The 71035-nt window shown below is 40.7% G+C and overlaps 4 protein-coding genes across 7 annotated transcripts in view; 3 read left to right on the top strand and 1 right to left on the bottom strand.

The window, feature by feature from the left end:
• The window catches only part of LOC115062244 (high affinity cGMP-specific 3',5'-cyclic phosphodiesterase 9A), a 16654-nt gene extending 8594 nt beyond the window's left edge, over window positions 1-8060 (top strand). The window contains exons 5-14 of the mRNA XM_029530871.1: window positions 116-258; window positions 349-408; window positions 2889-3066; window positions 3502-3624; window positions 4431-4523; window positions 4626-4693; window positions 4805-4907; window positions 7290-7394; window positions 7641-7787; window positions 7863-8060. Coding sequence (XP_029386731.1) covers window positions 116-258; window positions 349-408; window positions 2889-3066; window positions 3502-3624; window positions 4431-4523; window positions 4626-4693; window positions 4805-4907; window positions 7290-7394; window positions 7641-7787; window positions 7863-8060 — 1218 coding nt within the window. The remainder of the gene's footprint in view (window positions 1-115; window positions 259-348; window positions 409-2888; window positions 3067-3501; window positions 3625-4430; window positions 4524-4625; window positions 4694-4804; window positions 4908-7289; window positions 7395-7640; window positions 7788-7862) is intronic.
• Window positions 8061-13372: 5312 nt separating this feature from the next.
• Window positions 13373-34233, top strand: LOC115062001 (glycerol kinase-like). 2 transcript variants are annotated; one of them, XM_029530600.1, is made up of 20 exons: window positions 13373-13608; window positions 15643-15716; window positions 16727-16833; window positions 17016-17093; window positions 18382-18461; window positions 18651-18788; window positions 18873-18982; window positions 19198-19264; window positions 27724-27759; window positions 28464-28531; window positions 29183-29225; window positions 29329-29409; window positions 29524-29602; window positions 29761-29857; window positions 30034-30118; window positions 30564-30684; window positions 31138-31281; window positions 31369-31455; window positions 31573-31647; window positions 33158-34233. In XM_029530600.1, the coding sequence occupies exons 1-19, from the start codon at window positions 13555-13557 to the stop codon at window positions 31644-31646; spliced, it is 1623 nt and encodes a 540-aa protein (XP_029386460.1). In that variant the 5' UTR covers window positions 13373-13554; the 3' UTR covers window position 31647; window positions 33158-34233. The 2 variants fall into 2 exon arrangements, with proteins under 2 accessions (XP_029386460.1, XP_029386461.1); XM_029530601.1 differs by lacking the exon at window positions 31573-31647.
• On the bottom strand, window positions 33793-39676 carry ddx18 (DEAD (Asp-Glu-Ala-Asp) box polypeptide 18). The gene is made up of 14 exons (XM_029530599.1): window positions 39549-39676; window positions 38927-39121; window positions 38664-38840; window positions 38067-38202; window positions 37806-37906; window positions 37492-37691; window positions 36647-36761; window positions 36184-36323; window positions 35935-36096; window positions 35688-35840; window positions 35194-35307; window positions 35050-35106; window positions 34799-34976; window positions 33793-34656 (listed from the first exon to the last, which is right to left on the bottom strand). The coding sequence occupies exons 1-14, from the start codon at window positions 39652-39654 to the stop codon at window positions 34511-34513; spliced, it is 1980 nt and encodes a 659-aa protein (XP_029386459.1). The 5' UTR covers window positions 39655-39676; the 3' UTR covers window positions 33793-34510.
• Window positions 39677-43141: 3465 nt separating this feature from the next.
• LOC115061664 (actin-related protein 3) lies at window positions 43142-61337 on the top strand. Of its 3 annotated transcripts, XM_029530104.1 has the most exons (12): window positions 43143-43331; window positions 49767-49822; window positions 50122-50246; window positions 51939-52049; window positions 52259-52354; window positions 53094-53201; window positions 54938-55081; window positions 56914-57087; window positions 57406-57498; window positions 58143-58268; window positions 59349-59432; window positions 60152-61337. In XM_029530104.1, exons 1-12 carry the CDS (start codon window positions 43288-43290, stop codon window positions 60245-60247), a joined length of 1257 nt encoding a protein of 418 aa, XP_029385964.1. In that variant the 5' UTR covers window positions 43143-43287; the 3' UTR covers window positions 60248-61337. The 3 variants fall into 3 exon arrangements, with proteins under 3 accessions (XP_029385965.1, XP_029385966.1, XP_029385964.1); XM_029530105.1 differs by lacking the exon at window positions 58143-58268 and having other exon boundaries at window positions 43142-43331; XM_029530106.1 differs by lacking the exons at window positions 58143-58268; window positions 59349-59432 and having other exon boundaries at window positions 43142-43331.
• The last annotated feature ends 9698 nt before the right edge of the window (window positions 61338-71035 follow it).

The following is a 71035-nucleotide window of genomic DNA, read 5'->3' as shown; positions in this document are numbered from 1 at the left end:
AATCAAAAATATCTTGTTTTGTAATAGGGCCCTTCTACTAATGGCTAATTGATGGGAATGTTATTGGATACAATTTGGCCTAAATTTGATTGGATTTATTGCTGTTGTCTGTCAGAGTGTGGAGCATCTGAGCTGGCTTGGGTTGTTTAAAGACCTGTCTGAGGGAACACACAAGCCGTCACCTTTCTATCACAAGAGGACCCTGCGGAAGACCAGGGAGGAGTGTGAGCACGTTCGAGAAAAATTTATTCAAATGAGGTATGTTCATGTTCAACACAGGAACCAATATACTGTCCAGACTCTGTTATGTGTTTAGTCGTCATGAATGACGTCGCTGTCGTTCTGCAGCTCTCTGGAGGTATCAGAGGAAGTGAGACAGTACTTAAAGACCCCAACTTTTGATAACTGGTAAGTTGCATTTGAACAAGACTCTCCAAGCAGCATCACCATCATCAGCATGATATTTTGGTGTGTGAGCGCATGTGTGACCACAGACAAACAACTAAAGCACATGTTCCATTGGTGTGTAGACAATGAGACAGCTAGTCGCCTAATGAGTGCAGTGCATTACAAGCACCTGTGATGCATTTCTGACGAGAACAGGAGCCCTCAGCCATTCATCTGATTGACACACTCATCTCAATATGAATAGGTCTGCAGAGGACTCACAAATCAAAGAAGGTCTTCATAAAAGGCCTAATCAGCCCACTATGTTTGAAGTAGCCTTCACAGGGAGAAAGTGCTCACTGCATTCAATCAGGTATGGCCATCATCACATTTATCCAAAAGCTTTAAAAGCAAACCCATGTAAATTTCAAGATCCATTTAAAACCACATACAAATGTTTTTTCTTTGCTTTTTGCCTGCATAGGATGATCATAAAGGATAAGGATAGCCTTATCCTTTATCAGTAATGTCTAATGTCAGTGAGACCCCCTATCGAGTCTCTTTCGTTCTGACTCTCTCACGCTCTCTTTTTCTCAATCCACACAACTTGTCAACTCTGGGTTTATAAAGTGAAACCACAAGTGAAGTGTCTGAAACCTGATTTTTATCTAATGACCATCTGGGGACAACTCCACCAGTATAAAGAATCAGATTGTGTTGAAGTCTATGTGAAAATGCCTCTATTTCTCCCTTGATTGATTAGCTCAGTAAACATTTTCCTAATGAGTTTGTGGTCTCAGTCTCTAGTCTCTAGTTTCAAGTCTTCAATAGAACATGATTTTCATATTTTAAATGCTTCAATTTAAAGTAAAATACATGATAAAGATTTAGGGGTGTCAACTCTGAAACACCGTGCCACACAGTTCCCTGCCTGATGGTCAGGACAGAGTACAGAGCAGCTCAGATCCAGCCCTCACTCCTCCCTGTAACAGCGCTAGAAATTCTTAATTGGGGAAGCAAGGCGGGGCTTTACGAATTTTAACTGTCTGTCAGTCACACATAGACATACGCAAGCTAGCTCTCTCGTATGTACACATGATCAATCACACATGCATACAGCCACTACAGCCACAGGAGGGTTGGGATGTCTGCAGATGAGTTGTCAGAGCATTCTGGTTGCAGCTTTCTGCTCGTCCAACTCTCCACTAAGACACAAAACCCTCATTTAAATATTTAAATACTGCTGTCTCCACTTGTTCCACCTGTTTTTGATTATGCTGTATTATTCTACTGTATAAAAACATAATGCATCCTCTTTTCTTCCCAATTACAAAAAGGAAACGATCAATTTTACCTTTTTACAGTTCAGTTAGGCTAATCCGTGCACTCAGTGCTAGCTGATCTGTTCACTACCAGTTTTTGCAAACAAGGTCAAGTCAGCCAGCCAATCAAATCAGTTCAGATTGCCTCTAAGACATTTCTTCAGAAGGTATGATTTGATTGGTTTGATACATACGTTACAGTTTTGACAGCTCTCCTAGCAACGGCATGGCAACACAGCAGTTGATTGTGGATGCTGCTGACAGTATTTTTATCTTTGCTTGCCTCCCACCATCAGTTACTCCTCCTCAGCTCCACCTTGTCCTCCAACTATGGTTTCCTCTAGTTTCCAAGAACCAAGGTGGCCGAAGGACAAATTATTAAAAAGAGGCTTCTCAACAGCATCTCAGAAACTAATAGGTGACGTTTCGTCAAGGGGAGTAGTTGAGGGTGTCTTTTGTTGCTTGCTCTTGGTGGTGGTCTAAACTCTTTCAATCCCAGGCCATTCACTCCTACTGAAAACAGTAGATATGTGCTGCAGGTAGACTTTATGTTGCAGGCTTATGCTAGAAAGAGATAAGAAAGAAACATTCTCTCATCAATAGTATCAAAGAATTTGGAAACAACACCATCTCAGAGCTGACAATAACAATCAGGGTAGAAACTCCTGCAGAACTCACACAGATGCTGGTATGAAGGCTCAGCTCGGGTGAAGGATATGTGTGCACCACTAAAGGTTCCCAACAGCACAGTGACTTTCATGATTGTTATTTACCCAGTGTAGTCAGAGGTGCATGTATTTTTAATCCTTTTTTTGGAAAGAAATGTTATTATTCACTTTTAAATGAGATGTCTTCCTGAACAGTTACTGTTTCATCTTGTAAGCACTGAAATTTGCTCTTTTCTGCTCTGTTCTTCTTCTGTATGTTTTATTGTTTGCTTATTTGTTTTATCTAGGGTGAAACATCAACAGTAGACTTTACAGTCATTATCAACCAGGAAAGTCTATTGCAAAGGGATAGCTTAGAGATTTAAGAGTTTATGATACAGTACTTCTCAGAAAACAATTACACAAACTAATTGAGTTAAACAACTCAGCAAGGAAGGTAGATGATCAAGGCTTTCATCTCAAATGTCACTCAAGAAATTCTTGTTACTGTCTACTTTGTGTGTCTGTGCAGGCAGTGGGAGGATACAGAGATCATGGTGCTCCTGCAGGTCATGTACACAGATCTAGATTTCATAGCAACATTCAACATTGAGCCCGAAGTACTGCAACAGTTCCTGTTTGAAGTCTACCGCAGATACAACAACATCCCTTTCCACAACTTCAAACATTGCTTTTGTGTTACCCAGATGGTAAATGACTCTGTGTGTGTGTGTGTGTGTGTGTGTGTGTGTGTGTGTGTGTGTCAGAGTGAACTCTTGTTAGGGAAAACCACGGGGAGCCCAATTGTGTTTGTAATTTTGTAATGGGGCAATTATGCCATGACCTTTAAGGGTAATTGGTGAAGGACATTTAGTCCTCAGGACCAATCCATGATTCACTGGAATCAACACATCCCTGAAGAAGGACATCAGGTTATTTGAAAGCTCATCTGTCTCATATTCATATAATTCTGATGATAATGTTACATATTATTATAATAATATGTAAATAATCAGGTTTACGGCCTCTAAGTGGTGCCAAAAATAAAAAATAATTTTTAAAAAGTGTCAATGAATACATCTTTAAGGTTGAATAAATTTTATATTTTCTTTTTTCCACATCATGTACTTCTTATCTGTGAATAGATGTACGGTTTGATCTGGCTGACTGACCTGAGGAGTACGATGGACACCATCGACCTGCTGATCATGCTGACCTCTGCAGTCTGCCACGACCTTGACCACACAGGTTATAACAATGCCTACCAGGTACATGCTCCCCTTTTGTGCTTCCACATGCTAGGCAGGAGACAGGGGACAGACAGCTCCTTCATGCCTTAGGAGTCATACACTGACTGTGGGGCCATTTCCACTGTATTTTCAGTATGGACAGGAGGCATAGTTACAATGTTTTGAAAGGAGAGGAGATTGTACAAGTACAAAAGTAAAACTCCCCTTTAAATTTAGCTGTTTATGATATTTCCTCAGAGGGAAATTTTCCAAAACCTACTTATTCCATCTAGTGGACAAACTCTGTATGTAACCTATTATATGCATATATACTTTTTTTTTTTTTTTTTTAAATTGTTGTCCTGTAAATATATCAGCAATAAGTGTTAAATCCATGATACCTTTTATCAACAAGCACCACACTATCAGCAGGCATGTTTAAAGATATTAGGGAATGTTGATGGCATTTACTTTTTGTTTTTGGATCTTTGGAATGCAGTGTGGGGAAGCTAGTATAGCACCAAGGCAACTATGAACCTCCTAAAACCAGAGAGAGGGTTGGGTGTGGGGGTGCAGAAAGAAGAATTAGGGAGGGTAAAGCATTAAGTTGGTATTTATCGAATATCTGAAAATTTCTGGTTGGGGTCTGGACCTTCTCTTCAAATGTTGCTATGAGCTTAAAATAGAATGCCTCCCACTGTCTTAAAAAATTATTTCTGTTCAGACTATAGACTGTACACCCAATTAAATAATAATCCCTGATACTGATCCAGATTGAACAGCCTCAGCATAAACTTTGTTTAATTCTCATTTAAAAAAACCTTAAAAACAATTGGATCTTTCAGATCAATGCTCGGACAGAACTAGCTCTTCGCTACAATGACATCTCTCCACTGGAGAACCATCACTGTGCTGTGGCTTTTGAGATCCTGGAGAAGGTAAGGGAAAAAAAAATATCCCACTGTTTATGAATGAGATTTTTTTTTCTTTTTAACTGACTGAAGTTAAAATGACAGTAGGGATGATTCTCTCTTGTGTAGACAGAGAGCAACATCTTTAGAAATCTGCCCATGGAACAGTACAAACGGATCAGAGAAGGAATCATAAAGTGAGATCTTCTTTCTTATTGTTCCATCATGCATATTCTCTAATTCAGTCCTCACTAAGTATCCATTACTCAACATTATGCAGTTTGTTTTTTGTCTTCCTGTAAAAGCAGGTGCATTCTGGCCACTGACATGACCAGACACAATGAGATCCTTAACAAGTTCAAGTCCATCATGCCAGTGTTTGACTTCACCAACAAGGACCACAAAGATGTGGTAAGAGAACCACACAAACACATCAGAACATATTATGGTAACGTTGTCTGTCACACCTAGACTTAGGCGAAGGAGTGTAACCCCTCAGCACTAGACCAGAAACTCTCAACATGAGTAAAGGATGACAGACAAACACAACAGGCCAAGGTTCAGTGTGATTTATTTTCTCAAGGCACAAAAGTGGCAATTTACTTGGGGCGGTCCCAACATACCTGTGGTAAAGACAGAAAAAAATAAAAAATAAAATAAAAAAATACACCATTACACACTAAGACCAAATTAACAGTGGATGATAAATTAATCCAAATACAACATTCAACAAGCACTTTAATTAAACAAAGAAAATACAAAAACAGACACAAATAGAGAGTCAACGTCACCTTTAAAACAGACAAGACAGCTCCTCATAGCGACACAGCAGCAAAAGGGTGAACTGAGGGTTTCTTCTTCTTTTAAACCCACAGCTCTCTCCAGGACTCCACCCACCCGGCATAAACCGTTAAATTTTTTAATACTTAAACATCATGTTCCCCTCTTTTAATTAATAAATAATGTTAACCTGTTTTTAGTAATGTCATTTTAACAGTATTTATTCGCAATCTTCACACATTAAGGAAATTTTTACTTGGTGTGATCCAGGTGCACTCAATCAGCAGCAATCAAGGGTATTTAGCCAGATCAGATTTGGCCCACGGCCTCTTAGGCCCAGAAAGTGGGCTACCGGTAAGTATAAACAAACAGAAATAAAATTAACAAAATAAAATAAAAATCATGTTCAGTCAAGGCAGACGTCAGAACATGGCAGCATGAACTGAGTATGCACCTTCAGCAAAACCACACTGCTCCAGGTGGCCATTGACTGTTTGATAGAGGTTTATTGTCTGTGGGTGACGGCTACAGTGGCCATGTGCTCCACATGGTCACATTGTCATTGGGCTCCTGTGACTTCATGTTTTCATTTTGTAAGGTTGGCTGGGTGGCTAAGGCCTGAAAAACTTAGGGTACACCAGTTATATAGGGCAGATGGATTTCTTTACTGATTGAGATGGACAATCCGGTACAGCAATATGTACAGTCCAAGCCTGGGAAATTAAACCAAAAAAATTGGAAAAAAAACTACTGTAAAGAAAAGTCACACACGAAACAAAGAAGAAGTCAAGAAGGCAGTGGCCCTTGTAGCTTTCTACACTGGCTGGTCACTGTTCATGTATGACCACATCTACATACAAAAGTAAATAAATAAAAAGACCCCCTGAAACTCCATCCTCCTTGCCTGTTTCAGCATGGGTCTTCCTAAGAGGCAGTGATTAGTAATCAATAACTTACAAACAGACTCCAATATATTTAAACCAGCATAACCCCATAGAACAGTGTTCAACTCGTCTCCAACTCAACCATTCTTGGTGGCTTTCAGTGGGACCCCCTTTCATAAGCGAATGGTACCCTCCAGTGCCGGTTTGACAGTTCTGTGTCTAGTACATCAGAGGAGAAACAGCAGACAAACAACTGTATTTTGATTTTTCTTTCCTAACACTTTCACACATAGATGGACATCCAGTACCAGTAATTATCATGTCTTCTTTTAAAACATCCTATTTACTTTACCAAACAATAGCCTGTTCATAAATGTTAACATTTGTATGCAGGCCTCCTGACATTAACAAACAAAAACATTAATGCCGATGTGATACCACCTTTTCTCAGACACCTTCAAACTGGCTTGTTTTTAATGGAAGTGTCCATGCAATATATTTGTATGCGTGAGCATCTTGTGTTACAGGACACGGGTTACCTTGTGACAAATTATCTTTTGTTTTTGCATTAATTCATAGAATAAATAATAAACAACTTTCCAATAAGAGCACATAAATGTTGGTGCACTTCTGATGACTAGATTGAATGGATGCTGAAACACAAGATGTGGAGTTAAAAGTAGATAAGCAAAGATAAAATGTGAGTAGTGCTCAGTTTGGCAGAAATTAATCAAAAACAACTATATGAAATAAACCAGAATGTTGGGGACATTTATCAAGTTGCATTGAAAACCTGCCACGCACATCTCACTATACAACTTTCTGTATTTCAAGTGCTGTACATGAGTCTTTAAGGAGTGACAAATAAAAATAATCATAATAATGCAAAATAAATCCACAAAATTTATTAAAACCAAGGACAGACAGACAATAAATACAGTTTAAATCATGGTTCAATAACAGAAATAGGAGAAGGTGGGTTTGAAGATAACACTTTTCTTGTACAATGGAGTGACTGGAGGGACCTGGAGACAATTAATGGAGTTTGAAAATCAAACGGGGGTTGAAGAAAAGTGCTCTGTTTTGCCTTCCCCTGGGTATCTGGTGAAAGTTTTTTTTGTACCTGCAGCTGATGATGATCCTGATCAAAGTGAGTGACATATCGAACGAGGCGCGGCCCATGGAGGTGGCTGAGCCCTGGCTGGACTGTCTGTTACAGGAGTTTTACAACCAGGTACTCTTTCCAACTTGGTGTAAAGGCGTTTCATATGTATATGCAGAACAAATATGTACATATAAATTGTACATATAAAGTGCTAAGTTATAGTGCACATAAGTAGCATGGGACATGATATAATAAACATGCTTCAGATATTATTGAATGTGTATAGGATATCACTTGGGTTACATGCTTATTATGGATGGTTTATTCAGCATGTATCTACAAGCAAAACAAATTGCTCCATGTATCTGTCATCAGAGTGACGTGGAGAAGCTAGAGGGTCTTCCAGTGACTCCCTTCATGGACCGAGACAAAGTAACAAAACCTTCATCTCAAACAGGCTTCATCAGATTTGTCCTTCTCCCTCTCTTCATTGAACTGGCCAACCTCTTCCCCTGTCTGGAGGTAAATCATGTGCTCTTACTCTGGGAAATATAGTAATTCAAGTTTGACTGTATTGCTTATTTATCATTTCTGCAGCAACACATCATTGACCCAGTGCGGAAGGCTCTGGACTACTACACAGAGATGGAAAAAGCTCTGGAGAGGGAGAAACAGAACCGAGCCCAGAATGAGAATATGTTCAAGAGCAAGGACTCTGCTGTGGGGGTGCACGGTACAGCTGAAAGCCACACAGAGGCTGGGCCTGAGTCCTCCAAGCAGACAGACACTCATTGAACTATGGTTAGAGACTGAACACAACTGCCATCATTTTACAATTGACATGACAGTAGTTGCAAGGCAGTTCAGACAAAGTAGTGTTGTTGAAATAAACGTTGTGTACTGTTTAGTTTCATCAACAACTTCATAAAGAGTTTAGTCTAGACCTGCTATATGTGTAAAGTGCTTTGATGCATGTAACTTTGTTATGATTTTGCGCTGTATAAATAAATTTGATTTGACCAGCAACAAACTTGCAGGTAAGACACGTGCTTGTTTCTCTTCACATTGCATTTATGGTGCAGTATTAATAACCAGTTTCAATGAAGGACTGTTTGGCTAGAGGGTTGTATTTGGGGAAAATTCCCATTTGATCAAAATGACCTCAAAGTCACTCACCAATGCATTTCTGCCATCTGTATCAACAAGGTAGGCATTGGTGGAAGTGATAGGAGTCATAGTTTTTGAGGAAAAAAAAAAGGACGGATGCTCTATTTCAGTTTGTTTCAAATTATGATTAAATTATGATTATTATAATTTTGAGTAAAAAAAAAAAACAAACTAAAAACTAAAACTGGTCAGGCATAATATGTATGACCAACTGAGACCTACCCATTCAGTTGCTGACACCTAGAGTCAATAAGTAGGGTTTGGTTTTTGTTGTTTTGCTGTCAGTCCAGCTTACACACACACACACAGATAGATATTGATAGTTGGTATGGAGTGGATGAATGGTCTAGCTAGTTGCAGCAAGTGAGTGGTGTGGCAGATAGGAACAACACAGCAGACAGTAACACTGGTGCAGGACGTAAGGATACACAAGTAAGGATTAGTCCAGAAGAAATAACATGTATTTAGCCAGTAGTAAATAGACTGATCAGGCCATAGATGGATGGGCAGTCAGGGTTTTTACCCTTGGTTGATTACAAGATGGAAGCCAGGTAAACCAGGTAATTATTGCATGCGCATGCACATACACACGCACATACACACACACACACAGGGGGGGGAGAAGACACAAGAAAAAGGGACCCTAACCAGTGACATGGATTGCGAATAAACCAGCTAGGAACTCTATATGCATGGCACCTACTTATATTTACACAAAGTATATTTTTACAAAGCAACGTTCTCGTGTATTTGTTCTTACCAACTAAACAAATAAATGAAACAAATAATGACAGACAGACAAGGAGAAACAAACAGAAAACACACAGAGATCCAGGGGCCTGTACCATCGAATAGGATTAACAAACCATCTAATCCCCAAAAACAAACATGTCTATCCTGAGAATGAATGTAGGAGGAGAGAGAATGCATTAAAAGTGTAAGCAAAAACAAGCAGATGTAAGGAGGGATTAAGGATGCAGCAGTCTAGGCCTCAAACATATCTAGAATGTAATTAAAATGTTTTTAACTATAGGATATGCCATAGAGGAAAGTTTGATCTTGAAAGCTGTGAGACAGTCTGAGCCCCCCTCTGTCACAACTGATACTGATATTGGGAGTTCCAAAGAAGATGTGCTTACTGATTGACTTGAGGAAGCAAAAGTAAACCTACAGAGAGCAAAGTGATCTACTGATACAATAAGGAACTATGAGCTCTCTGCCATGTGATGGAGCTTTGCAAGTTAGGAGAGGGATTCTCCATCAACTGAAGTCTTTTCAGAGAATTGTCAAGACATCCTGATAATAATGAATTACAATAGTCAATTCTAGAGGCAAAGAATGCATGCACTAGTTTTTCTGCATACCCTTGAGACAGGATGCTTCTGATTTTCAAAATATTGCGTCAGTGAAAGAAAGCTGTCCGAGAGACTTTGTCATGATTAATTATAGTGTGTGAGGAAGAGTCATTTTTAACATGGACAAACTGATATCTATTTGATAAATATAATTTAAACCATCCTTGTGTAGTTCCTTTAATCCAAAATTCATTTTTCAGTTGAAGAAATAAAATATTATGGTCAATGGTGTCAAACAAGCCATTCCTGTACAGATTTACATACGATTGGCTAGTGACTATTTTTTTAAAGTTGAAGGTTTAGATGATGAGGCTATAGAAACTACTTTTACAGACTTTAACAGACTGCATCTTCCAAATGATGGAAATACTGCTGGGAAAAATCCCAAAACAATTATGTTAGTTTGTAAAATATAATATCCAGCATACAATATAGAAGCTTGCCATATTTGACTGGCCTATTACATGTACACCCATAGCTGACAATAATCACATCTGTCTATTCACATTTTTTTCATGGTTAATTGACATGGGTTAATGATAATCTACACTATGACCATTACCACTGTGATTGTGCTATTTGATGCATTTGATGCATTACTGCTACACCTTCATTTACCTGATACCAGTACACACTGCACTATTTGCTAATATTTCCACTCAATCAGTTCTAATGGCCCACTCAATATATCAGTCTGTAACATTCATATAGAAACTACTCTGAGGGGCGAAACTGGTTCTGCCAGCCACTGAAAATTTTAACGGATATATTTTAAGGGATCCTCGGACAATCCACTCAAGCTCAAGGGGCCGTTCTCAGAGGGGGGCTTTTATACTTTTTGACCTCAAACTCTACCATAACCAGCACAACAGGTTAGGTGTTCACCATAAATTGTCATGGTGATAAATCCCAGTAAGATGTGATTCAGTTTTGAAGCACCAAAAACCCATGTGAATTTACCTCGATAGCTCAAAATTCTGCTTTGTGTTACAGGCCCCTGGAAGCTAAGGGTGTGACAGCTGTAGTTTTTGACATCCTCTTAACACGTCAGGTACAGAAAATGAGCCTTTCATAAGAATATTTTACTGCAGATGTGGTTAAATGTGGTTAAATAGATATTTTGAAGCTATTTCAGGACTACCCCCCCATAAGAAAAAGCTAAATAAAATCTAAATGTGAGATGTGCCATCGGAGATTTTTCACTTTCCACCACTATGTTTCCCAGTAAGTAAAATGTTCTTCTACATGTCTACTTGTGTAATTTCTTCCTCATTAAACATTTCATTAATCAATAGATGTAAAAAGAAACAAAAAACACGACAGCTGATAGATATTCATCTAATACCTATACCAATTATACCATTGAGCATTGGAAGGTGTAGAAGGAATTATTGGACTGTAGATGTCACCAAACACTGAGCTGGGAAATGGTTCTCATTACTGTCACATCTCAAAACCTGCTGCAAAACTGCTTTAGTCATTCAGGGTGAATGACAAACAAACAGGGCGGGAATACTGTGACACTCCATTAGCCTGTTACGAGTAACTGGAGCTATTCTGGTTTGCTTAAGCAAGCTCATAACCTGATGTCATAGATTATCATAATAATTGTGGCTGAAATGGAAACTTTGTGTCACAAGTTTTGACATAGCAAATCCTAATTCAGTCTCTGCTACAATTCATAAAGAGTCTTAAATGAAGATGGTTCCTTCTATGTTGCTGTGGATTGTCTTTCACTGTTTCTGAAAACCTGCCAGGCAACATACCTGTGGGATATTTGTGAAGCCATGAAGGGTAGGCATGTGGTTAACACTCTAATATATAGCTTTCACCATGAATGGCAATATTAAATGCGAGCGCAAATCATTTTACTTATACTATTTACCGTTTATCAAAAATAGTGTTCAATCAAGTAAATAATCACACATAAACTAACAGACAAACATTGTTTGGATGTTACCAGGGACAGCCAGTGACCTATTTGAGAGTTTAACTCCCTTATGTAACTTTTGTATGACGACAGTGTACGATTGGCTGCAGCTGCTGGAGTTATCCCAACTTCCTCATTGGGCCTGATTGGAGCAGTACCTGGTTCAATCCACCAATCAACCTTATGCAATTTGGTACTGAAAGGATAAATCTTGAGTCAGCCTGACATTTGGCCTCATATGTAGAGGAAGTGTATACAGTGGTAATTTAACATTGGCTGTGTTCTTGTGGCAATGTTTAAGGGGGTTCCTTTTTCATTCTCAGTTGAAAATTCAACTTCAGGAAGCATTCAAAATGAAATTTCATATCACTTGTAGCTGTTGAGTTAATGTTTGGGCAAATTATTGAATTTTTCTCTGTCAAGGATTGCAGCTTGAGTGAGAACATGGAAGGCAGTGTTGGTTGGGGGGGTGTAGATGTGTTAACATTCCAAAGGACCTGAAGAAAAGTGCAGCAGCTGAGCAGTTTCCTCAACTTGACTGAAGAGGGAAATCCAATACTTGACCCACAGTCCTACAACCATGATAATGAGCTGATAGCTGTTCAGGACAACACACTCACTTTTGCACTGAGTGGCTCATCAGTCTCCACAGCTCTCTCTGTGTAGGGACGAGTGAGGGTGATTTCTTATAGGGCCAAATAAAGAACTACTCTATTTTTAGGCTTGAGGCCCTTTATTATTCCCCGGAGAGAAGACCCATCTGACTGAAACAAGAGAAGGTCCAAGCTCCTTACCCCTGAAGAGAGAGAGCAGCTAGAACAGCTGCTGTTCTTCCACAACAGACGGAGCAGAGCAGGAGAAGCACAGGTGGGGCTAATAACATGAAACACACTTAATCACTGACAATTGCATTATCTGTGCTTTTCCTGATGTGACAAGTCAAAATGCCTGCAGACAAAGCAATGATGTTCCTGGGGCCTAGAGCTATTATTTGTAAAAATGAGACATAATAAAAACAGTTTCTATGTACAGGAGTAACTTAAGTGTTGAGTGTCTTTTGTTCCACTGATGAAGATTTACAATGACTTCCTGTGCCCCAGTTGTTGTAAATGAACCTGCTAAATGGAGTTTAGCCATCATTCATATTGTTTGCTTTCACGCTACTTTAGTCTGTGATTGGATAGTTTGTGTTGGCATATAAAACATTTAATATTGAAACATTTTCTCCCTTATAATTTCATAAAGAATGGTAACCATCTTCAATTTACCCTTAAAGGTATTGCTTGTTTTGATATGCTGTCATCCTATTTACTCTCTTTCTCATATCAGCTAACTTGAATGACTTATTTGTCTCGAATTTATTTGGGTTACCGTCCCTCGTGTATCTGAGATTAACTTTGCATAATATTTCTGTGGGTTAGTTTACCATTGTTGTATGAGCCTCCTACTATATTACCTGACAGAATAAAGGGCTGTTTGGGAAGTTCCAACACACCGCAGCGTACGGTGTGGTTTTATTCTGGAATTCTTCCTCACTCCTGCGGATCATTTCCTGGGAGAACTTTTCCCCCCAAATGTGATTGGGCGGAGCGTGGCCGACGCCTCCTAAGGATCAGCCAATTGTCCGGCGGACTCGGGCCGGTTCCGTTATTTACTCGGAGTTGATCAAGAGAGTCTGCCCGTCCGGTCGTTCCACCTTACACGTAGGGTCGTACCCGGTTCTCGAGGAAGAGAAAGAAAACAAAAGTTGTTGCATCGGGCCGCGCCTCTTGCCTCCAGCTCGTGTTTCCCGGCCTCTCTCTCTCTGTTCTAACCGCAGTCAGAAACACGCACAGGGATGGACCCGCTGGTTGCCGCGATCGACCAGGGCACGAGCTCTACAAGGTTTCTGGTGAGTGACGTGGTGGAGGGGGCTACAGGCTAGCGCACAAGTCCCGCGGGCTGAGCCGTCTTAAGATAAGTCTTTCTCCAGTTAGCTGCTGTGTTTTGGTCTCCTTTTACGTGCGCTTTCTCGTTTAAGCACGTGGCCCAAAGGACATGAAAGAAAACAATGTTTGGAGTTGAAACGGGAACTTAACGGAAACTTAAATGACTTTAGGTCCGTTAGCTTACAGGCTACACGCGGCTCAAGTAACGCTACGTCTGCAAAACGCTGTTCTGTTTTAGGTCTCTTTCATATTTGTTCTCATACTATCAATACTATCAATGACTATAAATGAAGGACATCCACTGATCGAATTAAGTCATCAACTCCCCCCCCCCCACCTCGCTTACATACTGTGGGTCCCCCAGTTATGAATGGGCGCATTACGAGATCAGCTTTTTGTTAAAGTTACTCTTTACCTTGTACAGCGTTTATCTTTCATTGACACCCTTCTATTTGGCTAATTTACATAAACGCAATCTGTGTCTTTATGGTGTCCTTATTAAAAGTGAAATTCGCCCAGTGCAGATCAGTTAAAGTTTCTCTCTCAATGTAGACAGTGAGCTCTACACTAGAAATGTAGACTGCAGTTTATTCTTTGACCATAAAAGACAATTTAAGTCTTGTTATCTGTGGGCTGATGTGATTAGCAGTTGTGTTGCAATCCTAATTCACACAGTAATGTTTACAAACACTGAAGTGATTGTTAAAATGCCAATCAACTTTTTGACTACATGAAAAGAAATATTACACAATAATCAGATTAGCTGTAAAATGACTAGAAAACTCCTGAAATGTAAATGAAATTAATTCCAGGTTTTGCTGAAAATTTGATTGCGCAGTCTTTTTATTCCGCTGTCTTGTCTCAGTCCCCCCTCCAACCTCCCACCTCCTACCTCCTCAGATGTGTCTTGGTTAGTGACCAGTCCTCTCTAAATGTCAGATAAGGTAACTCTGACCAGGCGTTACACTTTAACCTAGAGGACTGAGGCAAAGTTGCAATGAAACTCAAAAACAAACGTGTCATAGATGATGATGATGATGATGATTAAGTCACAGTTAACTCAACTGTCCTCCCTCCTCCAAATTCCACTAACCATCCCTAAGATTTTATATGGTATATTGATTGTGTCATAAAGATGATCTTCACTTTTCTTTTACTTGACACATGCAATGTAAAACTTGTGTGGACCACTATGATCTGACGTAGTTTCTAAAAGAAATTATAGTGATCTTCAAAGGGATCGTGTGTGTGCACTGTTTGTGCTGAATACGCTAACTGTAATTGGATGACAGTCAACTGAGTAGCTATGACAGGTTAAATGGAGGCAGAATTGGAGTGTTTCTGGTTTATTCAGTCAGTCTATCTGTCCTTTCATACTGGGGAGATAATCCTCTATGTCGCGCAATAATGTTACTTCTGAATACCTAGACGTTATCAAACTTTTTTTAGTGTCATTGAAGTGGGTGTGTATCTCTTCAGTCTTCTTTTTAAAAGTATCATAAAGAACTCAAGGTTGCAGTGTTGTGTGAAACTTTATGTGGGTCATGTGTCCATGAAGGTTAATGGCTCTCAGTTTTTCATGGTGCAGTGTGTTCTGGGTGGAAACAATTGTATGAGAAGGTGGGCCTGTGGTTTCCTGTAGTGCTACAGAGAGGTTCATCCTATTACTCAATTGGAATAAATGCTGACTACTGTCTGGCTGAAGATTGTAACCAATATGCTGCTGCCTGTTAATTCCTTTCCATTATTTAAATTGGAGTCGCTGTTTATTTTTGCTGTCACCTGGCAGCACCCTGATGAGTTATGTTCAAAATCCAGCCAAGGGTGATTGCCATCTTTTTTATTTGCACTATTCCCATTTCACAAGATTTCATCACTTCACTCTGCTCCAACATTGTGCCAAATTTTGTGTTCACTCACACTGATTATGCCTTGTTCTGGCACCTTCCTTGCTTTTCTTATGTTTGATCTTGACTTTCCGATCTATGTTTCTCCAGGTGTTCAATGCAAAAACAGCCAAAGTCATAAGTCACCATCAAGTAGAAATCACGCAGAGTTTCCCCAAGGAGGGGTGAGTTCATTATAATCCAATATGCTTACATCCATGGCTACTAAGAACCCAAATTCTCAGTGTATATACTTTTTATACTTGCTTATTTCCAGATAAGTTTTTATTTCATACTTGATGTTCTTTATGCAAATATTAATTGCAAAGGAAACAATTTAAAGGGTGTACACAGTGAAAATGGTTTAAAAAAAAAAAAAAAAAAAAAATATATATATATATATGAATATGAGCAGGAGTTGCAGATTGCAGTTTATTCACCATGATTAACATTCATGTTCAATCTTTGACTCTATTTGACATGTGAAACATACCGGAGTCTAATTTATTTTTATGATTTGATGTATGATTTGATGTACTCCACTGAGAATTGGGTTGATGAACACAAAATACCAGAGGCCATATACTGTACAGCATTAGGTGTTACCTGCTCAGGTCCGGCCAGAAACTCATGCTGCTTGCAAAAGTCTGCAAAAGTCTGAGATTTACAGGAGACAAATGTGGACAACATCATAATTAAAGATATTTAGTAAGAGGATTCAATAAAAACACAACATACGTTGATAAAGAAGCCAAGCAAATGACTCGCAAGACCGCTCACATTAACACAAATTTTCATCAGAGTGTATACACAACAAAGTAAAACTAATTACAAGTAAACAAATGTCTTTATTTACTTGTGCAGAGCCTAAGGCCTCAGAAAACTCCTGTGACTTTACTGACCTTGAAAAAAGATATTAAATAGTTCTTTTCTTTTTTGTCATAGAAACAATCAGTGTAGCCACAGCACAGAAATACACTTGGATTATTTTTTTATCTTGACTCATGACAATTCATTCAGAGGAGCTGCTGTTTTTTTGGATTACTTAATTTAAATTCTCACTTTAGACTTTGAGCTCCCATAACAGATTCCTCTACATGGTGTAAGAACTTTCTCTAAAGCAGTATAACCTTCTGACAGGCAGCAGGTAGAGTGGATTTGTGTGTTTACATACCTCTGTATGTGTTTCCATCAGCTGGGTGGAGGAAGACCCCAAGGAGATAATGCAATCAGTGTATGAGTGCATAGAGAGGACTTGTGAGAAACTCTGTCAACTCAACATTGACATCTCCAACATTAAAGGTGGGATGCTGCTTTTGCCCAAAACACAGAAACCTACATCATACATAACTGTGAGTGGACGTGTATTGATAACAGGCTCACCTATCACTGGATGGGAAAACTAAACTGCTGTTAACCGCACCCAAATGAAAGAGGAACGGGCAGGAGACATTTTGTTGACATTTATGTTATTGTTTTCTCAGCGTTGGGAGTAACCAATCAGAGGGAGACAACTCTGGTGTGGGACAAAGAGACCGGAGAGCCCCTCTACAATGCCATCGGTGCGTACATTGAACATATGAATGAACAAGTATTGCTGCCAAATGTCATAATTTGTAATCATATTATTTAGATTTATCATTTATTTACAACAAAGATACCACTATCAGCTGGGAAGTTATGTAAATTAACACAGCATTTCTGTCTATCTATAGACAGCAATCCCTTGAAAGCTTTACACTTATTACCTTCAATTTTATCTGTAACATTGTGAGGTGTCAGACATACCAATCTTGTTTCAAACATCATGACTTGAGCACATCTGATTAAATCATGTGCCCAGCAAATGACTTGGATGCATCAGATTCTAGTGTCCTGTGTCAAGTCTGTCCCTTTCCCACGTGTCAGTGATTCAGAGTAGGGGCCAAGCACATGCAGTCACCACCCACTCCCGCCTTGTGTTCTAATATTACTAGCAAAGACTGGTTTTCATTCATAGCCCCCAGCCCTTTAGCTTCAGTTTGATAGGCTAGTTTGTTTGCAAGCAGTTGAAACTGGTATTTACATGGAATGTGTTGGGGGTGGGTTGTCAGTCTATTGGTGTGCACAGCAACTCCTCAAGATATGAGAATAAGGAGTTACTTAGTTAAGCCACTGTTTAAAAATGTCACTACTATAATTAGTAATATTTAGAAGAAGCAAATTCTGGTGGATTTGGTCCAGTGGATCTTTTGATTTCATAGATTGCAAAACTGCCAAATAGTTCAGCTTTTAAAGATTTTACATCAATTGAATATTCAGCCACAGATAAATCAGTAGTGGAAAAAAAAATCATAAGTGTTGATTTCAAGGAAGCCAATCTACAATTTGTCAAGAAAATTCACCATGAACCCAGTCAAAATGTTTCAGCTTTCTGAGCTCACTTGGGCTCGCCATGTCTATCTGGCAGCTTTCCACACCATGTGTTCCTATCCATTGCAAAATTGTGATCAGTTGGCAACTCTGTTACTCTGTTCTCCTGAGTGATTGAAGACACTGGGCCCCAGATCAGCAGTTAGGCTCCTTTCTTCTCAGAGAAGTGACATTACAGGTCCTTAGAACCTGTGAGGTCTGTGTTGCCAGGACTCAGCATGAACAGGTCTATGCCTGCCTCCTAGCCTAACTTCTTCCCAGCTTTAATTTTCTAGGGAAGATTTGACCTATGTGTTGATGAATTCCATTCAGTTTTGTGAAATGCTCCTAGTCTGGTCCCTTGCCAGGGTCCAATTTTCTTGTGAAGCCATCTAAAATGGCGAAGCAGTGGAGACATTTCTGTTAGCCTCTGTTAACAGAAGCCTCTGTTGTCTCTAGTTTGGTTGGACCTGCGCACACAATCGACAGTCGAGAGACTCATCAATAAAGCTCCTGGCCAAAACAAGAACCACCTCAAGGTGAGAGATGATGGACAAAACATGTCTTTTTCTCAACAATGGACATATGGAGGTCAGGTCAGAGATCTGGGATAGTTTTTGGTGGGCAAGAGTCAAAGCTTATTATTTTTTCTTTCTTTGTCAGTGAGGACAGTTTTTATGACAATCAAACCTTGAAATCTGTTTTCATACTGTCCTCAATCTTTCTAGCACAAGACGGGCCTGCCCATCAGTACTTACTTCAGTGCGGTGAAGCTCCGTTGGCTGCTGGACAATGTAGATGAAGTGCAACAAGCAGTTTTGAGCAAGCGAGCCATGTTTGGTACAGTGGACTCCTGGATCATCTGGGTAAGAAAAATTTCAAGCCTGACACAGCTACACCCCTTTGGTTCTTATTGCGTAAAACACACCTAATCCCTTGTTTTTCCTTAGTGCCTAACTGGGGGCAGGAACAACGGGGTCCACTGCACGGATGTGTCTAATGCCAGTCGAACCATGCTCTTTAACATCCACACCATGGACTGGGATCCTGAAATATGCAGGTACGCATATCCATTTAAACTCCTACAGTACATTTTTGAAAAGCGTGTGAAAAGCCAAAGATGCTAATAATGCTTTAAGTCCCCATTCCATTTCCAAATTAATGATTCTCATCACTGCCTAAACACAAACTACTGTGAGTACTTTGTTGTTTTGGATTTTTGATACAGAACCTCTCTAGTTTTTTGCATACTTATGATTGCTGTGCTGTTCATAGGTACTTTGATGTCCCCATGGAAATCCTCCCCAAAGTCAGGAGCTCCTCTGAGATATATGGCTGGATGGTAAGATCTGATGAAATGAGCATGTTTTCATTTATACAGTGGCTTCTTTTGACTTTGGACCTGACATACATGTCTATCTAAAATCATGATAATTTCTAGTCATAAAATATGGCACTGAATGGTCTCATGAAATGCCATAATCACTGTCATGACAATATAACGTGATTATATCAAGTCAATATTAATCTAAACAGATAATGATCTGATAATATATAAGAGAAACTTTCTTTCTTTCACTGAACATATTTTTTCGACTATTTGAAGTGACTCAAATATTTGTTAGTTACCATCATTGAGTATGTGTGGCAATTTTCTGTTGTGGATTTAAGGAAGTTCATACTGGTACGGACATGCTGGACTTCACACACTTTTCATAGCTGGTAATGTCTAACTGAGTCAGTGTGAATAGAGCTGGTCATTGACAGCAAAGGAATGGACATGTTAATGACTTCCTGGTCTGATAAGAAGGTAGATGCAGTACTGATAGAACAGCAGAGAAACAAAATTTAGCAAGCTGATTTATAAAATATCATGTTAGGGATCTACAGGTCTTATTGTGTGTCTTTGTCTGTGGTCATTTCTTATCTATTGGTATTATGTATGAAATCTTTGTAAACATGCCTGACTTTGCCCTGTAGTCCACAGGGTAGCATAACAGTTTAGTTTGTCTTCCTCTTGTTCTACATTAGATTTTTGTTTTTCTTCTTTGAGTATGTGACTTTTTTTTTTTTTTTTTTTTTTAAACCGCAGAGAAACCTCCACCTCATCCTTGTCTACTGTCTACCAAATGACAGCATGTGTTCATGTAGAACTAATTGCTCCCAAATTCTATCCTTTCCAGTGATTGAAATAAAGGAATAAATAACAGTAGACAAAAGGACATCTGCAATGGCAGATGTTTGTGCAAATTACTTCACAGGTGAGATGTTGGCTCCTGCTTTGGCCTTTTGGCCTGTTGCACCTCCTCTAGTGCCAATTTGGACAGCTGCAGAGCCTTCAGCTGGAAGCCACCGTTCACTGATGTTTCATCCCCTGCTGCAGAGCAACTGGACAACTGTCTTGCTGACAAAGCCCCTGCTTTCCACCTCCATGAGGAAAACCCTGGCTTTCCACCCAGCCTCTTGACACTCCACTGCTAGGTCTTTGTACTTCAAGCCTTTCCTCTTGTGGGCTGCTGCAATGCCCTGTCCTGCCTAAGGGATGGTAAGTTCGATCATAATGACTCTTCTCTCCACTGCAGACCACATGACGATGTGTGGCCAGAAAGTGGTTGTTGTGATCTCTCTTGGAAAGACCAGCTTTTTCTTGAGGTCTGCCACTCCTTACCTGGTCTAAGAATGGCGTTCTTCTATGCAGGCATTCGGTGCATTTCGCCAGATTTGATGAGGGCCGTTACTGCAGGCTATGATGTTTCAAGGCTGTGGTTTGTGGTTATCCTGCATTTCTTTTTCCTGACATTTTGCCAGCTTGGTTACAACTTGGTCATGGCACCACCTAAAGCGAGCCTGGGTCAGCACCACCTTGCATTACAGTATGCGCTAGAGGCTAGCCTTGTTGTTACTACACAGAGGACAGCTCACTTCACTCCCAAACCACTGGGTGAGGTTCTTGGGGCATGGGAGAGTGTCATAGACTGCTCTCATCAGGAAGCTGAGTTTGCTCTGTGGCGTCCTCCAGATGTCCGCCCAGCTGATGAGCCTCTGCACAGTAGCCTCCCATCATGTCCAGGCCCTTTGACTGCCCTGGGATACAGTCGTAATGTGCAAGCGCTCCAGCTCTACCCTGGTGACTTCATCCACCACCATGATCTTCTGCTATTCCTTGGAGGCTTTGGTCCAGAACTGTTGCAAAGCACCCCATCTGAGTTACAGGCTGGCGATGGCATTCTTTACCTCAGCTGGGGCCTTCCACTTGTAGCCTGTCTTGACAGGAACTTTTGAGCTTCTTACTAGCTGGTCAGCAGAGTCCTTCAGTTCTGGTACAAGGCACGCCCTCTCCTGCTTGTTCCCGAGCATGATGGATTTCAACGGGAGCGCCCCCATGTTACATCCGAAGAGGCCTGCATCCAAGAAGCAGCAGGGCAAGCCCATCAACTTTCTAATGTAACCATTGGCTAGGCTGTCCATCCTGCTGACCTCTGACATGAGGATCTCACAGATGTTCAGTGGCCACATCACATGTTACCAGTGTGTGCCGGTAATACCACACCTTGGCTATGGAGCTTCCCTAGCAGCTGGCTTTGGTTGATCTATGCCAGGCTCTCTGCAAGTTGTTGCTTGGCTTGCTTTCCCATCTGTCTGTCAGACATGTCTGCAGTGTGCTGCCTCCCCTGGCTACAGTGGGGAGAGCAAGTATTTGATACACTGTCAATTTCCCCTCTTACAAAGCATGTAGAGGTCTGTAATTTTTATCATTGGTACACTTCAACTGTGAGAGATGGAATCCAAAACGAAAATCACGTATGATTTTTAAATAATTTGTATTTTAACAAGAAATAAGTATTTGATCACCACTCAACCAGTAAGAATGCCGGCTCTCATTGACCTGTTTTTCTTTAAAAAGTCCTCTTTTCAGGGACTTCAGGGACAAAATTGTAGACCTGCAAAAGGCTGAGATTGGCTACAGGACAATTAGCAAGCAGCTTGGTTTGAAGGCAACAACTGTTGGTGCAATTATTAGAAATTGGAAGAAGTTCAAGATGACAGTCAATCTCCCTTGGTCTGGGTCTCCATGGAAGCTCTCTGCTCGTGGGGCATCAGTGAGTGTGAGAAAGGAGAGTTATAAGCCCAGAACTACATGGTAACAGACTACACCATCATGGATTAAAATCCTGCAGTGCACGCAAGGTCTCTCTGCTAAAGCTAGCGCATGCCCAGGCCCGTCTGAAGTTTGCCAATGACCATCTGGATGATCCAGAGGAGGAATGGGAGAAGGCCACGTAGTCTGATGAGATCAAACTTTTGGTATAAACTCCACTCACTGTACAACCCAAAGAACACCATCCCAACCGTGAAGCATGGAGGTGGAAAGATCATTCTTTGGGGATGCTTTTCTGCAAAGGGGACAGGACAATTGCACCCTATTGAGGAGAGGATGGATGGGGCCATGTATCTTCAGATCTTGGCCACCAACCTCCTTCCCTCAATAAGAGCATTGAAGATGGGTCAAATCAAATCTGATTTATTAGTATAGCGCGAAATCATAACGATGAGGAGCACTTGGCGACAGTGGCAAGGAAAAAGCGGCAACCACCCCCCCCTCCTCGAAATGACTCGACGACGAGGGGTATGAAAGTTAACATGAGTGGGGGGTGAAGCTTCATTAGGACTAACTTACTCATCCTGCTGCAGCCAGGTTTCTGCTTACAAAATAAATCAATACGATGATTATTATGAGATCATTGACCAGGCGCATTGCCAGACACTTTTTACCAGGACACATGCCCCGGTAAACATGCGTTGTGTCCCCCTGTAAAATTCTCAATGAAATTTCATGAATAAGTCTTTTTTTTTTTTTTCATCACAGAATGATATCCGTACCCCTACACTATGACGGACGCATTTAGGAGGAGTGTACAGCTCCTGTGACAGTGCCCAGCCTAATAGGACTGCAGCAAAATCACTTCATAGTAGAGAGGTTGCGTTGCAAGTGCTGGGTGCTTCTATGCTGCATAATCAATGAATGGTACAGGCGAAATTCAAATGCAAACACTGCTATTGGCACGCTGTCACTATGTGTGGACTGGACGTACATTTGTCAACAGACAGCTTTCCTTCAGCTATGGACATAAGAATGTTCTTCAGAAACAGAGGCGACCAGGACAGAGAAGCAGCAGGGCGGAGGAAAAATGGAAATGAGATGAAGAGAGGTAGATTAAGTTGTTTTTACTTGTGCACTGTGCCTGATGTTAATGGAAAATTATTGAATTAATAATTATATATCAGGAGAGAGTCCAGCTAAAGTAGCTAGCTTACCCACAGGACATTAACACACGCATACGTTGCTCTGTCAGCTGGGAAATTTTATCAGGCTGTTTTTAATTTTTAGACTGAGGTAACAACAACATACATTTGATAATAAAGCAGGCCTACAAACAGGCATACTTCCACCTGTTTTTTAACATCAAACTGGAACAATGAACAAAACAGCCTAGACCAGATTATGACAAAATGATTCCGCAGCATTTGCATTATCTAACCAAAATGTGAGTGAAAATGGGAATAATGTGCATTCATGGTATTGCCATGAGTGAACACACACAATGAAACAGGAATACTCCCTTATCAAATGTATCAATTCCATTTGTGTGATTGGCATTAATATGGTGAGGCTGTGTGTGTGGAGGGTGGGCTGCGCCCCCCTCCCAAAAGCTGATTTTGATGATGGTGAATATTCAACAGTCCACATTTAATTGCAGTGTTATTTGAGATCAAATTTGTGGTTGTTTTGATTTCAGTTAAGTTTTTGTTTTTAGCTCCTCTTCTGTTTAATTTGGGTTTAGTACGTTCTCCAAATTTAAGTGGTTGGTGGACAGAGCCAGATTAGTGCCTTAGCGAGCTATGTTGAGCCGAAAGCCAAGCTTTCCCGTGTCACGAACTTGGGTCTCTTTTAAGTAGGCTATATCACCGGGTAACTTATGCTGCGAACATAACCTGGTCCGGACCAGCTTTTGTTCCGACTTTCGGCTTAAAGTCAGCTATAAAAAGCGTTGCCCCTTCACTGATTGCCTTCTTTGAACATGAACTCACTGTTTCTGGAAAATCCAGTGGATTTGGGTGCAGATGTACTCTTCGGAGGGAGAAAGTTTTTCCAGACCGGAGTGATCTGTTGGCATTTTCTGACGATATTCTCTGAGTGATACAGATTCTCAGCTGAGGGAATATATTACATATGTAATCTTGTTGACCATATGCAAGTAATGGGACCAAACAAAGCCAAGCCATGTGTGATGTGTTTTATTTTTTATTAAAGTTCTGGAAAAGGAACAGTCTTAAGTATACAATGCCAATCATGATCACCAAACATTTTAAAGTAGCATTTACTGAAGTACCCTTTTCCTCTTACTTCAGTTGCTTGATCTCAAGTTTTAGTTTCTTGATTTCCAGCTCTTTTTTTCTGATTATCCAGCTCTAGATTCCTTTCATAGAGGGCACTCACATTGTCTGCTCCAACCTGTATTAATAGGTCATTGAGGTGTTCATGTACATGACAACTTTGACAGTTACCTCAGTGTGGGGGCCAGCAAAGGTGTCTAGCGGCTTGAGCAACACTGTCTCTCCTTCAACTTGCTGCCAGCACCAGGGACTGATTGAATAGCCTCCATGATCAGCCGCCCTTCATTGTTTGCAAGGGCCAGGTCCTCTGAGGCCAGGTAATCTGCTGGAGAGGGCCCCTCCAGTCTTTCTCCTCAAATTTTTCTTCTTGTCTGCTTAAAATAATATTAACACTTAATATGTTATGCAGTGTTTTATCCACATTCCACTAAAAGAGTGATAAATGCACAGCAAATAAATACCACTGTGGATTATATTTTTGTGCTTAGTCCAGATTTGTACTGTTGGCACTACAACTAATAGAACACCAATTAGAAAATGTATTTATTTATTTATCACAAATAAGACAAATCAAATTAATTCCACTTTGATTTTGGCCCTAATCTAAGTGATTTCCATGTATTCTTCATTGTGAGACAATGTCAGGGAGGGAAGTTATAATATATTATATCAGCTATATTATCTTACGTACTATATTAACTTACACATTCTGATAATTTTTGTCAGGCTCCTCTCTCGCCTTGTTTGTAGAAACAGAAACAGCTTTTAGCTGTTATCAGTCTGAACTCTTCATAGCTTTCCATTATCATAATCTGCTCCTCTTGGCTGAAATATGCAGCATAATTGGATAATTTTTTTTCCTCCGGAAATGCCGTCAAATGACGCCCAAACGCCCCTTTTTTATGTGAATGCGCACAGAGCCTGACGAAGCAAGCCTGGGTCAACAAATCAAGTTGATTACCACCGTCATGAGAAAGCCTGGCTCTGTTGAGCTTCCTTTGGAGTATACCCCTCTGGTCTCGACTTGGGGTTGTCACGGTTTTGGCTTTCTAATAAAATCAGCCATATTCCTAGATATGAGAGTGGCCCCGTCCACGTTGGGATGGACACCATCTCTTCTGATCAGACCAGGTCTCCCCCAGAAAGACTTCCAGTTATCTATGTGGCCCACATTGTTTTCGGAACAACACTTCTACAGCCAGCGGTTGAATGATGACATGCAGCTGTACATGTCATCACTGGTCCGATTGAGGGGGAGGCCAGAGAAAACATTAACTGGTCGGTGGTGAACCGGGGGCTGCTGCCTGTGACTATGCCTCTTGTCTCAGACAGTCACCCAGCCGCACTGACTAGATCCTGGCTGCTTGGGAGCCATTGGGGGGAAGGAAACTATCTCGGCTGCCGTAGAAGCTGGTCTAGGTCGGCCCACACTGGCTACAGGGGGCGGCTAGTTACACTCGCATAGGCTGGGCTAGCTAAGGTGCAGAGCCGCGGCTCTAACTCGGTAATTTTGGCCTCCATTTCTACCAGCTTGCTGCATCTATGGCAGAAGAATAGCTAGACATGAGGCACACAGTACAGGAGAGGGGAGGAGGAGGAAGAGAGAGAGCAAGAGGACATTGCTAATCGTGTAGTTTGATTAACGGAGCAACAGAATCGGCTCATGAAAGGGGAGAGATATTGAGTTCTATACCAGTGTTAGTGTGACAACAGTTTACTATCGGTGAATAGGAAAGAATAGAGACAACACACGATGTGACATAGAGCACAACCACCAGTGACCGGAAATGACATAACACACTGACCGCAAGGACCGTGGCTGGGTCTTCCAGCATGACTGTGATCTGAAACATACAGCCAGGGCAACTAAGGCGTGGCCTTGCGATCTCCAGACCTGAACCCAATAGAGAATCTTTGAAGGGAGATGAAGAAGTCCACGTTGCCCAGCGACAGCCCCAAAATCTGAAGGATCTGGAGAACATCTGAATGGAGTGGGCAAAAATGCCTGCTTCAGTGTGTACAAACCTAGTCAAGAATTAAAGGAAACGTCTGATCTCTGTAATTGCAAACAAATGTTTCTTTACCAAATATTAAGTTATGTTTTTCTGGTGTATCAGATACTTATGTCATGCAATAAAATGCAAATTAATTGCTTAAAAATCATACAATGGGATTTCCTGGATTTTTTTTTTTTTTTTTAGTATTTTTTTTTTTAAGATTCCATCTCTCATGGTTTAAGTGTACCTATGATAAAAATTACAGACCTCTATATGCTTTGTAAGTGGGAAAACCTGCAAAATATTGTCTTGAGGTGCTTATTGAAAATGTATTTTGATCTTGCTTCCTTCACCTTCATTCTTACCCATGAGATCAGCTCATCAAAATGCTTGAGAAGCCTTGAAGTACATGGTGCCATCTGGAGAATACTTGTGATGTCATCCATGTAGGTCCTCAGCGGTGGAAGCCTCTTGCTTGATGGTAGCCTGATGCTTCTGACCACCGTCTTATCCCTCTGAGGATGACTTCAAATGCTGCCACAAAAAGAATGGGGGAGATGGCACATCTCACGTCATCATCACGTTATATGTTGGTTCCTGCTTTAGCCTTTCAGCCTGTCGCACCTCCTCCACAATTTGGGCAGCTGCAGGTTTGTCAGCTGGAAGCCACTGTTCAATGTTTTGCGGCCTGCAACAGTACATCTCCTGGCGAGGGGGTGCAGTTGTGTATTGGGGACATCGCCCCATCACCCCCTATAGCTGTCTTTTGTATTTGACCCCAAACGTTCCTCCTTCCTCTGAAGCCACAGCCCAGTAGCTTGCCTTTTCTGCCTCTTCCTCCAGCTCCTTCACTGCTTTCCACAGACTTAAGCCTGTCATGCTGGCGCTGTCAAACAACTGGACAACCGTCTCTCTGATAAAGCCCCTCCTTCCCACCTCCAGGGGGAATCTCTTGGCTTTCCACCCAGCCTCTTAACACAGGTCCGAGTACTTTAGATGTTTCCTCTTGTGGACTGCTGCCATGTCACAAAAGTCAAGAGTCAAATCACATGAAAACAGGTGCTGCAGCTGCTCAGGTGATAATAAAAATCTTGGACTTTAATGATGTACTGACCAGTATAACCAGTGTTTAACATTATACACGTTAGACAAATAAATTAACTTTGTTTTTTTGACTGTGGCTAATTGGTGGCTCTGTGATAATGTCCTATTGTATTTAATGAAAGTCTTTGGTTTGGCAACGTGTCAAGTTGAGGGTTCTCATAACTCATCAGTGACCCTCAGTACCTTGCTTGAAGGCTTCAACTACAAACACCCTTAAGTGTTGACGCCACTGTCAGACGGTAATAGTCATCACTGTCCTGTGGTTGTTCATTCAGCTAAACGTGTCTAATTTTGTCCTCTCCAGAAATCTGGCTCTCTAGCAGGAATCCCGATCTCTGGGGTAAGAGCATCTGCATGTTATTAAACTTTGGAAAGGTGACTTCTGTCTTTGCTTTATGGTGGTACTGTTCCTGCTGTACTGTACTTTCCTCCAGACCTTTCAGAACCTCAAACTCCAACCTGTGATTCAGCTATGTTAGCCAATAATACATTCATTCATTCACCTTCTACTGCTTATCCATTTCCAGGTTGTGAGGGGTGTTAGAGCCAATCCAAGGTCACATTGGGCGGGGGTGGGGTACACACTGGACAGATGGCCAGTCCATCGCAGGGCCAACACACAGAGACAAACAACCACTCACACATGGGACTCATACCTATGGGCAATTTTGAGTTATCAATTAACCTAAGCATGCTTGTCTTTAGACGGTGGGAGGAAACCCATGGAAGCATGGGAAGAACATGCAAACCCCCTACAGAAAGGCCCCAGACTCAAGAACTGAACCCATGACCTTCTTGTTGTAGGGCAACAGCGCTAACCACTATGCTGTTTTAATGTATTTGTGCTCACTAATATACCACTAAGAGTTCACCTTACTTGTGGAGTCTGGCAGCTGGATGATACAAGTTGAAGTTGGGGGTCAGGGGGTTAAAACTTCATGCCAATGTTGGGGTTAGAGTGTGTACATGAGCATGTCTGTGTATAAATGCACACATAGACGGTGACGGCGTCCAGCCCTCTGAAAATGACCCTGTGTTTTTCAGTGTCTTGGTGACCAGTCTGCTGCTCTGGTTGGTCAGATGTGCTTCACAGAGGGTCAGGCCAAAAACACGTAAGTCTTTCTGCTTCTCTCTACTTCCTCCTGTATTAAATGTGCTGTTTAATCTTTGCTGCCAACCACTTCTTCAGGATGGTTGTGGGGTCCTGCTGGAAGAGACAAAGTTACTCTTAGATGAGTTATTTTGCACATTGTACCACAAATGTTACATATATACACATACAGTAACTGCCCACAGGACAGTAATGACTGTTCAAGCCTGGAGCTGCACAATTAATGACTTAATGTGGCCAAGTGTTGCCCCCAAATAACAATTTTCTGATAAAAGTTGAATGTGTCACGGTATTGTTGTGCCTTGTTTGCATCACAAGTGCTGTGGGGCTACAGAGATACAGATCATAGACGGTGAATCAAAGTGAAGGTAGATTCTGGAAACCAATGCTGAAGATCTAATGACCATTGCAGGGGGGGGGGGACTCCAGTGGAAGTTAATAATAATAATAATAATAAAAAGTTTCTGGGCTCTAGTTTCAAGTTGTGAAGTCATCTTGAGGTTGGCAGAATAAAGATGCCGTGGGAAGAAATACTTGTTTCTTTCATACCTTTTAAACATAAACCATTGTAAAATGTGATCATCTCCACTATTCAGACATAATTTATCAGTTACTTAGTCAGTGGTCTCTAATCCTCTCTTGTCATGTGAAGGTATGGGACCGGCTGCTTTCTTCTCAGGAACACAGGGACTAAGGTGAGATGTTGTGCACAAGAGTAATATTGCACAGGACTTACATTTGAAATGTCCATGCCCTCTGTTTTCTTGTTTCTCTGTGTAATGCTCTTTTCTTCGTCAGCCTGTGATGTCAGACCATGGCCTGCTGACCACTGTTGCATACAGACTGGGAAAAGATGAGCCTGCCTGCTATGCGCTGGAGGTTTGCAAGAGCTTTCATTGGTCTTTCTCATGTCAAACTAAATCCAGATCAAACTTTGGTACAGCAATAGTACTGTGATGTAATCTGGGTCCATTGTTTGCCTGCCTTCCTCAGGGGTCAGTGGCCATCGCAGGGGCAGTGGTTCAGTGGCTGAAGGACAACATGGGCATAGTTCAGTCCGCCTCAGAGATTGGTACTTACACTGCAGCATATCACCTCGTGACATTCATGATTTGCTGATCAACCCAAGACTTTTCTAGCGTGGGATTCTTACAAGACTGACTGTAGTTTACTGTTGCATTGTGATGTTGTGTTTAGCTCTTCCTGTTTTTCATCATCCTCTCACTGCAGAGAAATTGGCAGCTGCTGCAGGGACGTCGTACGGGTGTTACTTTGTGCCGGCGTTCTCTGGACTGTATGCCCCCTACTGGGAGCCCAGTGCGAGAGGGTGAGAGCTTCAGCTGTGAAATTATCTCAACTATCATTCATGACCCTGAAACAAGGACAAATTTATTTTCCTGTTTCTTTCTTTTGATTCTTCTTTACTCTTCTGAAAACATGGACAACTATTCTCACGGACAGTCTGCTGAAATAATTGAGTTAATGTTCTTTGTATGTTTACAGCATCATCTGTGGACTCACTCAGTTCACTAACAGGAGCCACTTGGCTTTTGCTGCTCTGGAGGCCGTCTGCTTTCAGACCAGAGAGGTGAGCAGCTTCTGAAAGGGAAACAGTTGAGTTGAATAGTGGTCATATTTTCTGACACTGGCTTCATTCTGCCTTGATTGGAACTCCCAGCTGAAATGCACAGTGATTTCACTCCAGGGAAAAAAAAAATACCCCAAAACAACTGACATTTTCCACAACAGTCTGTGTCCAGGCTGAATGTGAAGTGTGGCAAACACAAAAAATGCCACGCATGCAGCAGTGCATTTTAACTGCTGCTTGTGAACACAGTGGCACAGAAACTAATTAATAAAGAATAGAAATCCACCATTCAGGAATCAAAGAGAGCTGCAGCAATGATGAATTTGGGACACACTCTCTACACCTCTGCTGTGTCTCCAGTGTACAAAGCCCTGGTGGAATTTTTCTGTAAATGGGACTGGTTATAACTAGTTTGTGTTTAATGGGCTATTGTTGTGCTGATCAGATTCTAGATGCGATGAATCAGGACAGTGGTGTCCCTCTGATGAAGCTGCAGGTGGATGGAGGCATGACTGCCAACAGATTATTAATGCAGCTGCAGGCTGACATCCTCTGCATCCCTGTGGGTAAGAGGCCTCACACTGAGATACACACACAATAACTACATAACATTTTGTAGTTGTGTGACGTAGCTCAAAAAAATAAAAGCCCAAGGTTTGGAATTTGCTTGCTCATTGTGCAACCATGGACTTCAGACCTTTAGTCTGAATAGACATACCTTTAGACATAGATATACAGAAAGTACAAACTTATGTGTGTAGTTTGTTGTTTGGTCATAAATGTTCTATCTTCTGAAGATGAACTGGTTAATTCATTTATCCACATGGACACACTCAGCCCAACCACAGATGATTTTTACAGGGTCTTCACGGTGGATCCAGATAAACCAGACCTGGATTACATTCCTGCAGGAAATTTTCAGCGAATTAAGTGCTTTGACATTGTTTAACTATTTTGATTGTAAGGATTTGGTGTTATACTGTGTTTTCTGCCTGTGTGTCTGCCTCATGTGGGAGCAGTATGTCCTACCATGTCAGAGACCACAGCACTGGGTGCAGCCATGGCAGCGGGAGCAGCAAAAGGAGTTGATGTGTGGTGCCTAAGCCCCGGTAACCTCCCCCTTGTCACCTCTGAGAAATATGAACCTCAGATCAACCCTGAAGGTAAGAAAAAGCTTGATTTGCTGCCATCTTGTGGACACTACAGTCATGACTTTGCCACTTCAGCAGGTGTCACTCTCTTTATCACAGAGAGTGAGTTCCGCTTCGCTCGTTGGAAGAAAGCTGTCCAGAAAGCAATGAACTGGGAGATGACAGAGCCCTACTGCATCTCCAACGGTATGAGATGTTTCGCTAGCTGTTGACTGCATCATTGATCCCTGACTCTTTCATGACTGTGACCCATCTTGGCTACTCTCCCCTCTCTCTCTCTCCCTCTCCCTCATCTACCAACAGGTTTAGGAAAGAAGATTAATGGTGCCCCCTGGGGGGTTCCTCCCACCCCTCCCCCCACCAGAGTGGACCCCTAAGGTCCGGCATTTACTGCATGTCATGTGTGGCATTTTGAAGCGCTGCAGATCTATGTTGTGACGAGGCTGACTGTAGCATGGTCACTAGTGATGGGCGAATGAAGCTTACTTTCTTTTTGTACCGAAAATGATTTGAAGCTTCGGGGCTTTGCTGTGAGACAGAACAATGAGATCTGGTAGCAGGCTGGAATTACAACTGTTGTTTCGTAAGTTGAGCAGAGTGGTAGCACAAAATGTCTCAATCCCAAATGTGCAGTAAAACTCGTTTAAAGCTGCATGTTCATTGACATGTTTTAAGTTATACGCAGCATTTCAGCGACGTGGCGTCTGCCTCTTTTTGTATAGCAGTAAAAGTAATGGCTGGATTTGAACATTCACCCAAAGTGAGAGAAAAACTAAATGGGGAAAAAAAAGATAGCTTTAGCAACTCGTTTTGTCTTTACAGACTGTATTTCATTCATTGATAGTGTGTGTATGTATGTATTGTTTTATGCCATATTAGCGAAGTATGATCTCTCCAAACTCAAATTTTGGAGTGTCATTGAGGAATCATATGTAACAGCAGAAGCTGTTCAAGCTGTAGACCACTGAAACGCTACTGGGCTGTGGCTTCGGAGGAAGCACCGGTAACGTCCGAAGTGGCAGACTTCATCTGCCACGTAGCAGCTATTGCTTGATACAAGCTGGCGGTATCATTGGCCCATCTCTAATGGTCAGTAACAGTGTGTCACAGGGTTGGACTCAGTTTTTATGACTGACGGAGATGCTTCAGCAACCAGTCAGAGCACTACACTTCACTGGTTAATGGGTTAGGATCTTTAAATGAACTAAGACACTGATTGAATATTAAATGCCAAAGGAAATCCATCAACATTGTTATGGTTAAAGCTGAACCTCCATCAGATCAGCTGGTGTGGCTATGATTGGCAGATGCATGACCTCAGGTGGGTCCAGCCCTGGTGTTTGTGTTCTATCTGTGCGCTTTTTGGTGTGTTTATCACTTTCTTCCTACTGACTCCACGGGCTGTTGCTCTGTCATTAGCTGCAGTTTAAGTCAGGATTAAGCCTTGATTCAGGACACAGTATCTGAGGTTTTCACCCAAACCTTAAACCTATGATACATAGAGCAAAATATTGGCCATGCTATATTGATGTAATCATTTGTGCTTGACCAAGTTTAGTGATAACTGAATGACTTTTCAGAGCTAGGACATTTCTATATTGTTTGAATGTTTGAATCTCATGAGCTGACATTTCACTTCATGTGTAATAAATGTAGAATATTAAGTTTTGCCTTTTTGAATGGGGGGAAAATGAAATTTTCCCCATTAAAATCCATGTGAACCAGGTCTAGCTATGGTTAAAAAGCAGCGAGTCAGAGCAGCAGTTCCGCTGAGTTTACCTCTTCAGATACAAGCTGTTTCACACCTGGTTCTAACTTCTTTGCTTCCTGACAGTCAGTCATTTACTCTAATTGTGTCTGAGAACCATGTTTGTATTTTTTACCACAGATGAGCAGCAGTAGCAAGCCTGTGGTACTAGATCATCATGGAAAACAACTATGGAGAAAGACTGGAAAAGGAAAGGTACTCTCAGGGAAAACAGGACTTGCCTGCTGCATACTGGGATGTGCAGTCATCCTGAATTGTGTGTAGCCTTGTAGCTGTAGTATCTCATGTCTGTGACTTGAATCGACCACCTCAAGTGCCGGCTGGACTCTAGTGACCTGCGGAGCTTCTTGAAGCAACAAGGGATTCATGTTTCAATTTTTTTTTCTATTTCTTCCTTTCCTGAAAACAGTGCTAAACGTTTAGAAACTGAATTTACCTTCAATCTGTTTCGGGACTTGGGTGCTGATAGTCTGACATTCTACAATTGTACCTCATCACTGTAACAATAGGGGCTTCTTTTTTCTGATGATCTGTTTGTACTTTGTCCTCCAAACCAGGATGTATGAGATTCAGCCTTCTCTGAGCAGATGTGTAGAGCTAATGGTTAATGCTTGGCTCTAGCCCTTAAAGCAAGGTTTGCTCTTCAAGGAACTTAAGGATGAAAAAAAGTTTATGATCACATTCTTACCTTTTTTATCTGATCAAAGAGAAAACATTTTGACATCCGTTCTGAATGAATTTGAACATGAAGCTGATGCTTTCCAGGGTCCAAGAGCACTTTATAAGTTAACCTTAGTAGGAGGAGAATTATCCTGGAGCCATGCAGGGTTCTTTTTTAAGAGTGAATGTTTAATTTTTCATTGCTGCGGTCAGTCAGTCCTTATCACATCTGTCCTCACAGACAAGTCCAGGCAACATGTATGTTTTTATGTACAGTTTTATAGTCGCCTGTAAGCACACATCTGGGCCTCTTTTAATTCTAACGCGTTTAGCATCTTTTAAATGAAACATCTAGTTACTGTGTTCACTTGTGACTGAAGATTTGTGATTTGTAACATGTACATAATTCTTTAACTCTTTGTATGTCTGTATGCCGCTTTTCTAACTTGTTTTACAAATAACAGTTCAGCTGCACATGAATGTATAGAACGGAAATGTGATCAATGCCTGACTTGGAATAAAAAGTACATCAGCACATCTTACGTTTGATTTCACATTTAAGTCTTAACCACTGAAGCATTTAATGTGCTCAAAATCAGATACTTAAACACCAAGAAAGTCTTTTGTTCACGACGTCAAAGAAGTTGAATCATTAAAGGTGAAGTTTTAATTATACAAAACTCAGTGGAAGAAATCTGGGTTTAGAAAAGAAGTCAGAGGGAGAACACTTCATCTGAGATGCATTCTCAGATGAACTCTTCAAAGCAAGAAGTTCATGTCATAAAAAGGTATATCTGGGAGGAGAGTGGAAGCTCAGCGGGAGAACTGTCTCCCATCACTCCTCCCTTTATTCACGTGCTTGAAGATTTTGGATTTCTGCACATTCTTGGACTTCTGGTATCCAAACCCTCCTCCGCCACCTCGCTTCTGCAGCTTCACACCTTTACTGCTGTGGACGTCTGTGGAGGAAGAGTTGGGTTAAGGAAAACAATGTCTGGCGCTGGTCCAGAGGAGAGCTGCAAGCTTTGGCAATGTTTCAATATCAGCAACTGCTTGTGTATAGCGTTATAGCCGAATGTGTAGAACCACAACAAAGGATACTCAGATCAACATATGGAGGTACTTTGAAGCCAAATGAGAGCGCCACCATAGGCAGGTTGAGGGTGTTGACGCTGTAGATCTGTTTGAGTGAGTGTGAGTCGTATGCCCGCACGTATGACTTGTAGGCCTCCTGAGCCGACTTGTGGAGGTAGTAGTTCTTCTCGATCAACTTCTCCAACTGCGGAATAATATTTTGTGTTAGACTAAAGCCTTCAGTCTGTCTTTACTTTGTTTCTATGTTGTTTTCTCACCTGGGACTGGATATCAGAGATTTTACTCCACGAAAATTCAAACTCGCTCAGTGGGACCTGAACAGAAGAGACAATTAAATACCCAGGGATCAGAGGCAGGTTCCAAAAAGATCACCAACAGCTGGCTTCTCAGTAACATGATACCTTGGCCTGTTTTAAAAAGCGCAGGAATCCAAGCTCCTCTGGTCGAAGAATGAGGAGGGCATGTCCTCTTCCATTGATGCCTCGAGCTGTTCTGCCAACTCTGTGGATGTACTCCTGAGGAAAGAGTAAAGCAGACCATGAGGGTTCTCCTAAAGTCCGGAAATATTCAGACTTTGGCATGGCAACCCATTAAGCTTTTAGGAGGATGAGACATGCCAGAGGTGGGAGATGATGATTGGGGAGCCGGTATGACAACTAGGGTTAAATATTTACCTGATGCAACTGTGGGATTTATGCTCCTCTGAAGAGGACACAAACATGAACTAAAACACTCAAGACCTTAAATGTTCAGCTTAAACTGAACTAAGAACAACAAACTGTTTTTCAAGCATGTCAGATTTCAAAGGCATCAATCTTCAGTGAAACATTAAGAGTTATTTCTTAGATACTTTCTCACTTTAGAAGAAATACATATCTGGTAGTGGATGCAATACCTTGGGGTCATCAGGGGGGTCGTATTGGACAATCCAGTCCACCTCGGGAATGTCCAGTCCTCGAGCTGCCACATCTGTGCACAGCAGGATGCCTGAGTCGGCGTTGCAGAACTGGAAGAAGGTTGTTGTTCGCTTGGTCTGCTTCTGCTTGCCCTGGGACGCAGGAACAATAGGAAAATGTCTAAGAGCGGCATGTCGACATCTGAACACCAGGTACAAGATATGTATCACTGGAGGTGGCACTTACGTGTATGGCCATGACAGGAAGGTCAATGTAATTGAGCAGTTCGTAATGGAATTTAACCGACATACAAGAGGAGAAGAAGACCATCAGCTTCTTCTTTCGGTTCTTCTTCAGGAAGGTGAAGAGGAGCAGGAATCTCTTCTCGGATGGACACACTACATAACCCTGGAGCACAGGAGGAGTCACTTCATATTGGTCTACACCAGGCCCTGTAGACTAAAACTGACAGAACAGGTCTGCAAAGAGACATACCTGCTCCAGGCCTTCCACAGTCGCACTGTCTTTGTTATCATCTACCCCGACGTAAAGGGGCTCCTTCTTCAGAGAGATCCGAGCCAAGTCCTCCACCTTACGGGTCTGAGTGGCTGAGAACAGCATGGTCTGTCTCTTCTCTGGAACAAACATGCATGAAACAATGATTTTTTTTTTTTTTTTTTTTTTTTTTTTTACACTCCAACAGCGTATGTGGTTCAGCATTCAGGTCAAAGGTTGTGGAAGGTTCAGTCACTCATGATTGATTTGATTAACGAAACTGACATGAGACAGACAGGAATGGTAGAAGCCATGTCTTAGTGCATCATGGACTAAAAGTAAACTCATTAACCATCCCCATGCCTCTTGAAGTACTGTACTAAACTATTGGAATATAAGGCTGAACTAAAACATTCCAGTCTCAGAGGAAGAGTCTGACAATGGTGAAAACACACACACATACTTGGCAGCAATTTGATGATCTGCTTCAGTTCCTCCTCGAAGCCCACTTCTAAGATACGGTCAGCCTCATCAATAATCAAACACTGGAGGTTCTTGAACATGAACCCAGGAGTGTTCTGAAAGTACAAGTGAGTAGCTGTGTTAATGAGACATATATTCATACTGAACCCTTCGGTACAGGGTGTTCGCCCACTCCCCGTTTCCTTCAGGTGATGGAACATTGTTATAAGGCCCCATATGTTGTCGAGCCATCCTACCAACCTCGTTTAGGATGTAGCACAGAGCAGCCTCACTGAGCTTGAGGTACCCAAGCAAATTTGATCTGTTAATCTAACCCAGTCTAACATTAGTATAGACGAGCCTCATGGAGCCATCTGGCAACTCGTTTTAGCACCTAGCGTGGTGCACGAGGCTGGGATTTTCTGTTTTCTACAATGAAAAGTTCAGCATGAGTAAGATTTCAAGTGTATTTCAAGTCGCATGGTAAAGCCAAAGAGGTTTTTTATTTAACTGAGCAGTTTGAATGTGAACGGTCACAAAATTTTCTACATGCCACACTTTAATTGATCTTTATTTTATTACTTATTTTTATTTCCCTACCTATACCCAGGAATGTTTTTATTTACAAATATATATATATATATATATATATATATAAAAAAACAAAGCACATCAACGGTAAGTGAAACAAAAATTATGTGTTTGAACCTTTTCTAATATAAATAGAAAATTAACATTTCAGTCATTCTTCAGTTCGATAAAGTACCACATGCATGTGCTGATTCTAAAACACTGGCATTAAACGATGTAATGCCTCCTATAGATCTCCAGAAACCCCCAGCAAACCTGCAAGTGGTCCAGCAGACGACCAGGTGTGGCCACCAGGATGTTGACACCATTGGCCAGTTTTTGGGCCTCAGCTGAGCGGTTGCTGCCTCCCATGATCAGACCAAAGGTGTGAACATGGTGTGTCATGAGCTCCTTCAGCACACCGTAGGTCTGCATTGCCAGCTCACGTGTAGGCGAAAGGATCACTACACCAGTGCCTAAGAAGAAGTGGAAATGATGCAAAGGCTTATATAACATTTAAACTCAAATTACATACTAAAGCTGGACAGCTGAAAATCTAAAGTTATGAAACATTAGAAGAGGAGCTTTACCATTTCTGGGCATAAACCTGAGCTTGTAGATGAGTTCTATAGATGGGATGAGGAAAGCCAAGGTTTTACCGCTGCCTGTCCTGGCTGCTGCCAGAACGTCCCTAAACACCAGCAAAATACACAGGAACAAAAATTCTGGTCTTAAATCTGAATTTTCTGACCACCTTAAAAATTGCTATTGAGCTAAGAATGCTGAAAGGCATGAACATTATCTATCAATATAAAACTTCTAACTATGACAAGTCTGTCAAGTTGACTCACCGTCCTTCCAGCAGGGGACGAATACTTTTATGCTGGATCTCAGTCATGTGTTCAAAGCCCATTGCCTTCACAGCATTTAGAGTGTTTTCACTCACCAACCCAGCAAGAGAGGTAAATGACGTGTCCTCGAAGGCTCCTGAAGACAGTTTGAACAGTTATAATAATCAAAATGTAGATTGATATGGTTACATCTGGAAAAAAGCATCTAAGCAAATCTGAACACATTCTCCTGGAGGAGTCGTTCTATATGTCCTTGTGCTGCTCCTACCAGAGGAATCACAGGTGACTCCTCCTATGGACAATCACAAGAGCCGCTGTGTGCCTTAGTTGACACCCTGTCCATGATGAAAACAGTGACAGGGCAACACATAAAGGCAAACCCAGCTGAGTCTAGCAATCAGAATTAACTAAAAGTCAAGAACTGTCATGTTAGATGTCAATACAAACGTTGAGGGAACTACAGCAACCTAGCTGACTTCTACACTACCAGTTTCTTAAATGTCAGTGCCTGTCACATCTCTGACTGTCTGAATTATTACCATCATCTACTGCATTCAGCCAACACCTGTTCAGATCAAACAAATATTAGTCTGACACCTGTTAAACCAGATGGTAATTGAGGCTGATCATCTTCTCCTCTTTCCTCATTGTCCTTCTCCTCCTCTTCAATGTCTTCTATGTTGTCATCGGCATCATCCTCTGACTTGTCAGAAGCCTGTTCTCCAACTTCATCCACCTCTTCAACTTCTTGTACTGGTTTGGTCTTCTTCTCAGCTAGAATGAGAATTGCAGTGTTTGTGTTACTTGGCCAGTTTTAAAACTGTGTTGATTGTCGGTAGGCAGATTGAGCTGGGTCTTACCTGGTGATTCAGCTGGGTCAGTCAGCTTCCGTTTCTTCTTTTTCTTCTTCTGCGCAGAAGCTTTCTCTGTGCTGGTCACTTCTACTGGGACACCGTTCTGCGCCTTGCGCTTCTCCCGTTTCTTCTTCGGTTGCCTATCTGTCTTGCAAGCAGTTTCTGTTTCCTCACAACAGTCATCCAGTCCATTTGAAGTTCCTGGCAAATACAATGCACCTTTACACATTTAACACATCGTGCAAACACATTAATAACAGTTTTAGTTTGCCGAAATTACGCTTTCTGATAATGTAATATTATATTAACCAGAACAACATTAACGTTAAACGGTTTTAAGCTGCAAAGTAATAGCTAAAACATTGAACCTCTCTGACGAGCCAGTTCTCGACTGCAGGTCTGCAAAGAAAATTTTAACATGGTATATATGCCTGACACAGAGATGATGTTCTCAATAACTGGTTATAAATTAATATCTGTGCGTAAAATCTTTTTTTGAACACTGGCGTGTAACGTTGAAATCGTGCTGTACAAAGCTAACGCATTTAGCTTAGCGGGCGAAGTTCGTCAGCGCTTCGAAAACACAGCGAAAAATAACAATAGGTTACGTTCAATGCTCGGGACATACCGGTCTCCTCGTCCTCTTTTTGTTTCTTAATCAGTTTTCGTTCCTTGTTCTTTTCGTTTCTCTTCTGAATCTTCTTGCGAAGCAGTCTCATCTGTAGGTCCGCCATGGCAACGGTGAAAATGCACGTGTGAGTGTATGTGGCGTTCAGGACCCTTGGAGTGATCACTCCGCATTGCCTGCATGAAAATCCGAAGGACCTCGTATACGAAAAAACGCAGCGAGACGAATCATATGTATATATCTTTTTGTTGTTGTTTAAAAAAATGAGAATCCTTAATATGAAACATGTAGCTGCAATAGATAGCGTAGGCTATAAAGTGTTCTGGGTAAAATAAATAAATAAATGCACATGCAAATATCATGAAGACTCCAAATTAATGGCGTACAGTTTGTGGCCTTCATGCGATTGGTGTCCAAATAGACATTTCATATTTCTACAGTTCTAATTCAATAACAGGCCGAATCGGCCTTAAATACGGATGGTATTTAACTGTCACATCTTTGAATGGCAGCTGATAATAATAATAAAAAACAGTATGCAAAACAGTTATTCTAAATTATGCTATCTTTTTTAAGAAGCCCGAATCACTGTTGTTAACATGCGCGTTTCTTTTTCTTATTATACGTTTTCTGTGAAAATTTCAATTTGCCGCTTGTCCCAGGGTTTTCAAAAAGAAAAACAAAACTGCAATTTATACATCAATACGTGCGGTTCGATCTCGATGGCTATGCTGTATTTTTATCTGAGGAACACAAATGTTTTGGCGACGTAAGATGTAAGAAAGCGGCCAATTGGTGTCTATTACGTTTGTGTATTTGTCTGTAGTTTGACTCTTTTCAGTCTTCAGCCTTGTCAAACCTGTACTACTTCCCCATGCTTACAGCTACAGACTGTCCAAAATTTAAAACTTTGACTCAAGTACTTTCTGAGCAGCAACTGTTCAAGTATCGTGCTCAACTTCGACAAATGTTCAGTTTATAATGAGTGTGTATGGCACAAATGTTCACACTTACAGTGGTTTATAGTTTGGCTATAGAATGGCTGATCAGGAAAAAAAAAAAAAAAAAAAAAATAGAAATCATCCTCACAGGCATATGGTTTGAGCTGGATTATTTTTTTTTCCAAAGTAGCAAATATCCTGTTTCAGACAATATGTTTACTTTAACAGTTCTTCGGGAACTTGTTGTAGCAGTCATCTCTGGTTATTTCTTTAATAGGAGCAACCAATTTGTTATAAGTCGTCTCAGTTTGAGGGCTTCACAGAGTCAAAAATCAGCTGGTTTTGGGTTCATTGTCTCTGCTCTCAGGTTGCCCCAGCAACCCAAGAGCTACAGGTGTATCTTTATTTAGTCTATTTAAGACATAAAATCACTCCAAACGTTTTTTTCCTAACTGGCATCATAATGTGTTGCATAATGAATGATTAAGAATGTTTATGTATGATTATGTATCCCTGTCTCCAGACATCCTGTATTCTCATATTTCATGTGAGGTGAGAGCAAATCCCGCTACTGTTAGCTGCTGCTCAGTGATGGGAACTGCCAAGATCCCATTTCAACATGGTTTACAGTGATTAAAAGAGGAGCCACCACACATAAATGAAACCCCTGACAGAGGCAAACAAACTGGACTACACACACTTTCTCTTCAATAACAGTATTCTGTAGGAATGTCACAACAATGGGCCAAACAGTGCCACTCTCTTTGTTCTGAATTCAGAACTGCTCACTGTCTCCACTTAGACGTTTTCTGTCTAAAGTTCAAACTTACTCCCATGTCTAATAAGCTCCATGGCATTACACATTATCAATATCAATATTAAGTGCAGTATGTTGCTCTTCATAAATAATTAAGTATTTGATGTTGCTGGAAAGTTTGTGAACCCTCCACACATTGTGTTTGTTTTTGTTGTGAAATAAAATGTTTTTTTTAATTATCCCATTCTATGTACTTCCAAACTCCAATTTGTAAAGTATACTTTCCAAATAACAGACAAATAAAGAAAACAAATGGTAACTTTCTGTATTCATTAATAAAAGTGTTTTACCTCACAAAAACTGAAAATTGGACATGTTCAAAAGTGTTCAAACCATTTTAGTTAGTAGCTTGTGGTGCCACCTTTTGCAGTCATTACTTAAACTACATGTTTCCTTTAACCACTGACCAGCTGATCTGCTGCTGGAGTCTTTGTCCACTTTTCCTTGCAGAAATCAGACAGTTCAAAATGGTTAGAGGAACATCTGACATGTACTGCTTGCTCCCTTCTAGCCCCAACATTTCTATTGGATTAAGTTCGAGACTTAAACTAGGATGCCCTAGAAATTTTATCCTCTTTCTTTTAAGACATCCCTTTATAGTTTTGCTCGTATACTTTGGGGCATTGTCAATTTTCAATTAACACATGCACATTTACCTCAGATACTAGCAGAGAATAACGCCAGTCTTTAGAAGTGTTGTGTGGATCGGCCTTCCCCGATTTATTATTTTTCTGGAGTTTCTTGTTAATAATTTGGATGGGAATCTACTTCTACGTGGAGTTGCAGTCATGTTGAATGCCCTCGATTTTTATATAATTTGTCTTACTGTGGCTAGATGGAGCTGGAAACTTTTAAAGATGCTCTTATACTGTAGCTTACCCCTGACTGACCAGCTTAACCTTCATCATGATGTCCTTGGATAGCTCCTTTCCTCTTGGCATTGTGGATTTGTGTGGGTACACCTTGGTACTACAGTTGTTTGGCTGGTTTAATCTTTTTTTAACCAGTGTTGCCCAACCCTTAAGTATAAGAGGACAAATAAAGACCACCTGTTTTCTACTATTTTTAATATCAAGTGTCTGCAGACCTTGGGCAGGTTGAAGGCCAACACATAGACACAGGCAAAGACAAACAACCACTCAGCCACTCATACCTACAGGCAATTTCGATTCACTCAACCATAGTCCCGCTGATTATCCTGACATATCTCACGGATTATATTTGTCTTCTTCAGTTTTGCCTCACTATAGACGGCATCAAAAAATCAGAGGACGATTACTGCCACCTCCCGATCCGGCGGAAGGACTGGCTTACACTCCAATACTGTTATAAAACTAAAAACCCTCCTATTTTTTTATTTGCTACAAAACATAAATTCATACTGACAGATAGCCTCTATATATTCATGATATTTCTATCTTTATTATTTATCATCTTACTGCCTTTCTTAAATGATGGAAATGCAGCGCGTTATTATATATGCCATTAAATTACCATTTCTCGAAGTTAAAGGAAAAGTTAAATGACAAAAACAACAATATTGATAAAATTTAATAAGCTCATGAGAATGTATGTATATATATGGTATCGTCAACGCTTATTCTATATAAAATTGTATATATTTATCCCTATGTTATTTTTACAGAGTGAAATGCACATAATTACAATTATCATGTTATAATTATTTTGGATAAAAACTTAAAGCGGTCGAATGAAGGAGTTGTTGTCCCGACACATGAGGATAAGAATAGATGTGGCTCCTGGAAACTGACGCCGTCCTCTTCGGTGATTGACAGCTGCACAGCCCTGCCTGTGTCGCTCTACCCGGCCTCCGCCATCTTGCCTCTCCCTGCCTGCAAGAAGCCGAGTGCGGAAGTGGAAACGGCACTGTGCGGGCTCGGGGTTCCGCCTGTGAACGGCTTGCCAGATCCTCCCGTGGACACAGCTATTCGTCAAATCTAACCCTTTCCGAGCAGCAGAGATGGCTGGACGGTTACCGGCGTGTGTTGTCGACTGCGGCACAGGGTAGGTTGTTCCAACTCGGACCGCCGCTCGGGGGTAGGGGGTCTCGGGTGTCATGGAGAGGCTGAGTACGGCAGGGGACTGTCAGTGACAGCAGCGACTGGGTGTGTGTCTCTGTGTATATGCAGACAGTTAGCCTGCGAGCTAACGTGCTGACGAACAGCTAACTGTGTCACATCAATACCGCCTCCTGCATCTGACCCAGGCAGGCAGTGTGAGTTTACCTAAACTGCACAGTCGCTGCTTTCTTTTTTTCTGGTTTCGTCGTCCTGCTCGTTAGCTATTTTGATGGCTAGCAGCGTATGATCACTAGCCAGACTGTGTTTTCTTCCTGTCGGGGGAGTCACTGGCAGAAGCCAGCGAGTGTTTGATGGTCCAAGACCGAGACCTGACTGAACAAGGATCCCCTCGCAGCTGGCTTCATTCATTTGGTCTTACCAAACCGTTATTGCCAATGCAGTGTGAAAAGCAATGTAAATTCACTGTATATCTCACTCCGACATATACCGTGCAAAGATATCCCTGACTTTGGTTAGTGTAATTCATTTTTTTAGCTCATTAGCCTGGATCTGAGCAGGCGCAGTGCTACTTCCTATACAGCCTGCACTTCCTCATTCACGCTTTTTAGTCCATATATGGTCGTTTCTCGGCATCCGAGCATGTTTTTCTGATTAACTTCTCTAATTTCTTCTCCCCATCGGGCTACCGAATAATTTTCTCTCAATCTTTTTGAGGAAAATACATTTTACTTTGATAATAAACAATGTTGTTGATGGAGTGACAAACTTGCAGAGATAGATGTTATCATAGTTCCTCCTGCAGCACTGCTTGTATTGATTTGAGTCCATAGCCTTTTTACTGCTTTGGTTTTAGATCGAGTTTGACTAATGACAGTTTTCCTTTCTGTACACAAACCTGCAGTGTCTGTCCTTCCTGGGAACTACCCTTTAACCAATGTTCTCATGCAAACTTGCTAAAACAATGGACGTCAGCTGATTGTAGGTGTGCTGATTTATTTTTTAGGACTAGTTTTCATTGCTTGCATGTAGAGGCTTGAACTTGTCATTCCTCACACTGCATACCTCCACGCTCTTGTCCCCCTCCACCCCTCAGGCTGTAGACCAGTCTTCTGCTTTAGATCTGCAAGGGGACAAGCAAAAAAAGTACTGCTGAGAATTGGGTTAGCCTGTGCTAGTTTCTACTCATCAACCAGATGGCTTCCACTTCTCTGGCCAAGCCTGAAAGTCACAACACATATGTTCCAGTGTTGGCGTTTACAAGATTTGCTTTCTTTTAAAGCTACAGAAACTGCACTTCATCTTAAGTCAAAATGTAGGCAGGGCTTGAGATTTGATTTATATCGTCTTTTTGAATGAGAACTTACACATGCCATGGCTTTGCAGCTTAGCCTCAGAGACCCAGCTACTGGCAGCTATTGTGATCTGCTGAGGGAGTAAAACAGCTGTCTATGAGTCACTCTCAGGATGTCTAAACAGTGACAAGTCCATTTCCTTTTACACATCAACTGCAAAACTGGCATTGTACTTAAAATCTCAGCTTCCCCAACAAAATCTCCAGCTCAGACCAGCACCAAGGGCTGGGCTGGTCTTTCTTCATCTGTCTTCAGCCAATTATTAAAATTCCATAGCACATTGCTGCAATCATGAACTACCCTGATTAATTTACAAATGATGGTTTGAAATTAGCGTTTACCAGTGGATGATAAAATGAAAAACCTGAACCATGAATGCAGATGAACACAGATGAAGTCCCTGCTCTATGGTGGTACTTTGCAGATCCTGGTTACGTTAATCTTGTGATGAAATGGAAAGAGGAAAAAGTCTAAACAATTCTAAAAACAGGCTAAACGCCATCCATCCTGTGTGAAGATGTCCACTGTCTTGTTGAGGCAGGTTGAGGCAGACAAGCTGGAACTGTTCTGTGGTATGAAGGCATTAGGTGCTGTTGCTGCAATTTGATATTGCCTTTTTGACTGTCATGAAGTAGCTGTTATCTCTGAATGATTTTTTTTTCTGGATTAAAGCAGAAACAATGGCTGAAATATTTTCACAGCCTTGAGAAACTTAGGGCCACTGGACATTCATTCATGTTCTACCACTTATCCGTTTCCGGGTTACAGGGGGTGCTGGAGCCAATCCCAGCTCACATTGGATGAGGGCGGGGTTCACCCTGTACGGGTCACCAGTTCATCACAGGGCCAGCACACAGAGACAGATAGAGATAAACAGCCACTCGCATTCACACCACACCAGTTAACCCAAACATGCATGTCTGTGGACGGTGGGAGGAAACCCACACAGGCATGGGAGAACATGCAAACTTGGCACAGAAAGGCCCCAGGCCCGGAACCAAACCCACAACCTTCTTGTTGTGGGGCAACAGCGCTATCCGCAAAGTGTGCTGATGAAATGTAGGTAGTATAAAAACTTCCTGTTTCAAAACGAAACTTAAAAATTGGCCATGATGCCCCAGGCCACCCAATTTAGATCAGTCCCAGAGTAGGTTAACTCTTAGCTAACTTCACTAATGATCATTTCTGGGTTATATTGTTAAACAAAAACTATGTCTGATTAATACTACCCGAGGACAGTGATGCATAGTGGTCGTTTGCATTGAGTCCAACAACAATGACAGTTAAATCCTAGTGTGAGTAGATTTATGTTGAAAACAACCCATAGGTTGTTTACTTGCAGGCTTCCTGGGCTGGCTTTTGGACCAATCTAGGGCCATAGTCCGACTTTCAGGAAGGCTTCTCTCTGCCTCCTCAACACCGAGGAACCACCACCTGTCTTCAGCCATACTGATGAACTTTTATTGTGCGATTGAGAGCATCCTGAGCAGCTGCGTCACAGTCTGGTACAGGAACTGCTCTGTCGTAGACCGCAAGGCGCTACAGCAAGTGGTCAAAACCACCCAGCGTGTCACTGGGACATCACTTCCAGCACCTCAAGGACGTTCAGAGGAAACGCTGTATACGTCGAGTGTGCAGCATCCTCAAAGCGATCCTCAAAGACTCCTCTCACCCTGCCCATAGACTGTTTGCCCTTCTGCCCTCCGGCAGGCGCTTCAGAAGCCTCCAGTCCAGGAACAGCTTTTTCCCCAGAGCTGTCTCCATGTTGAAATCTGGCCCTTGCTGACCTGCCCTTTCACATCACCACTCATTTAGCATAATCTGTATATTATGTACATTTATATTCATACTATATATATACAATTCATGTACATAATATTATTTGCACTTCTGATTAGATGCCCAACTGCATTTCGCTGCCTTGTACTTGTACATGTGTAATTACAATAAAGTTAAATCTAATCTAAACAGCCTATCGTAAACATTTTGCATGTGTATTGTTCTCGTGTGGTAAAAATAAGTGTGGAGAGAAGAAATTAATGCAGATGGTGAAGAATGAAAAGAACACGTCAGCTCTCAGATGAAACTTGAAAAAACAGCTTAACATGGGGGCTAACATGAAAAAAATTATTTCAAATGACAGATATGAAAACTTCAATCGTTTTTACGTTTGTTTCGGCCTTAATTTGTTTTCATACACAGCTACTTTGGCAGCAATAAGCTAACTCATTTTGGTATTTACTTTTTTTTCTGCCTCCTCCACTCTGTAGCCAGTGCTACACCATGTTGAACAGGGAGTCTCTAAAGCTGTCAGCTGAGTAAAGTACAATGAGATAATCAAGGCTTTGTCATTGGGAGCAGCTGGCAGCTGAGAATGGAGAGACCAAATCTAAGCAAAGAGAAAACAAAATCAAAAATTGATAGAACACCATAGGGTTTTGAGCTAAATAAAACTGCAGTAAGGTGATATCTCTCTGTGGGTCTGGGAATGTGACCGACCCACTTTCATGTTAAACATAGTGAATTCATGAAACATTGATATAAAATTCATCTGTTCGACTTTAAAAACCATCAAAACTAAAAACACATTCAACTTTTTAAAAGACGTATGACAGGTTGTATTGCATATTTAAATGATGGCAACAGTGGAGATGACAATGAGCATTCAGCCTAAAAATTACCAGGTTATTTCAGTTTTACTGTACACAGTGGTGTTGCTAGTAGCTGAACATGGCCTACTTTATTGTGTGTTGTGTATTCAAATAGTGTCCTTTCTCCTGGCTCTACCTTTGTAGAACAGCAGTTGCAGCTCTATTGTCAGATTAGACTATCATTTTATTCACACAACACACCTTTTCACTTCCTCACAAACCAAATGTCTGTCAGCTCAGGCTGAGGAAATAGGCAAAGATGGTGCTGATGCTGGTGGTTATGTGCTTGCTGTTGTCTTTGACAGAGTGTCAGAGTAGGTAATGTTCCTCAACCACTCCAGTGTTCAGACCTGGCTGTTTGAGCCTGTATTTTAAGTCTATAGTCAGCAGGTGTGATATTGACTATGAGTCTTAAATCAAACAAAGTGATATTTGCCCAGTGTGTGTTCACAAAAGTTTCCACCAGATGTCAAGAACTTGTTGCTTTTATGTTGCACTTAAGTGGTGCTGGTCTATTATTATAGAGAGCTGTTTGTTTAATACAATATTTCTGCTTCCTGTCTGTATTTATTATGCAAAAACATCTGCTGTGAATTATAAGTAAATGTACAGTTTCCTGTTTATGTTATCCAGTAAAAAAAACTAACGAACAAACAAAAAAACTGATAGGTGTTCAGGGCAGAAAATATAAAAGCTGTTAAAGTTATAAATGTGTAGATCTGCAAATTGAGAAGCCACACAGTTTTGTAAGGCAGTTGCATTGCTTGAGAAATTGAAATAAAGTACATGTAAATCAGTGCCATAACCAGCACTTAATGTCTTGAATGCTAATAGAGTTAGTAGAATTCAAATGAGGGTGGTGTTGTTATGCCCACAGTGCTTTGGCAGTTGTCAGCAGTGTCATCTATCAGTCCCTCGGGCCTTGTGTGCAGGAAGTATAGAAGTCCTGTCTCAGCCAACCCTAGTTTTGACTACATCTGGTCAGCATGTGCCCCCAAAACAACAGAAACGTGTAGCTGTAAACTCTGAACACTTTGATGGCGTGGCTTAAAGGACACACAGGTCTTTTCAGATTGGGCTTTATTTTCTTTCATATTTGTGTGTGAAAGTCTTTGCAAACCTGTGGAACAAACACCTGACACAGTTTGCTATTTAAAATTGTACATACAAAAGTACATGAAGCAAGAATATTGCTCTACAAAAAAATATATCTGTAAGATTTTTTTAATATTGTGCATTTACCCGTTTGCTTATCACTGCAGCACAGACTTGCCAAGTTTTTGAATGTAATTTTAAAGTTCTATTATAATGTATTTCAGGCCGCAGTGAACCATTTTAAATTGCTGTGTCTGAAAGATGATCTATAAATAAACCCTTGCAATGGGTCCACTATTGACCAGGTGTAGGACAGATGATGTACTGTGGAAAGGATTCCTAAAGAAACAACCCTTTAAAAAACCAAAAAAAAAAAACATCTTTCTGTTCAAAGCAATCAGACTCCATAGATAAACCACACAAAAAACAGTTAGTTGACAGCTGACTCTTTTATGTATTTTTTTATTTTGGTATTTTATTGTATTAATATGTGACTTTTATATTAATGTTAAGTCTTCAGTTCCTGTATGTTAAGAAAAACATTACACGCACACACACACACACACAAAAGATTTACAAAGATTTCAAGGATTCAAGGAAGCTTTATTGTCATACCAACAGCACATGCATGCACGTGAGGGTGTACGAAATTAAGAACTGAGGCCTAGTCAAGCCAAGAAAAAATAAAAAAGAATAAAAAAAAAAAAAAAGGGTTAGGGTTAACCCTAACCCTTTTTAGTAATAAAAAGTACTATTTACATAAATGTATTTACATTAAATATAGTACAACTTTTGTCCCTGACAATCATTTGCACTCATGGACATGTGTGGATAGGGCCCAGGTTAAAGATTTTTATAAGTTTATGGACACATTGTCTTAAAGTGGAGGTAGAAATGTTGCAGTCACAATGATTTTGAGAATGTTACTTCTACCTGAAGGTTTAGCTAGTACAGAAGAAGGAAAGGCAGAATTCATCAGCTTTTTTTGAGGTCATACCCAGTTTATACTGAGGAAGGTCAGTTTATGCAGAAGTGATCTTTTTCCCCTCCATCAAATATGAATAGTCCTCAGTTCCCAGTGTGACATGAATGGCTCCTTTAATGGCTTCCTATTAGCAAACTCCGGAGCTGCCGCTGCTTTTGGCACCCACTCAACCAACCAAGGGAGAGTCAGGGCATTGATCAAAACAATAGGAGGTAGCATCCAAAAATAATCTTGACTGAGGTTAACTTTCACACATGGAGTTGGAGCTTGGCATTGTCCCCATCATGCAACATGCTTCTCCATGCTGAAATGTATTTCTTTCTTTTCTCTTGCAGTTACACCAAACTTGGGTATGCAGGGAACACAGAGCCACAGTTCATCGTTCCATCATGTGAGTGTTTCACTGTGCATTGAGTTTACCCAACACCAGACAAGCAGGGCAGGGACATGACGACTAGGAGAGGAAGTAGTTCAAGATCTTGTCCAACAAAGACAATTTGCATAGAAATTGAAATATACTATTGCCTGAGGATGTTCCTGTAACATTGAACATGGGCCAAACTTTTCTAAAGTGTTCAACTGTTATGTGTAAAAGACTAAAGGTGTAAAGTGTGTAAATAAAACTTAATCACCTCAGATGTGAGTATTCTTTCCTCCTTTCTGTGGCTGTCCGTTCACTTTTCTTGTCAGGTATTGCCATCAAAGAGTCAGCCAAGGTTGGAGATCAGGCACAGCGGAGGATGATGAAGGGGGTGGATGACTTGGATTTCTACATTGGAGATGAAGCAGTCGACAAGCCCACATATTCCACTAAGGTACACCACCCTTAAGACTTTACACACCCACAAAAGAGACTGAAGCAACCACCATGCTCGACTGCTTTGTCTTTGATAACAAAATTCATTTAGCAGCTAATAAACAAGCAACAGGGTGCATTAAAGGCTTTCCCCCTGCAGAAAAGGGTGTTCTTTTTGTCACCCAAACATTAAGAAAAGTGACTTCACACAGTCTGGAATCAGCTCTGCAAAATCATTTGTTGCAGATTGCGCATGTAATGTGATATCATAAACAATCACAGTCTTGCCTAAATAAATCCTGTTAGTCTTTTAATTTGTAGGCGCTCCCCAAGGAGCTGTATGTCCTGCATACAAAATTGCATGAAGTTACATAATAAATGTGATAATAGTCTTTGCACACACTAAACCTCAAAATACTGTGACTATATGAAGTGATTTCTCCGTAGGTCAAAAGTCTCCTAATCTTTTGAAATCTGGTTAAATTACTCAGGAGTAGACATAGGTATTTACCAGTCTTGGCACTGAGACACTGTAAACTCCCATCTGAGCACACAAATTTTCCTGTCTTCTCCTATGCCAAAGTTTTTTTTTTTAGAGCACAGGCAATGTAAATGCACCTGATACCTGTCCAACATGGTGCTGCTACACTGAACAAAAGATATCGCTGCAGCCATGGAGTTTTCCTATCGAAGGTTTAAAAAAAAAAAAATATATATATATATATATATATATTTTTCAGACATTTCACACTCCACCTCGACTGTGTCTGCATGCTAAATTATATATATGACGACACAGGTCAAAGCAGAAAAGGATCCATTAGAACAGTAATTAAACCAGATTCTCAAAATAATGAAACATTCACATTTTCCAGTCAGCTACCAACATGTGATTACATGCTGCAGGTCTTCTAGCTCAAAAAATGGGAGTATTTGGTGGAACGCTCTTTGTATGACATCATACCTAACAATTACACATTTGAACACCTCATGTTGTGTCTGTTATGTCAGAAATTTCTGTTGTTTGACCTGGTCTTCACCTTCAAGTCAGTTATTTTTTTCTGCAGTCAGCGTTTGATCATTAAGAGGCTAACTAGCAGCTTACTGTTAGCTTCATCCACATTCCTTTTTAAAGTCACTTGATCATTTCTGACATGGCAGCGTGAAGGTATAGAATGATGATAAAATTAACAAGAGTTACTTTAAACACAACACTCAAAAAGCAATGCAGCCACAAGACAGCACTGAGTGTTTTACATTGCGTTGCGTTGAGAAGTGCATCGATGGAAAAGTGTTTTGAAGAATGAACCGCAGACATCAACATTGAAATTTAGGTTGTACAGTGAGAAGGCACTGAACCTATTCCATCTGCAGGTTTTATGGATGATAGCAATGAGCTGCACACATTGGTGGAACAACTGCATGACATCATTACACATCTGACATACTGCGCATTTCAGAGATTGTTGTCTGAGCACAGTACCTGCAGAGGAAAGTGCTCTGTGTTTTTGAACCTGTGATCCAGTTCCATTATGAGAGCACTTATTCCTAAATGAAGGTTGAAAGGTAAATGTGCTGGAGTAGAAAAGTCCCTGCATTTTTCACTTTACAAAATGATGCATTACTATGATTGCATATTTTATTCAAGTCTCTCTCCAAGTGTTCTGCAGCCTCTCAAACATTTTAATCACCCAAACCCCTGTGCCAACAGTGGCCAATTCGTCACGGGATCGTGGAGGACTGGGACCTGATGGAGCGATTCATGGAGCAGATCATCTTCAAGTACCTGAGGGCTGAGCCTGAGGACCACTACTTCCTCTTGGTAAGGCTTTTGAAAACATAGCCAGTCCAAAGGCAAGATAATGCAAACATTAGCTTCAAATCCTTCAATGTTATCTTGTTTTATTTATTTATTTATTTATTTTTACTGTAGCTACAGTGTGATAAGTTGAACTAACAGGTCAGTTAACATCTACTCACTCTGTGCACCATTATACAGTTAACAATGGAGATATCATCTTGTGTTTGCAGACAGAGCCTCCTCTTAACACACCAGAAAACCGAGAGTATACAGCTGAAATCATGTTCGAGTCCTTCAATGTACCAGGGCTATACATTGCTGTGCAGGTGAGAGATGCAGTGAAATAATACTTCTTATATTTGTCATTTTCAGGACCAAGCACTGTAGGAAGTCGTTCCTGCTAACCGCCATCAGACTGTGCAATGGTGCTTATTGCATTGAACTTTGGCACTTTTTGGGATTTTTTTTGTACACCGACATGTGAATAATTGTCAATAGTGCAATTTTAGTTTTGTTTTTAAGAGCGCAATTTTAGAATAATATTTAGCTGTGTTAAACAGGTATAGAATTGTGTTATGTAGTTTTTTTTTTTTTTTGATGATCTACTTGTTGCAATAAAGTAATATCCTGCAGAAGGATCAATTAAGTATCAAAATATGTCATCTCATCCATTCATTAATCTATCTTCTAACGCTTATCCGTTTCTGGGTTGTGGGGGGTCCAATCTCAGCTCACATAGGACGAGGGCGGGGTGCAGTCTGGACAGTTCTCCAGTCAACTGTAGTCACTCAGACTTGCAGTCAATTTAGAGTCACCTATTAACCTAACTCCACACAGAAAGGCCACAGCCCAGGAACCAAACCTACAACCTTCTAGCTGTGGGGCAACAACACTAACCACTATTCCACTGTGCTGCCCGCTGTCATCTCATTTCCTCAAAAATCTGTTCTTAACTCTTTTTATCATTCTTTGAAACAACTTTTCCTTATTTTCTAGTGAATGTACAGGCAAGAATTTATCAGTACATTATATGTGTATTATATCTGTGTGTGTGCATGCGTGCAGGCTGTGCTCGCTCTGGCAGCTTCTTGGACCTCTAGACAGGTGGGAGAGAGGACCCTGACAGGCACCGTCATCGACAGTGGAGATGGCGTCACTCATGTCATCCCAGTGGTAAGCACATGCACATTTACGGGTAAAGACTAGACCAGAGCTTTTTTCAGTGGGGCCCACATCAACTTTCCTTTCTGTGATGGGGGGCTGGGGTCAGTCTATAACAGGAAATGATATGGGCCCAAGTGACAGCTAGTATTATTATGGAGATTATAATGATCATTTGTTGCAGCTGCCCTTTGCTTGGCCTTGGCACCACCTGTTGGTTTGCAAAAAGAAGTAATAGAAAGTCCTCGTGTTTTATTGAAGTACCACAGATACTCCTTTTTATTTTATAAAAAATAAAAACACATTTAATTTTATATTGTTTTTTAAATTTAAAACGTTAACAAGCTATTCTGTTTCGATCCAATCCCCGTTTGCGTGTTTTTGCTGCACCTGTAATCCCACAGTGTAGCTACAGTGTGTGAGGGGGAGGGAGAGAAAGAGAGTGAGACTTCTGTTTATTCTCGCGCGTTAGACTAAGGCTAGCTAGCCTACAGTCCTTTGCAATGGATCGTTTTGTGACCAAGAAAAAAAAATATTATAGACTCGTGCACTGAACCACAACAACAGACGCATCGTCCTATAAAACAACGGGTGAGTTTTTTCCTGACGTTGCGATCATAGACTGCTTGTGATACATTTGATGCGACATTGAATCCGTTACTGGAACGAATGCACAGAAGAACGTGGCATTTATATTTGTTTGCAATAGAAATATAAACCCCAAGATTGTGATGAACCAGTTCCTTTTACGCTCTTTAAGTGTGTGCCCAGTTAACAGGCACGACGTGTTTGCACTTTTCATTGCGGCTGCACTTCGTAACCTGTTATTAATTTGACTATTAATCTAATTTCTTAAGTTATGATGCAAAATAATAATGCAAATAAATAATTTTTCATCAATAATGCATATGGAATAAATACACTTCTTCTCTACACTTCGCATTTTGGATGTATTGTTTGATTATTGGTATGGCGCGTGGGCGCTGTCTGGTGCTGTCCAGTGCTGACCTTTTGTAAGTAAAACATTTTTGCCATTGCCTTGTGGTCACGTGTAGCCTATTGCTCGTGCTGTGTATCATAGTTGCTTTTATTGAAAACATCAGAACTCCTTATAAAGTAACTTAAGTCACGAAAATTAATTCTTTTCTTAGCATCCCCACGGATTGACGTATTGGTCAAGCTCACCCTAAGCACCGGGCGAAAAAAAAAATCCTGGCGCCGTGCCTGTTAAAAATAGGTCATGTTTAGAGGGATTGTGTGGGATCGTTAAGAGGGCCACTGCAGTCGATTTGGCTGGCCAGATGTGGCCTGTAGTTTGGGGAACCCTACACTAGACACTTTGCCCAGTCTGAATCCATGTTATCTGTTGTCTTTCAATGTAAATACGTTAAATTCACAGTAACTTGGTAGGACTTTTTCTGAAGAGACATGGCAGAGTGAAAGCATTTCAGCTGATTATTGTGCTCAGAGTTTAAGAGGTTGGAAGGAATTACTCAGTTTCAGGAAATATGCTTACAAAACACATTTAGGGGCTGGGTGACAGAATCGGCAGGTCTGTAGCCACTGCTGAACATGGGGGGGAAATGAGCCAAGCACAATACTGATGAGACGTGGAGACAGACTCGGAGTAAAATACAGATCTAATGGAAAAATATTATGCTATAAAAACTGTAGGCTGTCTCTCTTTCTATTTTGTGCACTCGTATGTCACAGGTTAATGACATCAGCTCCCTCTCTGTATCTCTCAGGCTGAAGGATATGTCATTGGCAGTTGTATAAAGCACATTCCCATTGCGGGAAGAGACATCACCTACTTCACTCAGCAGCTCCTGAGGGAGAGGGAAGTGGGCATCCCACCAGAGCAGTCGCTGGAGACGGCCAAGGCAGTAAAGGTAGGCCCTCATCTATGATCCACATCCACATCCACATCCACTTCTACTGCTAAAGACCCAATAATAAATAACAAGAACAAATCTCAAATGATGGTGACATTAAGTACTGGGTTCCTGACCTCAGACATCCTCTAACACCAGTCTGACATTTTGTGAAAAGAATATTGGGAACAAATTCTTAATCAGCTACAACTACAAAAAAATAGATGTAGACGTAGATAGATTCCATCATTTTTTTTAACACAAAAATGTTATAGTCCGGGTTTTTTGGTGTTGTTTTATGAGGTTCGTATAATCATTCCAGCTGCCAGTTTAGAGACACCACTGGAGCTGAGTGAGCTTCTGTAGATGAGATCAGCAGAAACAAGTTTAGCTACTTAAAAAGAATCTTCACAGACATAGTTCATGTCAGTTGAGGCATATATTGTTATTAGCATATTTCCACAGCTTTATGTCACTGTTGAACAACTTTTTTTATTATTGAACTACCAAGTACTCCAATGGAGCCACTCTATCTTCAGATATAAGGATTAAATCTTCCTGGAAAAGTCAATCATTTAAAACTTTTACAAGAAAGTGACAATAAGATAATTTAAACAATTCTAAGAAAAAAAGTTTAACCAACACTTAATTTCCATATATTGAAATATCATAGGCACCAGGTGTTGCTGTTGGTCTGTGTTGCATGTTGCTTGCGTCCTTGCTCTTGTTTAGCTTTTAACTCCCGTTAACACTTTTCTCCCGAAACTGAAATTAGCTTAAGCTACATATATTTTTCTGCACCACTGTATGCTTTTGTGCTGTTTCGGCATTGCATCTTCAAACCTGTATCACCGCAAGTTTTTGAGATTTTTCATATATTTTTCTACTTCACACCTTTTGTTTTATCGATTCACATTTCACAATTCTCCACGGCTGCCTTGTGTTTGTTAAATAGCTTGTTATCTGAGACTTTGCTCTTGATGTCAAGGACGATCCCTCATTAGCCTGAGGCACACACAGCAGAAAAAAATGCGGATTTAAACGAAGGAGAACATGTAGTGCGTATAGGCAGTAATGTCTTTGAAATTGAATTCCGCTGTGGGTTGACGCCATGTTCCTTCCCACCTCTGAAGAGACTTTGCTGAAACAAAACTACCGATACAATGAAGGCACTCATTAAAAATGTTGGAGTTATTTAATCTTGAATCTTAAAAGCTTTGATAATCAACTCAAACGTGATCAGCTCAGGATCAGGATAATTTTTTTTTTTTTTTTTTTTTCATTTTAGACTTGGTATGTGCCAGGCCTCCAGCTATCATCTACTGTCCTTAGTGCGTTTATCTTATTATAGATTTTTTTTATTTTATTGTGGACCTTCAAAGTTTTAAATGACTGTATCCAAAATACAACTCAGAATGGCTGACTTGGTGTGGGTCCAACTGAAAATTGAGAGAAAAATTGAGAGAAAAATAATATCTTCTGAAAACATATTTATGAATTTAACCAATTCATGGGCAATACACATTTTATATATAAATATATTTTTAGCATTTTCATACTCAATAACTGTGTCAGTTCTTAAACTGACTTTCCACATAAAGACTAGTTATGATGTTATGTTTCCCTGGTGCCCTGCTCTTTTATGATGCTCAGGTACCCTAACTGTACATTTATTGGGCTTTAGTTTTTCTTGTAGAGCACTTTGAAACTTGAGAAAAATACCTTATGAATTAAGTTATTATTACTGTGTTATGAATGTCCCTCATAAATAAGATTTTTGTTACTGCAGCTTCATTTAAACTCATGGCACTTGAACAAGCATCACTTGACCTCTTCTCTCCCCACATCAGGAGCGGTTCAGCTATGTGTGCCCAGATTTAGTCAAAGAGTTCAATAAGTATGACACAGATGGCTCCAAGTGGATCAAGCAGTACACTGGCATCAACGCCATCAGCAAAAAGGAATTTACCATTGATGTCGGCTACGAGCGCTTCCTTGGGCCTGAGATCTTCTTCCACCCAGAGGTTGGTCTGTATAACATGAATCACAGGAGAGGAGCAGTTTAAGATTAAGAACTAGACTAGAGATTAAGATGAAGACTAGAGACACACACACAAACACATACATACACAAAGCTCATTCTTTAAGGGCTGAAAGGAGAACACCCTGAATAAGGAAGTAGAGACGGAGGACAACAAAATGCTCAACAGGTAGACAACAGGTTGTTCTCTTGTGTAATTTCATCGCTGTTGTCTTTATGCATGTATTGTGTGGGAGGTCAGAGGTTGCAGGTGTATTTGGTTCACATACTAACAAATTTCTCTGTTTCCTCGCCATCAAAGTTCGCCAACCCTGACTTCACTCAGCCTATCTCTGAGGTTGTGGACGAGGTCATTCAGAACTGCCCTATTGATGTCAGGCGTCCTCTGTATAAGGTGAGCTGTCTTACAGCCTGTCGATAAGTCTCTTTACATCATTCAGAGATTAATGATGCAACATTTTGTTTCCTGATACTGAGGACACGACTTTACATTTATACATGGTCTTCTTAACTGTCCTGCTGTTTTTGAACATTTGAACTGCTATATGTTTTTAAGCAGACAGCTGTACCGGATGGCATGGTGTTGCAGTGGTTACGCTGTCCCCTTATAAAATAAAGGTGTATTTGTGAGAGCGAATGGTACTATTTCTGTGTATGTCAGTCCTGTGATAGAACTCAATAAACCCCACCCTTGCCCAATTTCAGCTACTGTCCCCCCACACACTCTCCTGTGACTACATGGATAAGATGTTTTAAGGGATGAATCCAGACAGCTTAATTGAATCCATGCATGAATAAGTGCGCTTCATTACAAGCACCATTTTAGGGAGATATTTTTATTTCAGCAATGCATTAAATTGTATTTACACCTTGTGGAATGTAGCTTTTTATTTTTGTAAACAGCAGGGTTGCTGTTTTTTGCCTGAGCATTGACTCATGCACCTATATGTGCCATCAGGCTCCTGCTCCTCACAGGTCACAGAGGAGAAGTAATGCTCTCGCTCTACAGCATTCTAATCTGTCACCTTTTGTTCTCAGAACATTGTACTGTCAGGAGGCTCCACCATGTTCAGGGATTTTGGGCGTCGTCTGCAGAGAGACCTGAAGAGGACAGTTGATGCCCGACTGAAGATGAGTGAGGAGTTGAGCGGAGGCAAGCTCAAGGTTAGAGTCCATGTTAATTTGTACGCAGGCATAGATCAATACTGCTCAACAAAACACAATTACTGTGTGAGGAGTGAAGCTGAGGAAAAAATGCCTTTTAAAATTTCTGTGGTTTCTCACAACAAATGCAGCTGTTAAGGGTGAGGACTGAATCTAAATCAGATGACCTCAATAAATTAAAATCTCGATCTGAGATTGAAGACAGGAATAATTTTATAATTGGCTTCTGCTGCCTCCTCTTCTTCAAGTTGACGATACCTGTGATTCAGCTTGATGACATGTTAAATGTCAACTAGCTGGAGATGGAGCTGAATGGCATTTCTTTCTTTTGTCTGTTTGCTTGAATCATCCTTGATTGGAGTCCACCTATGGCAAAGTGAATTGATAAAACAGTTAACTCCCACAATTTATGGCGCATGTCACGGTAAAAACCAAGCCATGAAGTCTCTGCAAACCTCTGTGATAAAACTGTGGTGAAGCATTGATCAGATTAAGGTTATTAAAGCATCTGCAGCTTGGAGATTGAGTGATCCCTGTGAATGTGCCATGGAAAATGCTTTGAGGACTTTAATTGTAAGAAATTCTAAAGGGGATTCTACAAAATATTGAACACAAGTCAGTCTGTTGAGTCTGAGACCAGAATCAGTAACTCGAAGAGTTACTTGGCACGACGCATGTTGCAACACCCCACACCCACAATGCCTCTATTTGGACGACGGACTGTTCAAAGTTTAAGCGTACATACACAATCGAATGTGAATGTGTTGTTTATATAAATTCTGGTGCCATTATTAAGTTCAACCAGTAATAATTGTGATTAGTTGATGTAGTTGTACGAAGGCAAATGGGTGTGTAAATTTCATTGTGCTGATGTATGATGACAATAAACTTCCGTTCCAGATCTATCAGAACAATTAGCATAGTTACTAGCTTTTATGTGTTAGCTAGGTTTATTTAGGCCTGTCCCCTGTCCCTCAACCAACAGAATTTGTTCTTTACGTTCTATGATTATATGAATCTCTGAGTGACTGGGTCTGCCAATGATACTGTTTTGATGCCTGTCTTTCTCTCCCTCCTTAGCCAAAACCAATAGATGTCCAAGTCATCACTCATCATATGCAGAGATATGCAGTCTGGTTTGGTGGATCAATGTTAGCATCAACTGTAAGTATTTCAGACATGCACCAGCCCATCTTTATCAGTCAGAGCATATCTAGATTTAAACCCAATGGCTTCCATGCTGTTTGACACTGAGGCATACTAGTCTTACTACTTTTATTCAATATTTACTATTGTATTAATATTATTGTATTATTATATTTATTAATTTGTATTCAATATTCAAAAGTTAATGGGCCCCATTATAAAGGTCTGAGGTAATGATTAAGTAACTATTTCTTTTGTGTCCTTCCATCAGCAGTTTTTACAGCCCTGAAGATTCAGTGCAATTAGTCAAATCTCTTCATAGATTAATAATTTTTTATCTTATGAAATGTCTCAAGAGATTTGTCACGAAAAACTTGATAACTTTTAAGTCTGGCTCTTCAGGTTTGTCACACGCATGCAGTGAATGAATAAAAACCGCGTTTAGCATTCCATAGCTAAACTGTGATTAGCAGTGAATGTTGTGTCTCTGTTCACATCAGCTATTACCATCTGTCTCAGGTGATCATAGTCCAGTTGTTAACGTATCTCAGACACATTGAGGACAATCTGGGCTACATGTGGCCACAATGCTTCCTGTGCCGCATTGACATTGCTGCTGTGTCCAGCAGGCCTTAGTTCAGAATGGATCAAAAAAACAAAAACAGTAAATGAATATGTTAATACCTGCAGTTTCTCATGTGTGTTCATTTTGCGCTTGTCTTCATCCATCTCTGCAGCCCGAGTTCTACCAGGTTTGCCACACCAAAAAAGACTACGAAGAGATTGGGCCGAGCATCTGTCGCCACAACCCCGTGTTTGGAGTCATGTCTTAACTCTGGACCTCAGATGTCTAACAGCAGTGGTTGGGGCAGGATAGGGAGGTGTAGAAAGTGATCAATTGAGGTGGGGTGAAGGTCAGGCTCGGGAGGTGGGGGACAGTGGTGCTTCTGTGCTTTTTTTTTTTTGTGGGGGGGGGGAAGGGGTATTCGTTCAACTATGGACGTGTGGAACGTTACAGAGATCCAGAACATGAAAAGGAAAAAAAAAAAGACACCAGACCAAACAAAACATCGGCTGGAAAATTTATTGTGATTTTTTTTTTTTTTTTTTTTTCCTTGTTTTTTCTTTTTTGTTTCTTTCTATTTTCTTGTCAAAATGAGGGAAAACAGTTTGCACGCCAAAACTGTTTAACAAGGATTTCTGGATCTGTTGAGAAACGTGCAGTGAGTGATGGTGATTATAAAGATTATGATTAGGGTGAATACAAAGATGGTGTTGGTGGAGACCGAGGATGATAACATTAAGTAACATTGATAGTAATTTCCTGACACCTGAACATATTATTTATGTTTATAGAACATGAGTCCAGGCAAGATCCCCCGACTCTGGAGACCATTGACAAGTTTAGAACATATTATTGTCTGCTTTTATTTTCAGCAAATTATTTCAGCTTCAAATGCACATATCTGTGTATCACGGTAAGAGCTTGTTTATATTTCATACTAAAGTTTTTATATGTAAAACATGGGAAATCAGGGGTAAAAAAAATGGATTCCAATATGAACAAGAGACTGTTTTAAGGACGATGCAGCTTTGATACACAGTATTTTTTTGAGTCTCAATACTATAGTTCCCCACATGTGTCATCGCTGTCTGCCCTTTAATTCTTCATACATTAATTCACATCTGCTTTCACTTGGGACAGTGTCAGGTTTCCACCTCTGTGGTACAGTGAAAGAAAAGAGAAAGAGGACTTACTCAGGTTCTCAAAATGAAACTGAGTTAGAATGACTGTCAGACCAGTATTGTTAGACTAGATGATTTTTTTTTTTTTTTTATAATTAAATACCAAATTATGAAAATAATGGAATTTGTGTATTTAATGCCTTGCAACATTCCAATAAAGGCTCAAATTTGTTTCTACGTCTTGAGGCCTTTGTCCTTTTTGTTTTTCTGTTGTTTCCATCATTGGTTAATGCTTTCGTAAAATAAATCACCTGAACATACCTTCACATAACTTAGTTTATCCACCAAAAATCTAAGAATCTAACTGGGTGAGCATTGCACCCACCAGACCACCAGTGTACCAGGGTTTGGGAGGCTTTACCTTTGTGGGGCTGTGGTCTAAAAGTCAAATGTCAGAAGATGAGTCTAATGGTGATTCAATGAAAGAAGTGTGTAGTTGTGGGTTTTATAGAGTTTGACATTTTTATACATTTGTTGAATAAAAATATCAATCAGAAAAGGATTTCCATGAGTGTGAGACTAATGTTTTGTCACAAAATAGTGCTTTAAAGTATCGACCGTTATGTTGAAATGCAAACTGGCTCTGACCTTGATAGACACTGAAATAATTTAGGGTTATTTCAGCAGCTGTATCTTTGTCAAGTTTCTCATTGGTTTATCTGGAATAGCTGCGTGGTCCTGGGTATTTTATTCATGACTCTCTGCCTAATTAAAATAAACATTGGGTTCTATTGAAGATATGAAACTTTCAACTCACAAAGAAAACATTTACTATGCGGATAAATCAAGTGAGAAGTAGGGCCACTTTCCCACAGACTTCAATAAAATTTGATTTCTTAAAACCATTGAAGTCTCTCCATGAAGATTATTGGACAGAATTCAGGTTGAAGGCTCATCAGCACTGGCTTCACTTTACAGACCCAGAAGCTACATTTACTTTTACATACAGTCTGTCTATAACTGGAGATGCAGTTGCTAGAACTCAAATGATTTGCTTAAAGACAACAATTCATCTTATCTGAAACATAGCTTAATAAGTTTCAAGCAGCAATCTAAACAGACATTGGATCAGAAATAAAAGTTTAAGTCATTAATGGTGAAATACTGCTGGGACTAAATTATAATTGAAACCACTAGTGTGTTTAAAGATGCAAAAGGGTTGCAAGGCTTACTGAAAGGATTTTAGTCAGATATGGTGTTAAGGTTTAATAATGACTTGTTATGTTCTTCTCTAATGGTCTCTGTCATTGTTTGTCCACTTTTTGTCCATCCAGTGTGTCTCTCCAGCTCCTTCTCCCTGTTCACCTGCCCACCAGCTACTGAAGGACACAAGTCCCTTAGGCTCCTGGTCCTGCTGTCTAACCTCCATCAGCTCCTCCTGACATCATTTCTTTATCCTCACCACATCCAACCTCCGATAGTTCCTGTTCCTAGCCCGCTCTCCTCTGCTCTACATTACTCTCTGCCAGCCTCCTTTCTTACCTCACCTGCCCTGTTTCATAGGATAGCCCAAGTTTCTGACAAGAGCCATGCTCATAATTAGATTTTTTGCATAACTGAAAAACATTTAGCCTATATGAATCTTATAGAAAACTTTAACCAGGAAGAATGAAGAAATTATTTTGCCCAAAATCAGCATCAGCTCTGGGAGATCTAGAGTGTAGCTTCATGGTGAAGATACTGAATTGCGTCACATTCTGTCTTGGGCACAGGCTTAGATGGCAGACCAAGCTGAGGACCTCAAAAGAGGGACCTGCTACCCTCAAAGCCATCTGCAGAGGAGTATGTGGGGGAAAGATGATGAGAAGACGAAAAACTCTCCCTGTTGAAGGCTTCAGCGAGATTTTCACTCTTTTCGACTCCAAACATTTTCCAGAATGCATTTGAGTCTGACGTGTGCATACTTTTAAGTTTTATTGCAAAAGTGCACCAGCAGAAACGTACCCAGTCCAGTCTGACATTTCACATTGGAAAAAAACAGAATATATATATATATAATATATATTAAATAACAATGTTGGAAGAAGTCAAATCCAACTTCTGGCCTTTAAAATATTGCTGGGTTACAAAGTTAAAATCTTAAGTGGTTGTGTGAAAAAACTAAACAGATAAAAGCAGATGGAGAACAATATTTCACTACATGATACACAATGCACTGCTGATTGCAGAGGATGGCTTACTGGTGCAGTGTTACAACTGCTGCTTCGCAGCAGGAGGCTCTGCCTCTGCTGGGCTCTTTTGTGTGCTTCCTTTGGATTGCTGTGTTTTATCTCAACAGTTCAAATATATCAAATTGGGTTAAGTGGAGGATCTAAATTACCTGAGAGCCTGTGAAGGATGAGCACAAAGATATTTTAAGGTAACCCTGTAGATACCAGGAAGCATGTTGGTTATATATTCAATCCTCCATAAATTTTGATGTTAATCCAAGGAAACCTGAATGAAGGCCATATTGAACTTGATTGTGTGTAGACAGCATACCTTTCATGTAATGTTGCTAGCAAGCTCTAGCTGTGTTAGTGTTGAATTAGACTGAATTTTCTTGTGTTGCATAGAAATTCAATGTGAGATGTCCCCATGAGAATGTTTGTGGATGACAGACACACCGACACAAACCAGAAATATATTGCCAAATATTGCAATACTCATGAGAAGCAACTTTTGAGGCTGAAATGCCATTAAGCAACAGAGTGGTTTAAATCAGAGGGTCTCAGTATAATGAAAACTCTGTAGTCACAATTATACACCAATCAGGCATAACATTTTGACCACCTGTCTAATATTGTTTCGGTCCCCTTTTTGCTGCCAAAACAGCCCAGACTTGTCAAAGCCTAGATTCCACTAGACCCCTGAAGGTGTGCTGTGGTATCTGTGGTACCAAGATGTTAGAGGAAGATCCTATCAGTCCTGCAAGTTGGGTTAGGTGGGGCCTCCGTTCGTCAGTCTCGTTTATCCAGCGCATCCCACAGATGCTCGATTGGATTGAGATCGGGGGAATTCGGAGGCCAAGTTAACTCCTCGAATTCATTGTTGTTCTCCTCAAACCATCCCTCAAGCATTTTTGTTTTGTTTTGCATGGTGCATTTTCCTGCTGAAAAGGGCACAGCCATCAGGGAATCTGCAACAACGCTTAGGTAGGTAGTACGTGTCAAAGTAACACCCATATGGATGACAGGACCCAAGCTTTCAAAACAGAATATTACCCAAAGCATCACACTGCCATCACACTTGCATCAATGAGCCTTGGCTGCACATTACCCTGTTGCCAGTTCACCACTGTTCCTTCCTTGAACAACTTTTGATAGATGCAGTGTGGGAACACCAACCAAGAGCTACAGTTTTGGAAATGCTCTGAACAAGTAATCTAACCATCACACTTTGGACCTTACGCTTGCCCATTTTTCCCGCTTCTATTACATTAACTTTGAGGACAAAATGTTCATTTGCTGCCTAATGTATCCCACCCACTGCCTGTTCAGCTGACTGAATGAGAGTAAATGAACCAGACTGCAGAATAAGTTGTCCAGGTGTCCAGGGACCGTTACAGCACCTGATGAGTAGTCATGGATTTAGAGGGAAATGTTCATCAATCACATATGGGTGTATTGTTCAGATGTCAATATACCTATGGTGATGTAGTGTTACTGTAAATGAGTTCTCTTCAGGTGTTAGAAAAATTGTGGCAGGTCTATAGAACACAAGTGTCTCTATTATACTGTCAAGCGACTTGATGGTTTCTCTTGGCTGTCAAATTGGTCCCTGGACACCTGTTATTAAACCTCTTTTTTGTTTCCAATGCTTTGTTCTCTTTGTTACGAATGACAAATGAGCTTGGAGGCGATCGCTTCATTCAAATGAAAGGGAGCTGTTCCCATGCAGGTAATCCTTTCAAAGTGAAAGTCAGACAATACAGCCCAACACAGTGTGGAAATCTGCATTTAAATAGTGTTATCCTCCTGACAGGAAGTCAATTTTGAGGGGAAAAATGGTGCATGGGCAATTTGCACCACTTGCATTGTTTCCAGCTGGTAAGGATAACTGAAGCTTCAGACAGCTACATTTAACTTGACAGAGTTTTTGTTTATCATGTGTGTCCTGTATGTGGTAGGAAATGAATCTGTGTGTGGGTAAAATATACTTGTTGTGTTTAGGGTCCTGGAGAAATGTCATTGCAGAAGTTAAACTTTTAAATAGTGCTGGGCAACCACTTAATTTATTATGATACATTTATACATCACATGACTTTAAGTTGTCATATCACCGTGTATCATATGTGCTACTGTATCTTTATCTTTTTCAAGAGTGCAGGTTCGTAGTTTAGCCAACAGATGTCACTCTCTCTGCATCGCTGGGCTTACCTTTGTCAACCGTAAAGACTTCAGTGCATTGGCATGAACATCTACAGTACATCTTAATGGAAAACCAATTAATTTCAGTCGGTACACATCCTGATGATTTGCTTATTGACACTCATATTGACAGTGAAGACATCCAATGAAAAACAGCACAGTGCACAAAATGGTATGCAGGGACCATCCACAGCGACCACAGGAAGGTTAAACACTGATATGTCATAGCAGGCACATTGATTTGACAGGGCATTTCCTTGCGGAGCCTACTTCTCCACTGCCCAAATTACAGCTACTTCCACTCTGTTCAGCCAATGTCCTGATTCATTTGATATTTAACAACACATGCACTAGAGCAACTACTGATCCTAATGCTTCATGGAGGAAAGTAATATCTTTTCATCCACAATAACAGGCCACAAGTCAGATGTTGACTCACTTGAGTGAGTGTCCATCACATGCTGAAGGCTGACACCACTCTCGGTGCTGGCTGCTGTAATATCAAGCAGGGACAGGCTGTAGCTGCTTTACTTGGCCACTGATATTTGTGTTTATCAGAAATAAATGTACTGTTCTTTAATGTCTTAAGACGTTAAAGAGAGTGCAGGCTGTCATGACATTAAATCGAAGCCAACAGGTGAGAGAGCTGAACGACAAAAATGTAAACATAGTAATTGAATGTATGCTATGTGACCCCTCTACATATTTTATCTTATGCCTCAGGTGTTGTAACACAAAAGTAGCCTGAGTGTGAGTGACACAACAAAAAGGAGAAACTATTACATGCAAAATAGCAGTAAGTTGCATATCACCCAATTGCTGAATAAGGTTGTTAGGTTCTTGTATTTGTACCTGTAAATTTAAACAGATACATACAATCTGTTAAGATAAAATAAATAAAATGAAAAATAAAAAGTATGTTTAGTGTGGATTTGGAAGATTAGAAAATATCTTCTGCGGGCCAGATATGAGCCATTTCCATGTGCTATTACTTGAGTACTTTTACTTTTACTTGAGAAACCTTGCAAGATGAAAAACATGAACATGTTGACAACAAAGAGGGAGTCCTGCTACTGAATACTGGATGAGGCTTAAGTCTTAAGCTGTGCCATTTCATGACTATCTTGATGACTAACTTCTGTGATTTAGGTTCTTAAGCCTTCAGTGTGTAGAGAGTTTGAGGTTAGCTGATTTGTAGAGGTGTTGAAAAGCTGCTCCAATTATTGTGCTTTCTGTGTTGAATTGCATGTTTGGCTCACGATGATTATCCATCCATCCATCTTCGACCGCTTTTCCATTTCCGGGTCGCGGGGCTGCTGGAGCCAATCCCAGAAAGACAGAGACAATTCACACCTACTGTCAATTTAGAGCAGTGCTTCTCAAATAGTGGGGCGCTTTCTTTTTTTCTTTTTTTGGGGTTTTCTTTAATGATAATAACAATGCAATGTTATGCAGAGGTGTACTCACAAATGACAGTGGGGGTGAGGGGCGCAAAATATTTTCTTCTTCCTGGGGGGGGGGGGGTTCCCATCTTTACTGTCAAGAGTCTCATGCATTGCTCAAGTGTTCAAAGCTGGGTAAGAACCAGACCCTGGAAGTGCAGCAACCTTTTGCACAAGTCTTTCTGAAGAAGTGTAATCTATAGGGATAAAAGATCACCATCCTGGTTACTATGGGCCAAGAAACGAAAAAAGAGAAGCATCCCTATTCAGCATGATATTGAAAAATGGAAATATCTCAGTGATATCAGGATCGCACAATTGAACGCTGAGGTGGAAATCTTAAGTGGGACTACTCCGCCAAAACTCATGGAGCCCTGGGAAAAAAATTAACAGTGAAGTCATTGAACCTTTTGTCGTGAGAACCCTATTAGGTTGGGTCATCCATGGTCCTGCTCAACCGTTTATACCAATAGGATATCCATCGTCAGACTTGAGGAGCTATTTTTCAAGTCTATTCAAGCTATTTAACCAAGATTTCAATGAGAAGTCACGAGAGGAGAAGCAGGAGATGTCAAGGGAACATTTGAGGTTTGTGGAAATCTTGGGAGAGGTCCACCCACATTCAGTATGGTGGATACTGCATAGATTTACCCTTTAAGGTGGATGACATCACCATGCCAAATAACAAAAGGCACATGGATTTCCTTTATTTTCTGTGGTGGCCTGAAGGAGACACATCACAGAGTCAAGTGGAGCACAGAATGAGGGTTCACATCTCTGGGGCTGTTTCGTCAAGCTGTGCCAACTATGCTTTGAGGAGGACTGCAGTGAATAATAAGGATGACTTTCAAGTGCATGTGACTGACACCATCTACAACAACAATTACGTGGGCGATTTTCTGAAATCCTTGCCCACAGAGGGAGAAGCAAAGCAGCTGGTTGTGGATCTCACTGGCATATGTTTAAAAGAGGGATTTTAGCTGTTAAAGTGGACAAGCAACAGTTAGACTGTATATTCCTGAGTCAAAGCGCTCAAAACAACCAAACAGCTGCATTTGGAGCAAGACAATCTGCCTGTGGAGAAAAGCACTTGGATTGAATTGGTACGTCGAATGTGATCATTTTCACATTCAAACCTGCAGTTGAAAGGCAACCACACACCAGATGTGGAATTCTGCCAATCATCAGTTCTATCAATGACCCGTTAGGATTTCTGTCACTTGTCACTTTGGTCCCAAAACTGTTGTTGGAAGAAATGTGCAGAAAAAAAACATGTCCTGGGATGACCCTGGACCCCAGACATTTGCACAGCGATGGACAGGATGGCTGCTGGACTCGGTAAAAGTAGTGGAACTTAAAATGGATCTCTGCAGCAAGTAAAGCAATTTTAGAATACCAATACAGGACCTCATTCATTCATTAAGCGCGTAAAAAACGGGTCTCCTCCCGCACCCAGCCGAGCAGCTAATTGTTTCTCGGATAGTTGCTACAGCGTGTGTATCAAAACACACAATGTCACAATAGGTTCATAGATGACACTTGGTCTGGCCCCTTAGAGTCCAGTTTTACGGTAGAAATTAAAATCCTGGAGAAAAAGAACAGTTCTGTGTCACCAGTCTCTGGTGTTCATTTATAATGGCTTGTAGGGGATGTGTCTTTTTGAATGGGACCACCAAGATGGCAAGACAGCAGCACACTCCTAATTTCTACACTGTTCGTTACAGAGGCTAGAACCTAACGGACACGGTAGCTACACACTCTCTATTGTTAATTAGCGAGGTCTGAGAAGAATCACAATTCTAAATAGTTGTGTTCATCTTATCAGTCAGGCTTCTTCTTTACTTATTAATTGAGTGATTGTATGCCACCAGTGAGAAATGTATTTAATGTTTTATGTCACAATGACATTTCATCTCACTGGTTCAAGTCTTCATTGCACTATTCAGCATTTACTCCACTAACTAGTTGTGAAGTACAGCAACTATCAAACATCTCAACCACTGTCATTTTTCATTTGTTCATTACTTGCTATTGCATAGATGGGTCACATCATTTTAGTTGCTTTTATAATTAATACATTGTGGTATTTAAAATAGGAAATAACTCTTACCTCTTAAATCGAACTTATATCAGCCAAAAGACCAAAGCAATTTACTTTGCACTGATATGACAAAGGCTGCAGGAATAAATGGACACAAATTAAAAGCTGGGACCAATAAATAAAAACAATTGACAGTTGATGAAATTAAAGGCTGACACACTCTTGTAGGTGATTCCTTTTCTCTTGAGCAAATGAGCAAACAAAGAACAGAGGACATAACTTCTGTTATGTTATGTTTATGTAAGAGTTTGAGCTGCACAGCTTTTATTCCTTTCTGTGTTATTTTTGCAAGTATGTATCAGCAGCTCACAGTAACTGTTCAGAGAAGATTGCTCATCAGACCTGCAGTCTTGCTCTAGTTTCTGTTGTCACAATGCAAGCCTTTGAACCACTGACACTTGCATTACAGCCCTAGACCAGTCTTTGGAATAGGTGCTTTAAAATCCTCCTCCAAATGCCAGACCTGACATTGCTCTTCCTGCTGCCCTGACAGAAACACCACAGCTTGCCTCACACCTTATTAACTGTAAGCAGCGTGCTCAAAGGAATCTCTGGGGTCACTGACAGGGTTATTTACCACATGTCACCTGGCTCAAAGACTTCTGTTGTCATTCCAACAACTCTGATCTGCAAGATGCTGCAATGGCAACACAACATGCTTTTGCTGGGCAAGGCCATGTTTCATTGGACTGTTCAGGAGGTAGAAATATGTGTCAGACACAAGGCCAAACAAAGGTGAGTCACATTATATCATTTTACAAATAGTTGGTAAAATCTCAAATTAGCTTGTTCAGTTAATTTCCCTGTTTTCTTAAAAAATAATAATTATTATTAACAATAACACATAATACTCCACGTGGCTGCGCAGCACTGCCTCCCACGGACTGCCAAAAACAAATCATATCAAAATACAAATATAACAACTATTATCCTTTATGGAAAAAAATGGTAAATTAAAATACAAATAAAATAAAATGAAATACTTACAGAAGTAAAGAAAAAATAGAACATTTATCAATATAGTAACACTAACCTCAGCCAGCACACTAAATTGAAATTAAACAAAAAAACAGGTTTCCTTTTCATTCTTTTCCTTCTTTTTCCTCTTTTTCTTCTTCTAGTTCTTCTTGGCTAATAAACATGCAGTATAGATTACTTGGATGGAATGGAGCTACATTCTATCAAATGTTATTTTAAAACAATTAATATCTTAATGCTGATTAAGAATGAACACTGAACTTGTTGTGACTCACTGATGGAGCTTTGTGTTACATCGGAATTTGGAGTGCTCTTCCATGATGCAGTGCCATGTCGACCTTAAAGCAAGTACTTTACAACACTTTGTAAAACCAGTGAAGTAGATCAGCCATCTGTGTTTGCATGTGGTGAGAAGAGTAAAGCACATTAAGCCTCTGTAATGTGTTGAATATAACATTATTCACTTCAATAATTCCAGTAAATGTCTAATGTTCCCATAAATTGGAACACTGCAATGTTTTTGGGTTCCACTCCACTGAAAGTCAAGTTTTTAGCCTTGAACTGCTGTGACCAAATAGAGACAGTTAGGGATTCATATATTCATAAGAAACCAATCAAATCAAAAGTTTCATCAAGGCACTTTACACATAGAGCAGGTCTAGACCAAACTTTTTATAAAATTATTTAAAGAGACGCAACAGATCCTCTGATGAGCAAGCACTTGGCGACAGTGGCAAGGAAAAACTTCCTTTAAGAGGCAGAAACCTCGAGCAGAACCAGGCTAAGGAGGGGGGCGGACATCTGCCTCAACTGGTTGGGTTGGGGGAATGGGACAAATGACCTTAAATGTCCATTCGATTTGGCCATCCAAGGGAAAGTATAACTGGAATGAGTTGAAGTTCAGCAAAAATGACCTCTGCTTGTGCCTTCACACAATAACACAGCAACATCACCTCCATTCTGATGTTTCTGACTGAGTTATAAATTTGTATCATCTGGTGATTA

The sequence above is a fragment of the Echeneis naucrates genome, chromosome 21 (assembly GCF_900963305.1).
Source record: "Echeneis naucrates chromosome 21, fEcheNa1.1, whole genome shotgun sequence".
Lineage (NCBI taxonomy): Eukaryota > Metazoa > Chordata > Actinopteri > Carangiformes > Echeneidae > Echeneis > Echeneis naucrates.
This window is presented reverse-complemented; position numbering and strand designations above follow the sequence as displayed.

What these genes read in the sequence shown, in the direction of transcription:
- LOC115062001 (XM_029530600.1), top strand. Translation starts at nt 13,555, where the DNA reads ATGGACCCGCTGGTTGCCGCGATCGACCAGGGCACGAGCTCTACAAGG. An exon ending in GCCCCTCTACAATGCCATCG is followed by an intron (nt 17,094 to 18,381) that starts GTGCGTACATTG and finishes TGTTGTCTCTAG; the next exon opens with TTTGGTTGGACCTGCGCACA. An exon ending in TCAGGAACACAGGGACTAAG is followed by an intron (nt 29,226 to 29,328) that starts GTGAGATGTTGT and finishes TTTCTTCGTCAG; the next exon opens with CCTGTGATGTCAGACCATGG.
- ddx18 (XM_029530599.1), bottom strand. Translation starts at nt 39,654, where the DNA reads ATGGCGGACCTACAGATGAGACTGCTTCGCAAGAAGATTCAGAAGAGA. An exon ending in CGTCCCCTGCTGGAAGGACG is followed by an intron (nt 37,907 to 38,066) that starts GTGAGTCAACTT and finishes GCTGGTGTTTAG; the next exon opens with GGACGTTCTGGCAGCAGCCA. An exon ending in CTGTGGAAGGCCTGGAGCAG is followed by an intron (nt 36,097 to 36,183) that starts GTATGTCTCTTT and finishes CCTGTGCTCCAG; the next exon opens with GGTTATGTAGTGTGTCCATC.
- LOC115061664 (XM_029530104.1), top strand. Translation starts at nt 43,288, where the DNA reads ATGGCTGGACGGTTACCGGCGTGTGTTGTCGACTGCGGCACAGG. An exon ending in TCACTCATGTCATCCCAGTG is followed by an intron (nt 53,202 to 54,937) that starts GTAAGCACATGC and finishes TGTATCTCTCAG; the next exon opens with GCTGAAGGATATGTCATTGG. An exon ending in AGATCTTCTTCCACCCAGAG is followed by an intron (nt 57,088 to 57,405) that starts GTTGGTCTGTAT and finishes TCGCCATCAAAG; the next exon opens with TTCGCCAACCCTGACTTCAC.